Below are 72,089 nucleotides of genomic sequence, written 5' to 3'. Positions count from 1 at the left end.
ATGCTCCCTCCTATGCCAATTTCATGATCCTATATTATCAGGTTACATTCGATAAGCTAGATTCAAGATAATGGTAGCCTAATGTAATTAATCTATTTTAATAAAATCGACTAATTGTGTTGTATATGGAGATGTGATAAAGGGTTTTATGTTTTCAAAAGTTGCAAAGTTGTTGGGAAAAAAAGGTGTAGTGAGCATTAAATCACCTCTCCAATATGAAGAAAAAAACAAAGAACTCTTCTCTAGCTCCAGGAGAAATTCACTGCTAAAAATATGACTGGAATGTAGATCCAAAATTGTGCTTACATGCTTACTACCTAAAAATCATGCCAATTCTACTACATAGAAGGGCAGGCTAGAGAGAGTGTGTCAGTTGAAGGGCAGACTATAAAACTCCAAAACATAAGAGGGTGCCACCCAAAGCAACCAACATTGAGCTAGAAGAGGGGAGTGTAATAAGAGATTACAAAGGAAATGTGATTATGACTTTTAGCCATGGACTTGTATAAGCTTCCAACAATAAGGAAAAAATATTATTTCTAATCACAAGGCTTAGTTTTGTTTAAAAATTCAAAAAATTTAGAGGAGAGGCTTGAAAATGATATGAAATAATTTATTTTGTAAAAATGTCTGTGAGATCATCAATCTATGGGACAAGGGGATTACACAGTAAGACAATTTTTTCTAAATCTAGATATAGAAATCTAAGAGGAAACATAAATCTAAAATCAAAGCTAAATGACAACTGGCATTACAAAGATGGAGATCCCCCTATTTGTTTAAGAATAATAATAAAAAAGAGGTTTGAAAATGATATGAAATGATTTATTTTATAAAATTTTCCATGAGGTCATCAATCTATGTGATGGGAGAATTACAACATGAGAGAGTTCATCTTTGAAATGTAGATGCAGAAATCTAAGAGGAAACATGAAATCAACAAGGTTCATTTGATTGATTCTCTTAAGAGAAACACAGGGCATGGAAATTTTACAGTGAAATAATATAAAGGGAAAGGAGGTAAGCTTGATTTTTTACTTGAAGAATTGTAGCCCTAGGATCCTACAATATAATACATACATTCTAAAACAAAAACGTTGCAACGATGAAATTGGCTACGTGGGCCTCAAAATTGGAATACAATAGAATGTTGTTTGACTTTACATCATAATGTATTATAATATGGCAGCAATCATGGTGAAAATAATAGATCCCTTTAGCTATCTTAATGGAAATTTTGTATCTGGTAGCCCATTGTAAATGCCCACCTTTCTTCCCATGTAGTAACTCTCCTAGGTTTCTGTTTGGCATGTACTCATGGTATGTTCCAATGCTCATGTGGGTTTTGAAGAAGGGCATCCACGGCTTGGTATCCAAGAAGGCACTTCTTCATGTAAGGGTGCCGTGGGCTATAGAAATGGTAATTTCGTAAGCCAGTGATGGAGGAAATAGATCATAGAAACTCATGATTTTCTTTTACACTCAGTTCTTCAACAACATAGAAGTTTGGGTGAAATTCTAGTTTTGGGGGATATTCTGGCAATCTTAAAGGGGCGTGAATTTAGAGAATGAAAGAAGGCCTTGGATGTATTTGAATGGATGAGAAACCATGAGGATCACAAGACAAATGAACAAACAATTGTAGTCATGATCAAGATTTTAAGCATACTAGAGGCTCAATTCTCTAAAGCAACTGACTTGTTTCATAATATTCCCCTAGAATCTTATCTTATGAATACCTATGCCTATACCTCTATAATTTCTACTTATTCCTGTAATGGTATGTACAAAGAAGTGATATCTCTATTCAAGAGAATGGAGGAGGGTGGATGTGAACTGAATGTTGTCACCTACAATGTAATGCTTGATGTATACGAAAAGATGGGTAATTCTTGGAACAAAGTTGTATTTCTTTTTGAGGAGATGAAAACTCGAGGAATTAGACCTAATGAATGCACCTACAATACCATTATAGTTGTATGTGGTAGAGGAGAGTTGTATGAAGAAAAATCCAATATTTTCAAAGAGATGAAGGCAGAGGGATGTCCCCCGGGTAGAATCGGATACAATGCTCTTCTTAATGTCTATGGGAAAGTAGGGTTGCATGGATAATCTCTCAAGATTTTCACAGAAATGGAGAACAACAAAGAGTGCCAACTTGATACTGTCAACTACAACAACTTGATTCCAGCTTAATTGTATTGTTGTATTATGTAATGAAGCTACTACTTTGATGGATACAATGGTAAGAAAAGGAGTGGAGCTTGATGTTTTTACATACAAAATCCTGATATCTGCATTTTGGAAAGAAGGAAGAGAGGAGAAATCCTTGGAGTTCTTCACATAGATGAAGAATGCAGGTTGTCATCCTAATATGTCTACTTTCAATGCTATCATTGCAATATACATAAAAAAGGCAAGATTCCAAAAGATGATGTTAGTGTTTGATAAAATGAAGTCAAGTGGCTATAACCCTGATCAAGTCATGTGGAACACTATGGTGGCTGTGTGGGGTAAAAATGGTATGCATAAGCATGTTGTTAGACTTTTTAAGGAAATGAAGAAAGCTGGATATATTTTAGATCGAGACACTTATAATACTGTGATTGGGGCTAATGGCAGGTGTGAATCAATTAAGTTGTCTCTAAAAACATATAACCAAGGATAAAAACAATATTTTATCCTAATCTCTTTACTTACAATTCTCTTTTGAATGCATTAGCTAGGAAATGGCAGTGGAAGGAAGCAGAGGTTGTTTTAGTAGATATGAAGAATGGGGGTTATAAACCAAATGAAAATGCTTATGCTTCCCTATTGCATGCTTATGGAAATGGTAACTGTATAGTGCAGTTGAAGGCCCTTGCAGAAGATATATATTTGGAAGTCATTTATCCCAATTGGATACTCCTAAAAGCACCTGTGCTTGTATTTAGCAAGTGTAATTTCTGACAGGAGACAGAAAATGCCTTTATGGAGTTAAAAAGATGGGGTTTTCCCCATACATGCTTACCTACAATACCATGATTGGAATCTATGGAAAGCATGAGTGAATTGATCAATCCCTTGACATGTTAAACAACATGAAACAAAATGGGTGGAAACCAGATTTATTTACATACAACTCCTTGATAAGCATGTATAGTAGAGAAGGAAACTACAAGAAATCAGAAGCTATACTAAGAGATATGGAAGTAGTTTGCAAGAAGCCGAATATCATGCCATATATTATCATCAAACCATACTACAAACAGGGTCTTATGCAGGATGCTTCAAGGATTTTCTCAGAAATGATGGATTCAGGAATAATTCTTTCCATTGTCAAATAAAATGACTTTGTTGTATGTTATTCAAACCTTTCAATGTTTGAGGAGGCTATGAATGTCATCAACTACATGAAGAAGCATGGTTGCGTGCCCAATGAGCACACTTATAATTCCATTGTAGATATTTATTGCAAGCTAGGCAGATTCCAAGCAAGATATGATTTTATTCGCAAAACTATAAAAAATGATAAAAATTTTGACCATAAAGAAATATGTAGACTTTCTTAATGCATAACAGAGTGTTGAAAAATATATTGCTCTGAATCACTCTCTTATTTCATGCATTGAGAGCCACTTCTGGATAATTGCATTTTTTGGAGCTTCAAATGTTGTTATTTGACAAGAAGGATTGTGAACTTTAGTTGTGCATGTCATAATTTCACCAAATGTCATTATATATATTTATTCTTACTTATTCCCATTTTTTGAGGAGTTTGTAAAAACAGAAAATTTTCTGCAATGTGTACTTAATTTACATATATTCATGTATTTCTATGGAAATGGTGATCAAAATATTCATGCTCGGCCTTGAGATTTATTACAAAAGGTTTTCAGTATTATATGATTTTCACTCAGTCTATGTTGTAAGGATTCAGATGTAGTTTTCTACAAATGTTAGTTGATTCAAACCATAAACATGAAATACACTTTGGTTGGATTGACAGTACTCTGCTTGCATCATGTATTAAACTAAGAGGTACAACATAATCTATATTTTACACTCTTGGCTACCATTTCTATTTAACAAGGCGAGAGATTAATAGAGTCAATCCATAATACATGTAGTTTGGTTGAAAGGATGCAACTTATAGAAATTCAATTTAGTTGTTTATCAATAGGTTGTTCAAACTTGAAACAAAGAAAGGTTTTCAATACACTGTGAAACAAGTGTTTTCTTTATCCACGTTTTTCTGGAGTCTACGTAGCTCTATGTGCTCTCCTTGCATGTGTGGTGCGCCTTGGCACATGTAGTTTGTGATCTATATTATTATTCTTACAGTAATTTAATTATCATGTTTTTAATCTTTGTTTCATTTTTAATTAACCAGTGTTAAGTTTAAATTTTGGTCCATAGGGAGGTTATAATTGAGCAATCATGGAATTTGTGGTGCAGTGATTCTGAGTCCATTCTGGAAAGGAGATATATTGAAGAAATCATGATCCATCTCTCGACCAAAATAGGATAACAGGCCACCTTCAGTTAGGCACCAAATGAAGAATTGAGACTTTAGTTCAGCTTGACACTCCCTCACTAAATTCCATTTGTTTTGGTCAAGATTATTTTATGACCAACATAAGTTGATCCATATATCACAAGAAGCAACATAATCATAGGAGAACTTCTGAAGCAATTGTAGCCTCTTGGTCAATCCACATCACCATTTAATTTCCCAAACGATTTAAGATCATAATTCCACATGAGTGTCTAGTCTTGCTCATCACTAAAAAAATATGATTAAATTTATAAAATCTTATCAACCCTAACCCTACCTTCTTCTCCATAATTCGGTATACAAGTTTAAATCCTTTGAAATTTTAACAATAAAAATCATAGAAATGAGATCAAAAAAATACCTTTCAAACGTATCCATACACCTCGGAGTTCTCAAAGGTTGCAATTTTATCTTCATATGTGGATGACATATTTTCTTCTCTGAATTGTAGCGAAAACCTCCAAAGCCAAATCAGGAGACAGATATCTCAATTAAAGGTCGAAAAAAAAAGCGAACCCTGATTTGATATAATAAATTCATGTTTAAAAATCTAATGGAATCGATAGGGAAACGAAGAATGAATATCATAGGAGGCTATGCAATCTATTGTGAAATCATAAAAGATTATGAGCAGAGAAAGAGCGAAGATATTCCTAAACCTAGCAAGGGAGAATAGCAATAGGTCCATTTAGATTTTAGAATAGCCACCAAATTAAATTTTAAGAGGTAGTAAAATCTTATAAATAAATTACGATGGTCGCTTAGGTTTTAATTAAGTTTTATTTTTATTTGAGCAAAAGGAGGTCATCTCACATAGAAGTTATATCTAATGATGTTGAAGATAAGTAATAATGTTACTGTAATTAGGGCATCAATAAAAACTATGGTATCCCTAATATAAGTAAGTACATCCATATAAAGAGGGAAAATGGACATGAGATTTACACATAAGGGAAATATATGTCAATCTTTAAGGAGGTGAAAAATATGCTTAAATCTATAAATAATGTTATCAATAAACTTAAATAGTTATAGGTTTAGATATATTTCTAATTACATTAAGGTGTTTGATAGTAGGCGCTCTACTTCTGCGGTAATTTCTGCGCTCTATCTGCGGTAATTTCTAAAGAAGAAATGAAGAATATGTATCTGCGGTAATTTTTAAAGATATTTCTGCGGTAATTTCTACAGATATTTTGGTAAATACTTGAACTGCGCTCTACTATAATTTCTGCGGTAATTTCTGCGCTCTATCTGCGGTAATTTCTGTGGTAATTTTTAAAGAAGAGATGAAGAATACGTATCTGCGGTAATTTTTACAGATATTTCTGCGCTAATGCTTATGTGACTCAGTGGATGCCGTGTGCGTGAATCAAACCAGATTTATTGGAAAACGTATGGACCAAGTAGCAGGCAGACATCACGCTCTTTTTCCCCACTTTATTGTTTCGCATTTCCTGTCAACTACTTAACAGATCCAACGCGTAGCTGCGTGATGCTTTGCAGGTCCAGCTGTATTTTTGAAGGTAATTCCATTTCCCTTCAAGGCTAGGTTTTAGATCTAATTTTTTTGCGGCTAGATCTAGATCTAGACGGCTAAATATTTTCTGCGGCCAGATCTAGATCTAATCTTATCTTTTGCCTTATTTTTCTGCCACTGGGTTCTACGGGCAAGTAAAATATGGCTCCGAGCTTCGCAAAAATAACTGGTGGCTCATCCGTCTCTGGAGGGCAATCTCCTGCCCATATCGTCAGTGAAGCCCCAGCTCCCACTATCCAAGTGGTCCAAGCCTCACTCGATGAAGCTTTGAAGTTTTCAGAAAGTGCCCTAATTTGCCGCTTCAATGGATTTTGGCCACGGCTGATAGCACTCCACAATTGGGTCTCGGAGGTATGGAAGCCTGTCATTTCTGATGAAATTAATATCTACCCCTGTGCTAGGGGTTTCTTTATAGTAGATTTTGAAAATCCTGAAAGCAGATAATGTATTCTAGATTCGGGCCCTTGGTTTTGGGAAAAATCAGGCCTATTCATGAAGCCATGGAACCCATCATTCGATCCCTCTACAGCAGTGATAACCTCAGCACCAGTTTGGGTGAGATTGCCAAGCCTACCCTTGCATCTCTGGAATCTCTCCTTGCTAAAAGCCATCGGAAATGCAATTGGGAAATTTTACTGCAGGTGCCCAGAAATAGAGGAATATGCCAGAACCACCTATGCATGCATCTGTGTGGAAATGGACTTCAACGCCGGATTCCCAGCTGAAATAAACCTAACAAGTAAAGACTATGTGTGGAACCAGAAACTTGATTATGAAAGTGTCCTTTTCAGATGTCGATCTTGCTTTGAGACAGGGCATCTAGCCAAAAATTGTCCAAAAGCCTCTGAGAAAAATTTTGCTAGAAAAAACCACCACAGATCTACATGGTGGGAAGGAGCACAAAAAGAACACTACACTGTCATCAAAGAAGAATATTCTAGAGAAAACTCTCAGTTACAAGAAATCATGGAAGAAAGAAACAACTCTCAAGACAAGCAAGGAGAAAGTCCGCCCCAACAAATCAACACTTATGAGGATTCGAATACCGCAGAAAATAAGTCTTCATTTAACAGCAAAGCAGATCTCCTAGACCAAACTTCTTCTCCAACTATCTTCAAAAGAACGAACACAATAGATCGCGAAGCTAAGACACTAATGTCCCAAGAACGAGAAGAGATGAAGGAGATGCAAGATAAAGGAAGTTGGAAGACCGTAGAGAAACAACAGAAAGCTACAACACCAATCTCGCCAAGAAAGACGAGGAGCCAGACAAGTAAAACTTAAGAAAATTGTAGGTCCGATAGACCAATTTGGTCTCAGTGGACGCTAACCACCATCATCATCATCATCAGGTAGCCCATTATTTTTGAGGAAGTTCACTTAGAGCTTAAAAATACCCTATTAGAAGCTAGCCATAGCTTATAAGGCCTTCACATGTGTTGTTAAGAGAGACATGGGATAAATTTGGACTAAAGGAAATAAGGGGTACAATAAGATCAATGTATATCACCTACTCAAATCACCAAGAATATACCCAAACCATCAAGATGAAACACTTCTATGAGACAAATTATGAAACACCATGGAGCAACTCATATTAAAAATTATAGACAAAGCATCAAGAGTTAGAACATAGTGTTTAAGTTAACACAATAAAAATAGTACACATTAGACATACTATCATATACCCATGGATCATACATATCTAGCTAAATATGGCAGCTAAAGGAACCTCTTCCTACACCTAGTGTCCTAGATGGCTAAGGCGAGGTGTGATCAAACCAATGATACATACATGAATTACATATAGATTTGTATACCTTAGATGGAAAATTATCAATGTGACAAGAATCGTAGGGTTTGATATGACAATATGTTAATTTTAGTTAACAATGTATGTTCTATGCTTAGCACAATTACTTCAATGTTACTTAAGAAGCCCCATAGAAATTTATTAGATTTCCATTAGCAATCACATTAACCATTAATCACATTGACAGTAAAAGTAGACAGAACATAAAACAATATGCAGAAGATAAGTCAAGACAAGTGGACACCAGATTTGGCGAATGCCAGGGAAAAACCCCGATGTTGGGAAAACCCTTGCATCAATTCTTCTTATTATATCAAAAGTTCAATAGAGAGAGAGAGTACAAAAGTCAATTTTACTTGCTAATTTCAACATCAAAATAGTGCTGTCAATTTACGCAGTCAAACTTCAACCTAACCAGAAAGTCAATGTTTGTAAAATTAGAAATAAATCATCTCCAAATAGCTTGGTCTTCCCCAGTCAAACTTGGACTGATCAGGAGGTCAAAGTGAGCCTAAAACAACTCAGTCAAACTTAGTGAAAGGAGAGAGAAAAGCTATTATAATTTTCTGCAGTCAACCATGAAGTGAGCGTTGGTCAAACTACCCATATTCCCTCGATTTTTGTGCCCAAAAACGCGGCCTAAAGAGACAGAAAAGACCCTCCAAAAATTTTAGTTAAATATTTTCAATAGCTCCTTGGTAAACATTGGTCAAACTTCCTTTTCTGCCTGAAATATCTGTCTTGCAATTTAGCCCAAAAAACGCGTCCTTTTGGCATACGTGTGAGAGAGACAAGTTGCCCAATAGTTGTATGAAACAATGAGAGAAGGAGAGATAATAATGTGCGCGTGATGATGATGCCAAATGTGGTGTGAGGTCACTTGTATTTATAAAATTCACTATGGTTGAAGAGACAGATCCATTGGGCTTCTTGAGCCTACATGTTGATATGGCCGACTTGAACAATTTGTACATGTGTTCGAAAATCACACTTCCGCTTGTCTAAATGAGATGATCTTTATATAAATTTTGGTCCTCTCGAAAAGAGGAATTTAATGAAATCATCATCTCCATCAAATGATCTATCCCAATGTGGACTTTGGCACTAGTTTCCAGTTATAATACAATCAAAATTTTAAAATATCCTCTAAAAGCCCAAATAGAAAATGGGGTAATAGATCCCATGACATCCAACTTGTGATATATGGTGGGAAACCCTGGAAGTATCTCTGAAGAAATATCTCTCGTTAGGCCAAGGTCAAGAAGAGCCACAATGCCTCACTAATTTCGCAATTGAAGAATTTTGAATCTTGGTTTGTCAATTTGGCCCTAAGTAGGCAAGGCAACATGGAAGGAGATGACCCCCTTGGAAGAGTTTTATAGGGAAGGCCACATGAGGCCTTATATAAAGATCTAAATCAAAGGACCTCCCTCATAAAAAGTTCTAGACATGTATTTAAAGAATGTAGATAATGACCCATCCTATTTTTGATAAAGACAATAGAACATCCCTTGAATCTCATAATAAATGGGGGCATATACAAATGAGGTGATCCTTTAATTCTAGTATCTCATGTATATGGAAAATCTAGCACTTTTTATTAAGAATAGGAAGGTCATTATTATTAGTTTCAACTCGACACGAATGTAGACCCACTTTTAACACACCAAGGGGAATCTGAAGGCAAACATCTGGTGCTCTTGTGTGTATGTGGTTAAAAAAAAAGGCCCACTTTCATTTGCATGAAGTGTTCCTCGTACAAATCCATGTTAGAGTCGAGGCCCTGAAAAGATGAAGTCTAAGTAAATTGTATGTATGGTCTATAAATAACCTCTCTAACAACCTGACACAAACATACAATGATGTCATTTACATTTGAGGTGTAAATCACTCGAGTTGTGTTACAACTTTAATCACTCCCCAACACAAATGAGTCATGCTTCCTTGTGATGATGCTTCAACCCTATTAGAGAACAACCTCACAATTTAAAATGAATTTGAACATGATGTAACTCTAATAGTGCCCCACATTCACCCTCTGGCTCACCACTCATGGCTAATTTAAGAATATTTCAAGCATTGATGTGGATAATATCATTTTATTTTCTCTTAAGTATATTATGTTGGCATTATGAGACAAGTGTTGTCCTTGATGGCAAAATGACAATTTATAGTGCAGCAGGTCAATAGCAAAGAATTGATGATCAGACTACAAAGAATGAAGAAAGAAGAGTATATACACAGGTTCACTATATACCAAGTAGGGTATACACGCAGGTTCACTATATACCAAGTCGCGTATATGCAGGTTCGCTATATACCAAGTAGGGTATACAAGCAGGTTCACTATATACCAAGTCGCGTATACGCAGGTTCGCTATATACCAAGTAGGGTATACACGCAGTTTTATGCACGGAAAAGTGCGTACATGTCGGAAAGCTTACTTTTGGTCCATGGTAGTTAGTCCTCGGTATTTGAACCTATGGTTTTGGACCATGGTATCTCGACAAGTGTGTTGATCCCAAGTATTGGGCTCTTGGTATTGATTTATTATGGTTTTGGACTGTGGTATTGAGCAAGGCCTAAGACTATAAAAGGAGAAGAAGATCATTAGGCAAGAGCATCAAGAAAATCTTGAATATCTGATGAAGTATGAGATCCAGTATGCAGGTTATGGGTTGATGATGCATTGCTTGATCTGAGCTAAGGTGGGATCTCACCGGTTGATGGAGAACAAGATCTAAGGAGAGATCGGGATCAAATGGTTTGAAATGAACTATCTTTATATGGTTGATTATGCTTATTCTAGATCTGCATACTGACGCATGTAATATAAATGTTATAGTATGATTAATGTCTGGTACAGCTGCAAAGTTATAAGAAAATATTTTTAGATCTATACGCGGGTTGGCCTTGGAACAAGCGCGTATGTACGTGGGTTTGATTCATCATAGTAGCGTATATCATTTGAGCTATGATGTCTGAAGTTACAAGTGGTTCTGACTGTTGATGAGTTCTGATGTCTGTTTAATGGTGTCAGTATTCTGCATATCTTGGTTGGATGAGTGTGTATTGATGGATGAGAACTAATATGGATCAAGATCATAATGACTCATATTTATGTGATCTGATGGACTAGATCTGGGTGCTAACACATATATTATCCTTGTATATTTCATGATCTGGTTATGTCTGAAGTCAGGAAGTGCAGCAGAGTTATGAATAAGTGATTAATGACATATACGCTGGTTCATCTTGATGAAGTTGCGTATACACGCAGGTTCGGCACTTCCAAGTAGTGTATGCACTCTGATGCATGATTTTGATGGTACAGTTGGATCTGATTGTTATTGCAGAGTTCTGCTCTGTATTCTGGTGACTTTGTTGTTGACAGGGTTTCAGTGTTTCAGTGATTCAGAGATTGATGATGCTAGTATTGATTGTTTTGTGCTTCAATGATATTTATGGGTCCAGTATGAAAATTGGATGAAACGTGGCCTTTCGGATTATCTGTTGTGCTTCAGGAGTATCCAGTCTAAAAATGTATGAAACGTGGTACCTGGAGGAGAAAAGACTGTAGGCCGGCGCCTACGTACTAGTATCTTAGCTAGTACAAAAGCAAAGGGGGTTGGAGCTCCCTTCCAGGAGAGTCTGGAGAACGAGAGAAGGTTGTAGCCTGCGTGCTGGTAAAGGATTGCACCAGTACATTGTAAAAGAAGTTTCTTAATAAAGGAAGATAGAAACGAATTGCAGCAGGTGGTTTTCACCCACATTGGGTTTCCACCTTATATCATGGTGTTCATGTGTGCTTCTTGTGTGTGATGATCTATTCTGTTTTACTGCACCTGCTAACTGTTCATATGGTTAATGAAGTTCTGATGCACTAACTAAAGATCAACATTTAATGGATTAACTGAATCATAAGTATTTTGGATATACGTTAGTTGCTTTAGACACAGCTGCGTATACACGCGGGTTCCCTTGAATGAAGTAGCGTATATGTATCTAAGTATGGAAATGAAAAAGTTTTATTGATTAGATAATACTGATTCACCCCCCCCCCCTTCTCAATTGAGTTTATACGTGAAGGACTTAAAATTTAGGGGATTTAGGTCTTAGTGGTTAAGGGGTTAGCAGTTAAGGTGTTTAGGCAATGAAGTGTTAAGGGTTAAGGGTCACACGTTAAGAGGATAAGGAGTTATGGCTTAGGAGTTGGTTCATGGATTATAGGTTAGGGGTTAGTGTACTAAGATTTAATGAGTGAAGGGGTTTATGGGTTACGAGTTGTGAGTGTAGGGGTTAAGGGATTATGGATTGGGGGTTAAGGGGATAGGGAATTTAGTGGTTATGGCTTAAGGGATTATGTTTTGTGATAATTGGACTCCTAATCTCCTTATCACCACCATTGGGGGTTCCCATATCAATTTCTCTTGCTACCTTCCCTCTAGGTCCCCTAGACCCTATGGAATTAAGTCCTAAGTCCCCTTATCATTCTCTAACGCTAGGATTATAGATATTAGTAAACCATGATTTTAGCTCTGATTTCTACCATCCATGCTACCCTTGTGTCGCCATGCCTTGTTAAATACACCATAACAAACCCCCCCAGAACCCTTTTGGTCATGCCATTCCACTTTTCCTAATATTATGAAACCCCAAATTTTTTCCCAATGCCCCTACAAATACACCCTTGGGCCCCATTGGATAAGGGATTAAACACATTAGGGGTTATGGGTTGTGATAATGGAGCCCCTAAACCCTTATAAAAACTAGAAATAGGCTCATGAACACCACCAATATCTACTGGAGGTGTTGCGATGAAAGAAATAATGAATACAAAAGTTGTGGTCAATAGGACAGGGATCATCAAGATGTTAAACCATCCAATGTAAAGATGGTTTTGAATGCTAGTGATCTAGTCACATAAAAGACCCCATAAATTTGTGCTTTGAGACAACCCTAGGATTCAATAATTAATCCAAACTGAGAGGATTCGTTGTTGAGGTGACAATGGAAACAACATTGAGTTGATGCAAAGTGACACTTTGTGAGCCTTGCACAACTACAGTGTCGGTTTCATCATCAACAAGAGGCACAATTGACAAGTGGAAAACATATCACATTTAGGGCACTTGGTCACAAATATTTATGCATGTTTTTCCACTGAGGGTACCTTTCACATTTCCCAAGGCACAAATTACATATTTGGATGAATTTTGGACAACTTGTCACATTCCACTAACTTCATGCATGTAGAGGACCTCCCATCCTTTAAGAATATTTTGTTGGATTTCATGGCATGGTCAAGGGTCACATGTATAGAAGAAGAACACCATAGCCAAGAATAAGAAAATTGGCATTTGCACCAGGTGTCAGGGGGTGTTAGGGAATGCCATGGAAACACAAGGGGGAACTACCTCAAAATGCATGGAAATGAACGAATAACAGTGTGTGATAGGGAGTGTCAGTGAGTTTTAGTGTGTTAAGGAGGGAGTGACAAGGTTATATGTTAGGCAGTGCCAAGACATGCTAGATTTCCAAAGGCATGTCAGGGAGTACTAAGGACTTCCAAAGCATGCCAAGAAATGTAGGGGGTGCTAACACATGCCAAGGGATTGTTAGATGTGCCAAATGCTATGGCATGTCAAGATGTAAACTATGTTTCTCAGTTATTTTATGGCCATTGTTGGACATGAGAATTGACATGGTAACTTGTAATTTTTTAAGTGAGATAAGTCGAAACTATACATGAGTAACCTAAGATGAGTTATAGTCAGTTCTTAGGTGAACAAGGTATAGTCTAGTTGTAGTAATTGTAACTTGGTCAAGTTGTTATAGTCGAGGAAAGACTTTGTTGGGTTCCCAAGTCCCAAAAAAAGTAAGGGTAGTTGTGAGGGAATTATAGCTAAGGAATGCCAGGGCATGCCAAGGAATGAAAAGGCATGCTAACATATGTTGATAATTACCAATACATGTTGATAAATGTTAGGGATTGTTCAGGAATCACAAGGGATAACTAGGAAAAAGTGTGTCCTTGAGAAGGTCAGAATATGAATTATAGGAGGCAAGCCTATGGTTACAATTATAAAGGGTTGGTCAAATCCATTTCGGACAAAGGGAGACTCTCGGTTGGGCACAACACTATTTTTCTAATGACTTGGTTGGGTTCCCAAGTCACAAAAATAGTACAACTATTTATGAGGGCATGACAATTACGAAGTTCCAAGGTGTGCCAAGGAATGCCAGGAGGTACTAACACATGCTAGACAATTACAAGGCATGTTAGGCATGCTAAGACAAGCCAACTGCTAAGGCATGCCAAGAGATGCCAGGTGCCAGAGTGTGGCGTGAATGCATGCTAAGAAGTGTTAGGGCCAAGTGCCAAGGAAACACAAGGGAACACTAGTTTCAAATGCATGGAACTGAAGTGTCATTGAGTTCCAAGTGTGCTAAGGAGGGAGTGACAAGGTATGATATGCAGTGTTAGTGCATGTTAGAGTGCTCGAGAAGCATATCAAGATTTAACAAGTGCAAGGTGTGCCAATGTGTGCTAATAAATGTTAGGGAGTGCTAGGGAAACATAAGGGAGAACTAGGTCAAAATGCATGGAAATGAATGAATAAGAGTGTGTGACGGGGAGTGTTAGCAAGTTCCAGGTGTGCTAAGGAGAAAGTGACATGGTATGTTAGGTTACGCTAAGTCATGCTAGATTTATAGGGCATCATGCAACCAAGATGTGCCAGGTGCCAGGGTGTGTCAACATGTGCTAGGAAGTTCTAGGGAGTTCCAGGGAAACACAAGGGAGCACTAGGTCAAATTAATGCATGGAAATGAAAAAATAAGAGTTTGTGACAAGAAGTGTCAGTGAGTTGCAAGTGTGATGAGGGAGTAGCAAGGTATGGTAGGTAGTGCTAAGGCATGCTAGAGGTCAGGGAAACATGCCAAGATGTGCCAGGTGCTACGACGTGTCATTGCATGCTAGGGAGTGTTATGGAGTGCCAAGGAAACTAAAGGGATCACTAGTTTCAAATAAATGGAAATGAATGAATAAGAGTGTGTGATAGGGAGTGTTAGTGAGTTCTAGGTGAGGGAAGGAGTGAGTGACAAGATATGTTAGGTAGTGCCAAGGAATGCTAGAGTTCCAAGGAAACATGCCAAGATGTGCCACGTGCCACGGTGTGCCAATACATGGAATTGAATGTTAGGGAGTGGCATAGAAACTCAAGGGAGAAATAATTTAAAATTCATAGAAATGAAGAGATAAGAGTGTGCGATAGGGAGTGTCAATGAGTTCCAAGTGTTCTAAGGAGGGAGTGACAAGGTCATATGTTAGGTAGTGCCAAGGCATACTAGAGTACCAGGGCATGTCAGGGAGTGCTAGGGTGTGATAGGGAGTACAAAACATGCCAAGAAATGCAGGGGATGCTAACATGCACCACATATGGCTAAGGAATTGTTACGCGTGCCATGTTCTATGGCATGTCAAGATGTAAACTATGTTGCTTAGGTTTTTTATGGCCATGGTTGGACATGAGCCTTGACTTGGTAACTTGTTAAGTGGGATGAGTTGATATTGGACATGAATAGCCTAAGATATGTTATAGGTAGTTCTTAGGTGAACAAGGAATAGTCAAGTTGTAGTAACTATAACTTTGTTAAGTTGTAGTCGAGGCATGACTTGGTTGGGTTCCCAAGTCTCAAAAAAAGTAAGGATAGTTGTGAGGGAATGATAGCTAAGGATTGTCAAGGCATGCCAATAAATGAAAAGGTGTGCTAAGACATCGAAGACAATGCAAATGGATGCTGAGGAGTGTTAGGGAGTGTCAGGGGAGCACAAGGGAGAACTAGGTCAAAATGCTTTGAAATGAACGAATAAGAGTGTGTGCCAAGGAGTGTTAGTGCATTCTAAGTGTCCCAAGGATGAAGTGTCTTAGGAGAAGTTCAGAATAGGACTTGTAGGAGGAAATCCTATGGTTGTGATAAGGCATGGAAAAATCAATTTCAGAGAAAGGGAGACTTTGGGTTGGGCACAATATTGTTTTTCTAATGAACTGGTTAGGTTCCCAAGTCACAAAAAAAATAAGCCTATCTATAAGGGCGTGACAACTAGGGAGTGCCAAGTTGTTCTAGGGAATGTAAGGTTCCCAATTCATGGAAAAAAGTAATGCTAGCTATGAGAGTGTGACTACCAAGGTGTGTTAGGGAATGTTAGGGCATGCTAACATGTTCCAGATAGTACGAAGGCATGTCAAACAAGCTAAGATGTGCCAAGTGTTAAGGCATGCCAAGATGTGCAAGGGTGTGACAATGCATGCCAGGGAATGTCAAGGAAACAAAATGAAGGAACAAGTTAAACTACAGGTAAATGAACACATATAGGGTTAATAAGTAATCAATTTACCTTTTCCATGAGGGCCATGATAGGCACACCAAGACTAGGTGCCAAGTTCCAAGTGTTAGTGCATCCTAATTGCCAAATATTCCTCTCTTTCTTCTCATATACTTTCCAATACTTGATCTCAAATAACTTTAATATTAAACCATGACAAATCATACCAAGTCATCTCAACACATGTCAAACATCCTAAGGCATACCAAGTGCCAACACGTGCCAAGTTACAATGTATGTCAGGGAGTGTGATGCATGCTAAGGAGTGTTAGGGAGTACAAGGAAAACACAAGGGAGCACTAGGTAAAAATGCATGGAAGTGAATGAATATGAGGGTGTGTTAGGGAGTGTCAATGAGTGCTAGTTGTCATGCCAAGGAAGGAGTGAAAATGTATACTAAGGATGGGTAAGTCATGCCAGGGAATATCAGGGCATTTCAAGAAGTTATAGAGTGTGATAGGTAGTTATGGGGTGTGCTAACATGTGCCAAATAGTTCCAAGGAATGCCAAGACATGACAAGTGCTAAGACATGCTAGGATGTGCAGGGTGCTAGAGTATGCCAATATGCGTCAAGTAGTTTCAAGGTAAAAAAAGGAATAACCAAGCTAAAATGCAAGGAAATGATCACATAAGAGGGTTAATAAGTCTTGACTTTATCCTTTTTAAAAGGGGAATTCTAGGAATACTAATAATATGTTCCAATATATTCCTAGTGCCAATGTGTACCAAGTGCTAATGTATGTCAATGAAATATTATGCCAAGGTGTTCTAGGGCATGCTAGGGACTGCAAGGCATGTCAACACATGCTAGGGGAGTTTTATTCTATGCTAGGGCATGCCAACATGTGATTGGGCATCCTACTCATGGAAATATGTTCTAGGTTCAAATATGTTCCAAGTACAAAGATGTTCCAAGACATGTGAGGTGCCAAGGAGAGTTAGTGTGTTCCAAAGCATGTTAAGATGTGCCATGAGTGTTGAGGACTGATAGGTATCTCTCATTAATAGAATTGAAAGAGCTTGATTATGTATTAAATAATATAGTTCCTACACACACTAGTGGAACTTTATCTAAAGGGAATTTTCTACATAATAAACCTAATAGAGATGAATCATGTGTTGACTAATAGGAAAACTATATTCTTATGACTTGAGGGAAATGATACACACTAATTGCTTCTTAACAAATTGACTCACTCTAACCACTATGGCCTTGGACACATAATGAAAAGGACTCTAGAACAATGGTCTTAAATCATTATCTTTTGACAAAAAATATGGTAATAGGTACATAGCATCATCAAAAACTCATTGGAATGATCAATGATGATGAACATTTTTTTACTATCACCAAAAGTAACCAAAAAGACCATTAGTGAGGGTCAATAAAAGATCATCACTAGAAGTGTCACTGAAGAGAGAATTATAGACGGGCCTTTAACGACCCTCACCAAAATTTCCCTCACCAAAATTTTCATTGAAAATGGGTTTGGTGACAAACCTTAAAGGACCATCATTATATACACTTACAACATCAATTTTTTAAAGACTGTCACCATATGCAACATTGGTGATGGACCTTAATGGTTCTTCACAGGCATGACCCTCACCAATGACATTTTTTCTTGTAATGATGGAGACTCGATGACAAAGCATTTTAACGCCTTTAATACTATGGTAAGCCAATTGTTACCTATTGATATAAAAATTTCAGATGAAGATAAGTGCATTAGTTTTTTGTGTTCTCTACTAGGTTCGTGGGACAATCTGGTTTTTGCAATAGGTAGGAATACAACTACCTTGAATTTTGATGAAATAGTCTCATCCTTGTTGTTGGAGAAGATGAGATGGAAAAATATGGAGAGCCAAAATGGAGATGACTTGTCTATGTGATGATTGTCCCAAAATAGAAACAAAAATAAGTCCTTGATTGGAAGATCTAAATCTCCAGGAAACCTATAAAGGTATGTTGGAAATGTAGAAAGGAAGGGCATTATAAAAGGGACTATAGATCAAAAGCTCTTGAGAAAGGAAAGGGATCTAATTATGCTCGTTTTGCAGAGGTGAAAACCACTTTAGATGAAGGTGGGGATGTGTACTTGGATTCTTATTCAAGTACACATGTAGATCATGAGGAACCGTTGATTGATTCGGGTGCATCCTTTCACTTCACTCCCCATAGGGAGTGGTTCCTCGAGTAGAAGAAATATGATGGTGGTGATGTCTTCTTAGGGGATGACAGGAAGGATAGAATCATTGGATGTGGAAAATTCAAGTTGAAGTTGTAATGTGGAAGGATTAAAACACTTCCAGTTGTTTTGCATATTCCTGCATTGGCCATAAATCTAATTTCTGTAAGCAATATGGGAGATGCAGGTGTAAACATAGTGTTTGAGAAAGATGCCTACAAGATGGTTCAGGGAGCACTGGTATTGATGCGGGGAGTTCATAGTGGAACTATGTACAGTATTTTGGGTAGTATTGTTATTGATGGGTGCAAGAGTTCTATGGTTCCTAAAAATGGAGCAGAAAATCTAGTGGTCTCTCAAGAAAATACCATTCTATGGCATCAAAGGCTTGGACATATTGCAAATAAGGGCCTTCAAATACGTCATTTTAATGTTATCATAGAATTTATGTCTAATTTCTATCTGGATTTAGATTTATCTAAACATTTTGTATATGGGAAGCAGAATTGGGTGATTTTCCCCTCGGTTGTTAAGAGGGAAAAAGGGATATTAGAGCTTGAACATAGTGATGTGTGTTGGTGGCTAGATTTGCATACTTTTACTCACCCTTTTACCCTATTCTTTTTATCCATTTCATGCCAATAGTGGTTAATCGATATCTTAAAACGCACAGGTATACCTCTTATCATGTATTTATGGATTATTGGTCAATGAAGCATAGTCGTAGGGGATTATTACCTAAGTAGCTTGCTAATTCAGTTATTTATGTAGATTTGAAGGGAGAATGACCAGGACCATGATTCACTGGATGATACCATCAAAGCTGGCAGCGCTATCCTTGGATATTGGATGCAACCATGAATAAATCTTTCAACTGATACACTATTATCTTTTACCTTTTGTTTCCTTCTAAAAAAATACCATGTAATTAAAGGCAGACAATGTCGTAATTCTAGGAGTTGTATTATTGACAACTTGTATAAATTAATGTTATGAGTTGTGAAAGCTATCGATGTTAAGAGTCGTTAAGATTACATGAGAAATACTTTAACTTTGAGTCTGTAACAACATACTTGTAATATTGCTTTAATTAATGGCAGTTTGGTCTTCTGAGCATATCATGATTCATTGATCTCGCCACAACCCTGATCAGGGAGTTCGGTCCACTCTCCTGAGAAGGTCCTACTGGATTAGATGTGTGTTAGGTTTATTTCTGTGAGTTTCTTATTGTTGTGAATGTTTATTAGTGTGTTTTTGTGAGTCCTAATTATTGCTATTCTTGTTTTTGTTACATTTATTACTTGTTGTTACTCTTATTTTCTATTACAATATTGCTTGTTGTTACACATTGATGAATTTATAATTAATGTTCAATGTTGTGTAGGGAAACTATGGCATGCACATACAATTCACGATAGCCTTGAAACAACTGGTAGAACCCTGCATTGACAATTAAATATGGATTGGGTGAATTGTATGATTCATACTTGGACACCAACATTTTGGCGTCGTTGTCAGGGAGGCTATCAAAGGAATGAAATTACAACCAATATTGACCATAGGACTGATCTCTCGTCCTGGGGAAGGAAGCTTACACCTTGCTCCAGGTCCTAAGTATTAGATTGTTTGGTTGTTTGGTTTCTTGCTTTTATTTATTTTTTATTATTCTCTCGTCCCAGGGAAAGAAGTTCTTATCACCTTCCTCCAGGCCCGAAGCATTAGATTGCTTTGTTTTTCTTTCATAAGTATTTCTCTCTCGACCTGGGGAGGGAAGTTTTGTTTCTCACCCTGTTTCAGGTCTTGATCTTGATTTATTTATTTTCTTTCTCTTGTTTTCTTTAGGGACCACTTGTTTGGTCAATTTAGTGTCCTAAATTTCCCTACATAAATTATCAATCTGGGTATCGTAAACTGATGAAGTGTAGTGCACTATTTGTGCTAGATAACCTTTCTTACTTCATTGTTTTTGTGTTTTATGTTGTTTTGGGTGGTTTTTGGTCTTTTAATTCCTAATGATTTACAATGTAATTATCGGAACTTAAATCTAACTTTCGTAAAGACTGCTCAAAATCAAAAAATAAAAACAAAGCTTAAGAAAGAAATGAAAATAGAGCTAGGAAAGACTTGGAAGCAAAGCTAAGTAAGAAATGAAAACAAAGTTTTTATTCCTGTTTTACCATTTTTTCCAAATCATGAATCAAAACTAAAAGTGAAATTTGCAACTTATATCTAACTAATTACAGAAATAAAACTAAATGAAGTAATTAGTTACTTTGCCTCTCAATTTTGGGAGAAAGTCTCCTTGGGATGACATTTGAGGATTTTGTACTTCATTAATCTTGTAGATTTTTACCCCCTACAAAAATTACCTGCATAATAATTCTAAAACAAAGAAAATAAACATTGCGAGAGCATAACACATAAAACACATATACACAAAGATTTTCCCCTGGATCCCAAAACCGGGACTACCAGCTTGATTTTTCATTATGTTCCTTTCAATGTTATAATACATATTTATACATGCTGAAGCATCCAATACCATGGACTGAAAACCATCACATCCAAAAAACATGTGCGAAAATCATGCACAGAACCATAGGTGGCTCCGCCCAACCTAACATAGGGTCCAAAACCAAAATTTTCTGGGGTGCTGCCTTAGACCCCATAAAGTGGGGTTACGGGTACACCTCAAACCCCCTGTGCCCCCCCCCCCCCCCCCCCGCTACACAATCAGTGCAATGAATGGGGGCTTTGCCCCCCTCTAACCCCCCAGTTAACTACGTGGGCTAGTTGTGGAAAGAATATAACACAACCCAACAAATCTAAGATAAAACAAATACAGAGATGCAGCAAATACTCATTGCATAAATGAAATGTTAAAACACTTAGTTAAGGATGAATTATCAACTTGAAGGTTTTTCCATAAACATTCATTAATACAATGAGTCAGTAAACTAAAAATAAAATGGCAAAGACATTAAATGGCACTGATCAATCTAATTGAGAATTTAAACTAGCAAAACAGTGAATGAAGTAAACTAGATTACATCACTAAGTTTCATCTTCTAAACTACTCATAAAAAACTCAAAAGAGATCAAGCAAATGGAAGCTACTCTAAATTATGAACACTGTTAATAAGAAAATGATGGAAATTGCATTATAGACATTGTTAGTAAGAAAATGATTATAAGCACTGTGAAATAAAATGATGAATTTACAGTTAACAAGAAGAAGAAAAATAAAATGAAATGAAACCTTATTCAGTGCAGGGGCCCTCTACAACTGATTAGGCTACGCTTGCTCAATCAACTCCAAGAAAACTCCTTCAGATTTTCATAAAACACACGGTCTTCATATTAAAAATAGGGACACAAAATGCCCAGAAATTACAGAGTCTAGAACTTTGATTTCTCAATAAAACTATTACTATTACCACTAACTTCTTTGGCCCTTTACACAGGTATTTATAAGAAAAATCATATAACTGTTTGTGGAGAAAAACATGCTACAGTCAAACACATAGAAGACAAATATGCGAAATTTCTTCCTCGGCTGCTTGAGACATAAATCCAAGACATGGTGGCTATTGGATTCGGTTGTATAGGTGGTTGTTGGAGCCCGTAGGTATAGGTAGTTGTTCCGGATAACGCTTCCCATCACTGTCAAATGTGTTAATTAACCATGAAACAGAGTCCTATTACCTTTGGTCTCTCTACATTTGACTTGTCTATTGACCATAGTCTTATGCCATCCTCTTTGTCGACTTGGGCTAAATGAATAGGACAAGGTCCATGTTACGATGATTTCCAAGCTTCCCATGTAGCTAGTTTCTCCTTTTGACACCTGGAACCTATTAGAGCATGAAGGTAGCTGCGGAACAGCCGATTAGCTACAGAATAGGCTGCGTTCCATAGCTAATATACAAAAATTTATTCAAACAAAAAAACATAAAAGCATAACATGTAAATCACTAAATGTCCTCCTCAAGACAGTATATACTAGTCATTGGTGATGAGAATGCATCTTTCTCTTGGAAAAACAAAGAAAAGGAATGAGAAGAGTTGCTAGGGAAAGAGTAATTTTGAGGCTCAACACCACTCTCTCATCCTCAGGAGGGAAGTTCCTATCCTGCTCCAGGTCTTGATATTTTAATCTCTTTTAATGTTTCCCTTTTATTTTCTGATTATATGAATAGATATACTAATAAAATGGGCAGAGGGAGACACCCTAAAAGAAAAGGGGTTGATTTGGGTAGAAAAACTTACAACCAAGAGACCATCTCAAGGGTTGAGTCTGTAGCATTGTCACGAGCTACTACTAGGGTAAGAGATCATATGAGATATGGAAGACAATCAGTTTCACAACCAGAACCTCCTCCAATAGCAGAAGTGCAATTCAGGGAAGAAGAAGTAACAAGTAGAGGATCTGAGGAACTGCACCATTTGATTAAGGGAGTGTTGCTAAAAAAATTCCATCACCTTTTATAGAATAGCTAGAGCCAGAACCTGTTGAAATTCCAAGTGAGTATTGGTAGGTATTCATGGCTCCTACAGCTTCTTCAATTGAATTTCCAATTGGAAATATCAAAGGTGATGCTCCTATGAAGCCTATTCCTTTGACAACGCTACCTAATTTCCATGGTCTTACTTCTGAGGATCCAGACACATTCATTTTTGAATTTGACATTGTTTTTCGGGGGTATGATTACATTTCTTATGCTCAGAAATTGAATATATTCCCCGCTACTTTGAAAGGCACAACTTTAAGATGGTTTATGGGTTTAGGGGGAAAATATATTGCTATAAGGGATGATATGAAGACGATTTTCCTCGATAAATATTAGGACTACTGCAAATCTTAGGATGTAAAGGAATAAATTTTTAAGATTATGTAGAAAAAGGATGAGAATATGGAAGATTTTGTGGAACGTTTTCAATATAGTTTGTAGAGATCAGGCCACATTGACTTGGATAAGAATATATTGAAGATCATTTTTCTCAAAGCACTGAGGGAGGAATCTTTGGAGCTATTATGTTATGAAACTAGCTTAAGAAAAGATAGAAAAGATAGATCAATGCCTTATAATTCAGCCTCTTCGAGGGGGAAACCTCCTTTACATTACATAAATGAACAATTCTTCGATGATTCAAATGAAAAAAACCTCCTTTCTATATATAGGAGTCTAAGGAGTCACAATATAATCCAGCCAACCTAACAATAATAATATAAAGCCACAAAAATAACAATAGAGGGATTCTATGGGCACATTAATAATAATATGGGGGCAATGGGGGCACAACAATATAAATAAGGGGTATAACTACAATAGTAATGGGGTAATCACTAGTATTATAGGGACCCAACATGCCCCTCTCCTTCAAAAAAGTGTTGTCCTCAACGCTTGAGTAGTTATGGATATTTCTGCATAAAATTCTCATCCTCCCATGTGGAATCTTCAGCGGATAAGTTCTTCCACTTGATAAGGTACTCTGAAATTGATCGATTTCGTAGCTGTCGAGTTCTTGTTTCTATAACTGCTTCCAGTTCCAATATAATTTTTCCTTCCTCGTCAAGTTCTGGCAATATTGTTTGAACTGGGAGCTTGTCACCTATAACCTTCTTTAAGCATGAAACATGGAAAACTGGGTGCAATCGAGAAGCTGCAGGAAGCTCCAATTTGTATGCCATAGTACCAATCTTTTGCAACACCTTGTACAGACCATAATACTTTGGTGATAATTTATTATCCTTCTTAGCTTGCTTGAGGGACATTTGCTTATATGGTTGTAGCCGTAGGAATACCCAATCACCTACATCAAAACTTCTTTCACTGCGATGTTGATCTGCCTGTTGTTTCATTCTATTTTGTGCCAACACGAGGTTATCCTTTAAGAGTTGGAGGACTTGTTGTTGATGTTCGATGTGATGTTTCACTGCCTGAACCTTAGAATTTTCTCTTAAATATGATGTGATGGATGGTGGTTGATACCCATAAAGTGCCATAAATGGGGTCATTTTTGTTGCTGTATGAAAGGAAGTGTTATACCACCATTCAGCCAGAGGCAACCATTTGACCCATTGTGTCTGTTTATCAAATACAAAGCAACGAAGATATCCTTCCAAACATTTGTTTACTATCTCAGTTTTCCCATCAGATTGAGGATGATAAGATGAGCTATGAGCTAACTGAGTACCAAGACGAGAAAATAATTCTGTCCAAAAATTTCCAGTGAAAATGGGATCTCTGTCACTTACAATAATCTTTGGGTTTCCATGTAGCTTTTGAATTGTTTCCATAAATGCAGTAGAAACCGTACTGGCTTTAAATGGATGTGATAATGCACAAAAGTGTGCATACTTGGTAAGTCTGTCAACTACCACCATGATGACACTCTTTCCCTCAGACTTGGGTAAACCTGTGATAAAATCCATTGATACCTCCTCCCAACGTTGGCTTGGAATGGATAAAGGTTGTAATAGACCCGGTGTCTTAATTGTTTCAACTTTATTTTGTTGGCAAAACAAACATTCTGCCACAAACTTTTGAATATCTGATTTAAGGCCATCCCAAAAAAATTCCTTCTTAACCCTGTGGTAAGTTTTTAAAAATCCTGAGTGCCCTCCTAAGGGAGAAGTGTGCAATTCCATAAGAATCTTTTGTTTTAGTTGGGAATTCTTACAGAGGTATAAGCGATCTTTGTACCATAACGAATCATTTTTCCAGCTAAATGTATCAGACGTACTGGAATCTTGTTGTAGCTTTCGAATAAGTGCCCACACTTCTTTGTCATTCTTCCATTCCTCCCTTGCTTCATTTATCCAATCTGGTTGGATGATAGAAATAGCGCACAACAATGCTTCCACATCCTCATCCTTTCTTGAGAGTGCATCTGCCACCACATTTTTCTTCCCTTTTTTGTAGATGATTTCAAAGTCATAACCCAACATCTTTGTGACCCACTTTTGTTGCTCTTCAGAGGATAATCTTTGTTCTAAAAAGTATTTAAGGCTATCATGATCCGTTTTTACCTTGAAGTGTCTTCCCATTAGGTAGGGTCGCCATTTCTTAAGTGCATGGAGTATTGCCAACATTTCCTTCTCATAAATAGCTTTTCTTAAAAACTTTCCCTTGATTGGACGACTTTCAAAAGCAATGGGTCTTTCATCTTGCATTAGAACAACACCAATTCCATTTCCTGAAGCATCACATTCCACAATAAAGGTTTTTGTGAAGTTCGGTGTAGCTAAGACCGGTGCTTGGCACATTGCCTCTTTAAGATGTTCAAAGGCCTTTGTTGCTTCTGGAGTCCATGAAAATGCATCTTTCTTCAATAATGTCGTTAGAGGTGCTGCTATTCTCCCATAATTCTTAACAAACTTGCGATAATACCCTATCAACTCAAGAAATCCGTGCAAATGCTTTATGGATGTGGGGATTTTCCATTCCTTAATGGCTTTAATTTTGCTAGGGTCTACCTTAACTCCTTCATGAGATACAATATGACCCAAATATTCCACCTCCTGGACTCCAAAAAAACATTTGGATCTTTTGGCATATAATTGTTTCTCCTCCAATAGTTGTAGCACCCTGTCAACATGTTCAACATGATCCTTCCAAGACTTGTTGTAGATAAGTATATCATCAAAAAATACTACACAAATTTTCTAAGGAATGGTTTGAAAATTGAATTCATCAAACCTTGAAATGTTGAAGGTGCATTGGTAAGGCCAAAAGGCATGACCAAAAATTCATAATGACCCTCATGAGTTCTAAATGCCGTTTTCGGAATGTCTTCAATCTTCATTCTGATTTGATGATATCCTGAACGAAGATCCAACTTGGTGAAGTAAATTGATCCATGCAATTCATCAGTGACAGGAATGGGGAACTTATCTTTAATAGTGAGCTTGTTGAGCTCCCTATAATCTGGACACATGCACCATGATCCATCCTTCTTGTGCACCAATACTATTGGAGCAGAGAAAGAACTTTGACTCGGTTAAATTATACCAGCCTCTAGCATTTCTGCAACCATACGTTCAATTTCACTTTTTTGGACATAGGGATATCTGTACGGCCTGATGTTTGGAGGAACACTTCCTGGAATCAGATGAATAGCATGATCATGATCATGCATAGGTGGGAGACCTTTGGGAGTCTCAAATACCTTGGAATGATTGTCCAGGACTTTTTGGAGATCTGGAGAAATAGATGATTCAAATGTGGAAACATCTAGCGAACATAATTGTGCAATTACACCCCTTTGCTCCTTTTTTAGAAGCTTTGTCATACCATTAGAGCTGATTATCTTTCCTGGTTTCCCTGCAATACCCCTTAATTCAACTTCCTTTCCTTTAGTAGAAAATTTGATGAAAAGTTCTTGAAAATTAAAAGCTATTGTACCCAAGGATTGTAGCCATTGGACTCCTAGTACAACATCAGCACCTCCCATTGGAATGGAAAGCATTGGGCTAGTCAATACATATTCTCCCATGGATAGCTTGATATTATGGCACTTTCCAGAGCAATTTATTGTTCCTCCATTTGCAATCATCACTTGACACTCTGGTGCTAGATATAGGAAGCAATTCAATTCTTTTGCTACCCTACAATGAATAAAATTGTGGGTGCTTCCTGAATCAATCAACACTATTACCTTTTTCTTCTTGATTTGTCCTTCTATCTTGATGGTTTGAGGAGTGGTAATTCCCGCCAATGCATTACAAGATATGGTCGGATTTATTTGTTCTTCATCTAGGCTTTGTTCCTGGAGCATATCCTGTTCTTTTGACCTTTCTTGCTCCTTTTCTTCTTCCTCTTCACAATCTATGTAGAATAATTTATTTTCAGCACACTTATGACCTTTAGTGTATTTGCTATCACAACTATAAAAAAGCCCTTTTGCTCTTTTTTCTTCCAATTGTTGTGGTGTCAACCTTATAGGTTGTGGAAGACTAGGGGCAACTGCACTTCCGTCTTTATAGTTGTGAGTGGTATGCTTCCTGGTTGCCATAATTTTGCTTTCCATTTTTCTTGCTAACCTGAATGCCTTCTCTAATGAATCAGGTTCCCAAAGTCGAACATCATTTTGGATATTATCCTTTAAAGACCCTATGAACACATCAATCCTATGCTCCTCTAGAATATCTTTTAGCCTTATGTTCAATTTTTGGAACTCCTCAATGTGCTCCATTATTGAACCCTTTTGTTTGAGACTTATCAATTGGCTAAAAAAAGTGTTGCTTTTTGTATCCTCATAATGTGCTATCAATTCTTCCGTAAAAATTGCCCAAGTGATAAATTGTTTGCGAGAGCAAAGCCATTGATACCATACAAACTGATTTGGTTCCAAATATAAAGTTTCCATACGTACCTTTTGTGTTTTTTGCACATTATTGAGATCGAAGAACTGCTCCATCTGTAATATCCATGTGGCGGGATCCTTGCCATCAAACTTCCTCATATCAATTTTTGGAATATGGTGGGTCTTCGATCCAACATTAGAGTCTATGGAATCATGATTAACATTTATTTTGTTCACATCATGTGTTTCCTTTACAACCTTTTCACCATTAGTAAGTATTTCTTGTAGAACATTTGTCAAATCTGTCTTCAAATCTGCCATGTCTGTCTTCAAATTTGTCCTCAAATCTGCCTTCAGATCATCCATCTTAGCTTCCATGCCCTTTATCTTAGATTCCACGCCATTTATCTTAGCATCTGTTAGCTTTTGTGAGCGTGACATTTGTTGCACTTGTTCTTGTAATTTTGATATATCATGTAGCATTTCTTCCTCTTCTTCATGAGTCATGCTAGAGCTTTCAGGTTCCTTACTAGGTGTTTGCATTTTCTTTCCTCGAGGCATCAGTTACCGATAATAATTCTTTACTATGCCCTTTGAATTCCTTTAAACCAAGCTTATGCAAAAATTAAAAAAAAAAACTACATACCTTTTTTTTCTTTGTAGAAGCCTGATATTGAATTTGACGTATCTCTGTAATTTCGAATCATTCAGTTCTGACATTGTGACCTGTTGTAGCCTTCTATGTCCTCTTTCCAATGCCACTAGTCTGATCCCAATTGGATTCTCCAAGAAAGCGTTATGCACAATCTCCGGCAGTGACCGAATTATATACTAGTTCAGTAGAGCGAACTTGTATGAAGTTCCACGTGTCACTGTTTCAACCTTTGACTCTGAAAAATATATAAACAAAAACTACAGTCCGTCTTCTTTCTGTACCTTCTTACGAAATTTAAATCCGATGCTCAGAAAGAAAGTTATGACGATTTTCCTTAGGTCACCTGTTTTGAGTGCAATTCAGGAGTCTGCAAAAAGACCAACTTCCTCAGATCATATCTCCGAAAATATCGCGCAAAAAGCTCTGAAATTCAGAACGAAGGTTCAGCGCGATTTCTTCTCAAATGGGTTTTTTTTGCGACGTCTGAAACGTCACAAAAAAATTATAGCGAAAATTCCACGAAGACCTGTTTGGAGCAGCGAAACCCTGGAATCCAAAGCTCTGATACCAAATGTTATGAAACCAGCTCAAGAAAATATAGAAAAGATAGTTCAACGCCTTATAATTCAGCCTCTTCGAGGGGGAAACCTCCTTTACATTACATAAATGAACAATTCTTCGATGATTCAAATGACAAAACCTCCTTTCTATATATAGGAGTCTAAGGAGTCACAATATAATCCAGCCGACCTAACAATAATAATATAAAGCCACAAAAATAACAATAGAGGGATTCTATGGGCACATTAATAACAATATGGGGGCAATGGGGGCACAACAATATAAATAAGGGGTATAACTACAATAGTAATGGGGTAATCACTAATATTATAGGGACCCAACATATTGAACATAGTAGGGAAAGGAGATATATCAAAGGAAGAATTTGATACCATCTATGAATTATGAATTATGTGTTCATCAGGGGCTGTGAGACAGAGGCAGGGAATCTAAACTCTCAAAACATCCAGCGGTGGAGTTAGAAAGGCTGAAATTGGGAATTTGCTTGACATCATGAGAACCAATATCGTGAGCACATTATCATCGAAACTAGATGTGTTGTAGGTGAAGGAGAAGCAGATGGAAGCAGAGAATTCTATGTCTATTTTCTACCCTTAATGTAGGAAGAAGCATCCGTTTAAGGAATGTCCATTAGATTCTGTGGAGGCTTGTGCGACATGTGAACAATGTCATTCCACTAGCACTTTCCCATCTCTTCATGGATTTAAGGTAGTCTTTCAGGGAACAAATGAAGAAGCAAACCAACTTTATTTTATGGGATCAAGAAAACCATGGAAATCACAGACGCCGAACATGAATCAAGGTATACCACAAGACCCATCTCAATATTTTAATAATATGAGTTTTGATCAGCATCCTGTACCTTTTTCACATTCTTGGTCGTAGTCTTACCAATATCCAATGCCCTGGCAACCCTAGTACCCTCAATTTGGTCCAAATTCTTCATGGTCCCATAACTGGCATGGATCTCCTCCTCCTCCTTCAGGAAAATTCTCCCAACCTATGCCACAACAGTAGCTACAACTACCTGCTAATGCACCCACTAGTAATCCTCCTCTTCATCCTCAACTGCATGTCCAACCCAATCCAAATCCAAGTAATAGAGGGGCTCAACAGGGGGAGACACTCAACCTCCCTGCATATAGTATTGCCACTGTGGAATGTAATGAGTTAAATCTTCGATCTGGTCAGGTGGTCAATACTTAGAATTCACCTATAATACTGATGATGAAGTCGCAGAACTAGAATAAAGAATGATATGGGATAAGCCAACACAGATTCCTATAAAGAAACAAACCCCTTCACAAACTATTATTACTAGAGGATGTCACTGGTCCACCTTATCCGGAAATATTATCTTTGAGCAAACTGTTATGTAAAAATCAGATAGGGTTATGTAAATTTAGATTAGTTGTAGTTATTAGGAAAAAGGGCATGATCAAAGATCATACCCTTTCTGCAAGAGGCACCTAAGGCTGTATATAGCCAGGCCTCTCTCTAAAATGTAATCATCATTCAATTCAATAAATTATTAATAAATATTTTTATATATATTTCTGTGGATCGTAGAAGTATTTACTTCATCTGGTATCAGAGCGCGTTAACTCCTCAGGCCCTACTAATTTGTTTCCATCTGTTTCTTTACCCGCTGCCGCATCAACTTCCATAAAATTCACATATTTTGCTCTCCACCGCTGTCCATAATTCCACTGCCAATTCCTCACCATCCGTTGTCTTCTGCACTACCTGTCCACAACCACCGTCAGCCACCTCTGCTAATTTCCAACCATCGTTGAACTATCACATGCCTTCCTTCACATTCTGTAGCCACCCACAGGTCACCCGCTGACCATACACCCGCACATAGTCACTGTATCGTTTTTTCTACCGCATCGCGTTCATATACGTTGTCGTGCCGCTACCTCAGATCCGGGTGTGCTTGCTACACCGCATCCATCAGCCATCTGCTATTCCCCATCTATTGTCCATAGCTCGTTCCCTGTTTGTTGACTGTCCATCTGTCATCTTGCTACCACCTCCATCCTCTATACGTCAACCACTGTTGCCATTACCAAGGGTCAAACCCTATGCAGTGATATCCACTCGAAGGTTGAAGGGTCAAACTAAACGTGACATTCCGGGTGGACGTGACTGTCCGAGTACTATCTCTCTCTCTCTCTCTCTCTCTCTCTCTATATATATATATATATATATATATATATATATATATAACTTTAATTTAATTATAGGTTATAAACTATATATAACGTTAATTTAATTAATTAATTTTTTAATTAATTAAAAGAAAAAAAACTTGTGTCATATATTTAAATTAATTAATTTAATTTACTTATTTAAAAATAAAAATAAAAATTAAGCTGGTAGATAAATATACACCCCCACAAACTTGTTCAATGTCGACAATGTCAATGGCCGATTTCAATAAAAGATTGATTGAGGTGGAGAATAAGGTTACTAACCACGCCGATGATGTCAATAAAAAATTACCTTATTTCCAGAATAAGTTTGATCGGCACGATGATGATATCAAGAGGCTTCAAGATACGACAAATTGAATAGAGCTACAGATGGGGCAGCACCATATCCAATTAGAAATGAATCAAAGCCAGACCTTAACATTGCTGATCCACTTGTGTAGAAAGATGAATATTATACCCGAACAACTACTCCAAGAAGATGAAGGAAATCAAGAGCACAACTCATCGGACTCAACAAAATCAATAGATTCTCAAGAAAAAGTTGAATCTCCAAAAAAATTAGCGAGGCCTCACCAAGAAAATAGTAAAGTGACTTTTTCAAATAAACAACTCTGGGATACATTTACCAATCAACATCCTTTTTTCACTCAACCATTAGTGAAATATCAAAAAAGGGCAAAAGTCGAGATGCCTAAATTCGATGGAAACGAAAAATACAGTGTTGCATGGATAAATAAAGTAGAAGAATACTTCGAGATTTATGACATCAACGATGACGATGAAAAGCTTAGGCACGTATCCATGAAAATGGAAGGAGAAGCATATAATTGGTATATGTGGTGGAAAAAGATGACAATCGCCATTAGTTGGAGGAAATTTAAAGATGCATTCTTTAAAAGATTCCAAGGTGTAAGGGAAGAATAGTTTTTTTCATCACTCATCAAATTATGACAAAAAGGAAGTGTGGATGAGTATACTCAAGAATGGGAAAACTTAGTGACACGAGTACATGGGTTATCAGAGTCTTGTCTAGTTCAATCATACATCTCTGAACTTAAAAATCATTTACAAGTAGAACTTGATCTTCATGACATCAAGACAATAGAAGTAGCAATATGAAATGCAAAAACTGTTGAAAAGAAATTTGAACAAATACTGTGGTCAAAACCAGAAAAAATATATTCAAGACGAAGAGTACCCCAGTATGTGGATCCAAATAATACAAGATATGTCCCACCACATCGTCTTTAAGGTGAAAAATCTAATGTGGAAATACAAAGGATAAAAGAAGGCAAATGCAAACGATGTGGTGAGAAGTGGGACCCTAAACATAGGTGTGCTAAGGGAAAAGAACCAAAGAACCTATATAATTGTGAAGCAACTAATTATTAAAGCAGTGAAGATTCTGACATAGAAGAAGCAGAAGATGCCCCAGAATTAGATAACAGAAGTATTCCGCAAGTGTCACTATCATCTATGACAGGTATATCACAACCTTAGACCTTAAAGTAAAAAGGACACATAAAGAAGAACAACGTAGCGGTTCTCATCGACTCTAGTAGCACACAATTTTTTTGATGCAACCATTGAAAAGAGACTCAATATTTTTTCATTTCCCTTACCAAACATGAAAGTGATGGTAGCTGACGGTAAGAAGATTAAAAAGGTGGGGAAATGCCATAAGGTCAAATTGTAGATTCAAGACTTTAATTTAGAATCTCTGTTCTTCACTGTACCATTAGGTGGAGTAGATGTAGTCTTAGGTATCCAATGGCTACGAACTCTAGGCACTTATGCTGCCAACCATCAAGTACAATTCATAAGATTTAAATGGGGAGGTCAGAGGTACAAATTACACGGACTCCAAGCACCAGAGAATCAAATTGTATCATAATCTTAGATGATGAAGATGATTTGAAAAGGAGCACCCGCTTATGTAGTACAATGTCACCAATTAGAAATGTTATCTGCAAAAAGTATTTCAAGACCTACCTATGAAAATTCCCCCTAACAGGGAAATTGAGCATGCAATAGAAGTCAAAGCAGGGTCAGACCCCTTCAACATCAAGCCCTACTAATATCCACATCACCAAAAAACAAAAATTGAGAGATTAATCCAAGACCTTTTAAAGTGTGGGATTATCTCAAAAGGTAAAAGTCTGTATGTTGCTCCAGTGGTATTGGTAAGGAAGAAGGATGGTTCATTCAGGCTATGAATTGATAATAGAGGATTGAACAAAATAACAATTAAAAATAATTTCCCAATTCCCTTTATCGACGAAATGCTAGATGAGATACATGGCACAAGATACTTCTCAAAATTGGACTTAAGGTCAGGCTACTATCAAATCAGAATCAGATTGGAAGACATACCAAAAATGGCATTCCAAACACACGAAGGTAACTATGAATTTAAAGTAATGCCGTTTGGGTTAACCAATGCAGTAGCAACGTTTCAAGCAACTATGAACGAATTATTTCATCCACATCTTAGGAAGTTTGTATTAGTATTCTTTGACGATATTTTAATTTACAGTAAAACTTGGAAGGAGAACTTACAACATCTGGATAAAGTTCTTACACTACTAAAAGATCATCAGTTTTATGCAAAAAAATCCAAATGCACCTGCGGAAAGGAAGAAGTAGAATAACTTGGACACATTATATCCCATGAAGGCATAAAGGTGGACCCCAATAAAATCAAATCTATAAAAGAATGGACCAAACCCGTTAATGTATCCAAGCTAAGAGGGTTCTTAGGTTTGACAGGATATTACCGAAGGTTTATTAAAAACTATGCACATATAACTGTGCCTCTAACAAACCTTTTAAAGAAGAATTAATTTCTATGGGATGAGGAAGTAGGAAGATGTTTTGAAAAATTAAAGGAAGTTATGTCTAATACCCCCGTATTGGCAACACCAGCTTTTTCTAAACCATTTATCATTGAGTGTGATGCTTCCGGATTCGGTATAGGTGCAGTGTTAATGCAAGAAGGGCATCCAATAGCTTTTGAAAGAAGGAAGCTCAATAAAAGAGAATGCCTCAAGTCCACATACAACAAAGAAATGCTCGCTATTATGCACGCACTAGCTAAGTGGAGGCAATATCTTTTGGGAAGTAAGTTCTCCATTTGAATAGACCATAACAGCCTCCAGCACCTCCTTCATCAAAAAACACTTTCCGAAGAACAACAAAAATGGATTGAAAAAATTGTCGCCTTTGACATGAAAATACTACATAAAAGAGGAAAATACAATGTAGTAACAGATGCCATATCCAAAAAAGATGAAGAACTAACACTACTTGCAATCTCGATTGTTGTTCCTGAATGGCTTAATGAGATTCGAAGTGAGTATGCCAAAGATCTAGAAATGATAGCGATAATCAATAATCTTCCCAAAAACTCAAAATTTGACTGGAAGAATGATATTCTATGGTACAAGGGAAGAATCTATCTAAATGAAAATTCCAAGTTTAAATTTAAGATACTTAAGGAGTCACATGATTCACCGTCAGCCGGTCATGTGGGATTCTTTAAGATTTACTACAATGCACGTCAGTCTTTCTTTTGGAAAGGAGTGAGTCGCGATATTCAGAAGTATGTAGCAGAGTGTGACACATGTCAAAGGAATAAAAATGAAAATATTATGACACTTGAATTACTTCACCCTTTAAACTTTCCAAATCAGAAGTGGGAAGAAATTTCGATGGACTTTATTGAAGGATTACCCATATCTGAAGGTAAGGACAAGATTTTCGTAGTGGTTGATAGATACACCAAATATGCTCACTTTATGGAAATAAAGAAATCATACTCAACTAAACAGATCGCTGAAATATTTTGTAAAAATATATATAAGTTACACGGTTTTCCGAAAGTCATTGTGAGTGATAGAGATGGCAAATTCAAGGGTAATTTCTGGAAGGAATTGTTCTACCACATAGGAACCTACCTAAATATGAGTTCCACTTATCACCATCAAATAGATGGACAAATAGAGGTTGTCAATAAATGTTTGGAGGCCTACCTACATTGCTAAGCTGTAGAAAAGCAAAATAAGTGGGCTCAATGGTTGCATCTCGCTGAGTGGTGGTATAATTATACTTATCATAGGTCAGCAAAAATGACACATTTCAAGCTTTGTATGGATATGAGCCCCCAAAATGGAAGGATCTAGCTGTTGTCCAGATAAATCTACCTGTTGTTAAAAATGAACTAGAAGAAACCCAAAAAATCATCCAAATATTGAAAGAAAACTTGAATAACGCAAGGAATCGTATGAAACAACAAGCAGACCGAAACAGAACCGAAAGAGAATTTGAAGTCAGAGAATGGGTGTTTGTCAAGTTCCAACCATACAAACAATTGTCCTTAAAACAAAAAGGAAAAAATAAATTGGCACCAAAGTTCTGTGGACCTTATCAGATCAATAAAAAGATTAGCCAAGTTGAATATGCTTTAGACCTTCGAGAGAAAAGTCGTGTTCACAACGTTTTCCATGTCTCCTGCCTTAAAAGGGCATTAGGTAACCATCAATCTGTGCAAACAACACTTCCCGCCCTGGATGATGAGGGAAGGGTCATTCTAGAACCACTAGGTATTTTGTCTACTAAAGAAAGAAAGCTTCGACATCGTACAATCAAGGAACACTTGATTAAGTGGAAGGACTTACCAGAAGAAGAAGCTTCTTGGGATACTGAAGCATTTTGTCAATAACATCCATCATTATGTATGCTTTGAGGACAAAGCATTCTTTTGAGAGGAAGGTAATGTTATGTAAAAATTAGTTAGGGTTATGTAAATTTGGATTAACTGTAGTTATTATGAAAAAGGGCATGATCAAAGATCATACCCTTTCTCCAAGAGGCACCTAAGGCTGTCTATAGTCGGGCCTCTCTCTAAAATGTAATCATCATTCAGTTCAATCAATTACTAATAAATATTTATATATATATATATATTTTTTGTATCGTAGAAATATTTACTTCACAAACAAAGTCCTCATCTTGAATTTGACTTTTTAGGGGAATTACAACATTTATTTGTTAAAATTCTGTTACTTCAGGTGATGAAGGATGTATCAATCTATGCTAAGACAATTAAATAATATTGTTCTAAGAAACCTGGCAAAAAACCAAAGAACCCACTTACTGTTCATGTTATGTGTAAATTATCATATATAATGTTGGGGAAATCCATACCTGTCAAATACGGGGATCATGGGAATCTGATTCTGATAGTGAGGATTAATGGGGTGGATATCCCAAATTTACTAGTAGATTTGGGGGTAGAGATTAATGTTATAAACTATGAAACTGTGATTAACTTGGGTCTAAAGAACCTTAAACCAACTCCCACCGTCCTAGAATTGGCAGATTGGTCTAGTATTAGACCGGTAGGGAAGCTGGAAGATATCACTATTTCGGTAGACTCATGGCATTACCCCATTCACCTTTTGGTTTTACATACCCAATCTCCATCCGGTTGGCATCTCTCAACTTCAGATGCTTACATTGGGTGTCAATCTAGAAAAATGGTAATATCCAATAGGGAGGTTACAAAGAACCTTATCCTTTACCCCCTGCAGAACCAAGTTCATAAAATAAACCTGGATTTACCTTGATACAAAAGTCTCTACCTACCAAAGAGACTAAATATGAGAATGAATAAGTTAGACCCATCCTTACCATCAATGAGGCTCTCTGTTTTAAGGATGAAATGGAAGACGATGACATTAGCACCTTTCTCAGCAATCTCGACTTTGTTTCTGACTCAACCCATCAGTTGTTAGAAACTGTTATGAGCTGCAATGTTCAGGAAGATACTGAACCAGAAATAGAATTAGAAAACATTCCTAAAATTGTACCTCGTAATAGTGTTCCTGTAGAAATTGAAAGAGGGAAAACACTGAATATTGATCCTGACCTTTCACATTCCCAATCCGAACAATTGCTAAAATTTGTTCAATAAAGAAGCCTTTGCTTGGGAGTATACCGATATGAAACACATCCTTGCTAATTTATGTACTCATCATATATACATTAAAGGGGAATTCCGACCTATTAGACATCCACAAAAAAGAATGAATCCTACCTTAAAAAACATTCTCAAAGATGAATTACAAAAGCTATTAGATGTGGGTTTTATTTATCTGATATCAAACAATCAATGGGTTTCCCCACTAGTCATTGTTCCTAAGAAGAATGGAAAGTGGGGAATCTGCATTGATTACAGGGAACTAAACAAATAAACTTAGAAAGACCATTTTCTCTTACCCTTTATAGACCATGTCCTTGATACGTTAGCTAGGAAGGAGTTTTTCTCCTTTCACATTCCATTGGGGAACTTTTCCTACCGTGTCCTTCCATTTGGCCTCTGTAACACACCTACTACCATTCAAAGGACAATATTAGGAATTTTTTCTGATATGGTTAATGATAGTGTTGAGATTTACATATACAAATTCACCCCATATGGGGATTCCTTTATAGAAGCTTTGAAAAACTTAGAGAAAGCACTCCAAAGATGCAAGAAAACACATGTTTCTCTTAGTACAGTCAAATGTCATATGATGATGAAAGCAGGAATAGTGATGGGGCACTTTCTTTCAGCTGCAGGAATTTGGGTTGATCCTGCGAAGGTAGAGCTAATCTTGAAATTTCCTACGCCTAAGACACTGACATAGGTACACAACTTTATTGGTTATGCTGGCTATTATAGGCATTTCATAGAATTTTTTTCGAAAATAACATTCTCACTTTTTCAATTGCTACCTAAGGATGCAAAATTTGTGTGCATAGAAGAATGTGAAGGCTTTGATATTATGCGGTTATGATTGGAAACTCCCGTTTCACATCTTGACAGATGCTTCTCAAACAACAGTAGGGGTTGTTTTGGGGAAATAAGAGGACAAGAAACTGTATGCAATTTACTATGTCAAAAATAATTTGACCCATGTTGAATTAAACCATACGGTAACTGAAAAGGAGTTCTTGGTTGTCATTTATGGTATTAATAAATTTCAGCATTATATTATAGGGTATCCTACCTTCGTGCACACTAATCACACAACTATAATGTATCTGATGAACAAACCAATAACCCCTGGTCATGTTACAAAATGGTTATTGTTAATTCAAGAATTTGATATTACCATTGTAGATAAACCAAGGAAAGATAACGTAGTTGCAGATTTCCTGTCTAGGACAGATAATATTGATGAAGGTACACTTGTGGAGGATATTTTTCTAGATGGACATATTTTTGAAATTTCTACTCACACTCTGTGGTATGCAGATATTGCTAACTAACTGTGACAAAAGGACATGAGCTTAAGAGGGAATAGGGAGATAAGAAAATTGAAAATATGCATGTTTGTGACTAGAGATGAGAGGAATAGAAGGTTCTACGAGTAAGAGAGAGAGCATGTTTTTATACAGGTGTTAATACTTTGAAGAAGTCTCATACCTTAAGGCTCATGTGGAGAAACTATGATATCTTGTAACACATAAAGGGACTATAATTTATGTTAGCTTCAGAGGGAGGTTGAAATGAACACAGTAGAATATGTCTTAGATTAAGAGGGACTTGACCACTAAATGTGATCTTGAATTGATGAAGCCTCATGAAATCATCTTTTCAAAAGTTTGATGATCATAGGAAACTGATTGGTTCTTTAATGAACTTGATAATTAGCTTAGACTGTTGAAATACTCTGACTTTGATTGGGCTGAAAGTGTTGTCGATGGAAAGAGTACTGATGGAAGATGTTTTCTATTGGGCTCAAAAATGGTTTCTTGGATGAGAAGGAAACCGTCTTTTGTGGAACTTAGTACTGTTGAATCGAAATACATGGTAGCGTATGCAGTTTCTTGTGAATCAATTTGGCTTTGGAAATTTCTTGCCAAATGTTTGAGCAAGTGCTGGAATCAGCCATGATATTTTGTGGTAGTTAAAGTTGCATGGTACATTGAAGCATATTGAGATAAATTACCACTGTATTCATGATATCGTATAGAAGTGAGTCGTGAGGCTCTAGTATATCTTAATTGATGAACTTATGGCAAACATTTCTCACAAAACCTTTTTCTCATGTGAAGTTTGTATACTTTGGAGACAAAATTTGATTAATGGATAAATTCTCTATCCATTTGAGGGAGTATTGATGGATGGATAACAGGAGCATGGCTCGGATTATTAGTGATAACATGAGCATGGCTTGAACTGTTAGTTACAACAAAAGCATGGTTTGGACTATTGGTGACAATAGGAGCATGGCTCAGAGTGTTGATGACAACAGGAGCATGGCTCGAACTGTAGTGACAACAAGAGCATGAGTCAAACTATTAGTGACAACAGAAGCATGGCTCAAAATGTTAGTGAAAACATGAACATGGTTCAAACTTTTTCTGACAATAAGAGAATGGATTGGAATATTGGTGACAATAGAAAGATGACTCAAACTATTGGTGAAAATGGAAGCATGGCTTAGACTATTGGTGACAAAAGGTCCAACATGGATCAGATTATTGGTGACAATAGGGGCATAGCTCAAACTGTTAGTGACAACATGAGCATGGCCTAAACTCCTAGATAGGGACAAACATTCTAGAAACAATGGTCCCTAAGGCCCAAACACTCAATAGAGTGGGTGCCTTGGTAAGATAGCATGAGGGACAAAAATTCTAGAAAGAACGATCCCTGAGGCCTATACACTCAATAGAGTGGGCGCCTTGGTAAGATAGTATGAGCGACAAACATTCTAGAATGAATGGTCCCTAGGGCTCTCACACTAAATAGAGTGGGAGACTTAGTAAGATAGCATGAGGGATGAACATTCTATAAAGAATGGTCCCTAAGGCCCAAGAACTCAATAGAGTGGGTGCCTTGGTAAGATAGAACAAGGGACAAACATTTTAAAGAGAATGGTCCATGAGACCTAAAGACTCAATTTAGTGGGTTCCTTTTCAACATCATGGCTTAGAGTGAAGCGTTTAGATTTGGGACATGGGTTTCCCTAAGGTTTGATTATGGGGGATAGAAACTCTAAACTAATAAAAATACCATGAGGTGAGATGCCAACCAGATCATGGTGACTAGTTGAGTAAGTACCATTTGTTTGGAGAGCTAACCTGGGTTATGGTACATATTGATGATGATGTTGATGTAGGTCAAGGGTATTGACCACAACCTTGATAAAGATGTTATTGACTCTATTTACCTTTATATTAGAAATACCATGTATACAGAATTAGGGATATTGTCCTCGTGTCAATTTGACCATAAATAGAAACAATGATCTGATGAATAGACATCTTCTTGTATCATGTACTGGGAAAAAATTAGGGATGCTTTTCCTATGTTAAGTACATTGACTAGAATTAGGGAATAGTTCTAGAGGCTTATTTGCAACCTCCCAACATCCTACTCAGATATCCAAGAGAATTTCTTGGATCTTTGAGAGAGTTGCTCAAATATCTAAGAAACCTGCTCTGATCTCTATTTAGAGAGAGAATGTTTTGGCATGCATGCCTAGGTTGAGTCAGTTTGGAGTTTCACCTTGACTATGTGAACTAGTCATGTGATGGTGAAGAAGCACTAGTCTAGACTGGTGAGACTCAATTCGATAGCTTGGGGTCTAAAACCTTATACATGAGAATTTTGAGGCAAAAAATGGTGTTTTTTGGGGGGTAAAAGTTTGTCTCTTTATCCTACCACTATTTCTCTTATTCCACATATAAATTCCTTTCCAATGACACAAGAATCGCTTTAATTTGAATCCTTATGCAAACATTATGCCACATAGAAGTGTACATTAATGTTTTGACCACCATAATTTAAGAGGATGGAATTTTAGCCCTTATTATTCATGGAGAATGGACTAGCCACATGATCATGATGAAGAAGACTTTACAAGATTAAATAGTGTAGCTCTAGTTAATAGTTGAAGGAGTTCTAGTCAAATAATATGGGGGTTCTAATGTAGAGGTTCGATCAGAGGGGAGATTAGGAAATCGGGAAGAAATACAGAAGGAGACAAAGAAAGAACTTGAAAAATATCAACCCAATTCGAGTGCCATGAGCCATTCATAGACCTTGTTCAAAATGGAAGAAAAAATTGACATCAAGTTGTATTAAGGTGAGATTGATGCTTTTAATCTTAATGATTGGTTGCAACAATTAGAAGTTTATTTCAATGTACATTATATAGAGGAAGAACAAAATATTTTATTTTCATAGTTGAAATTTGAAGGCCATGCCCAAACCTAGTGGGAAAACTAGATGGGGCCCTTGATGATGGAGGTAGATCGTCCAGTGACTAAGAGGTAGGATTTCAAAACCCTCACAAAGTCACAATTTTACCTTGTCGGGTATGCAGAGGACTAGTGGATTCGGTGGAATTATTTCAGGAAGAAACAAGAGAAAAGTGTACAGGAGTACCCCATAGAGTTCAGAAATATGGCCATAATGCTAAGCACCTTCCCAAAGAACCCAAATGTACTCCTCAAGTACCTAGGGGGTCTACATATCCATATGTGAAATAAAGTGATTTTGTTGAAGCCAATATCGTTGGATGAGGCTTTTGTGCGAGAACAATACATGCAAAACATAGGATAGAAGAAAGGGAAGTCAAGTGGGTCAAACAAAAAGGAGCACTAGGATGCATCTAAGGCGCTAAAGAAGAAGTGGAAAGGGGGAAAAGATAAAAAAATTAGAGCCATAACCACTACAACAAAAAAGGTCATTGGTGAGGGTCATGCCTATGATGGACCTTTAAGGTTCGTCACCAATGTCGCATATGTTGATGGTCCTTAAAAAAAGGTTGTTTTAAGTGCATATAGTGATGGTCCTTTAATGTTTTTCAGTAATGCCCTTTTTAGTGACACTTTTGGTGAGGGTTGTTAAAGTACGGTCACTAATTCTCTCTTTGGTGACACTTCTAGTGATGATCTTTGATTGACCCTCACTAATGCTCTTTTTGGTTACTTTTGGTGATGGTCAAAAACTTTTAGTCATCATTGATCATTCCAATGGGTTTTTGATGACACAATGTGCATGCTACTATATTTTTTGTCAAAATATAATGATTTAAGACCATTGTTGTGGAGTATTTTTCATTGTGTTTAAGGCCATAGTGGTTAGAGTCAGTCAATTTGTTAAGAAGGAATTAGTGTGTATCATTTCCCTCAAGTAATGAGAATATAATTTTCCTATGAGTTAACACATGAGTCATCTCTATCAGGTTTATTATCTAACCAATTTCCTTTTGATAAAGTTCGACTAGTGTGTGTAGGAACTATATTATTTAATACATAATAAGGCTCTGTCAGTTCTATTAATGAGAGAGACGTAGCACTCCTCAACACTCTTTTCACATCTTAACATGTTTGGCACACACTAACATTCCTTGGAACCTCTCATTTCTTGGAACATCTTTGTACCTAGAACATCTTACCATGAATAGGACACCCAAGCACATGTTTGCAGACCCCAACATAGCATAGAACTCTCCTCGCATGTGTTGGCATGCCCTGTAGCCCCTAGCATGCCCTGGAACACTTTGGCATGCATTAACATATGTTAGCACTTGGCACACATTGGTACATGGTGTAGATATTTACTTATAGATTCAATAGCTCATGCGATGTACTAAAACATAAGACAAGAATATACTCTACTCTTTACAGCATAAACCAATAATGATCGATGAAAAAGATAATCAAAAGAGGAAGATTATCAATCACACATAATACAATATTTCTCTGTGGAAAGAAACTTCTCAAAACCCCTACTATCTATATTGCATTAATCAAAAGATCTGAGTAGAAAATACAATTCTTGTTCACACTAGAACAATCCCATCACATGTATGATCTCACTCTTTGCCTCACAAGCTAGCTCAAGCTAACACTTAGCCAATTCTATTACCTGCCAAGACCCTAATTCCTTGCGCAATTCCCTGAGGAATCAACCCATATTTAAAGGAAAATCCTTCTTCTGTAACTGCACAATCCAGACTTAGGTCCTCAACTGATTGCATGCACCATATGTAAAATTCAAAAAAATATACAACTGATAGTACATTGTCCTTGCACTCTAGTCTCAACTGGGTCTTCCTCTGAACTGACATGCATGATTTATTTATGAGTGAATCTTCAGTTAACTAGAGCATCACTGATGATGCACTAGTGAACTGACTCACTAATACACCTCTACTAGTTCCTCCAACAATTAGAACTAGTTTAATTGATTGTAACTCAGTTATACTGAGTTATCTAATTACAACTCCAATAAACTCAACTTGTACCCCTAAAATTTAGGGATGACACTTACATGAATCCAGACAGACTCCCAAATCAAAATTATGAAGTCAATTAAGTCAATTTAACTTAATTAACTATTTACAAGTTTCTATGAGAATATAATTCAATTTTAATTCACAATTTATTTCAAGGACAAATTAAATTGGAATTTCTTGTTGGTATTTTTAACACTCCCTCTAAACAAGAAAGGGATTATCGGCTACCCCGATCTTGCCTCTGTGAAACTTGAATTTACATATTGGCAATGCCTTTGTCAGAATGTCATCATCCTGCTCCTATGCGGGAATATAGTCCAACAACATAATCTGCCTCTGTACACAATCTTTCAGATGATGATATCAGATATCAATATGCTTGGACCGATCATGAAAACCTGGATTTTCAGAGAGTTTGATACAACTCTGATTATTAGAGTAACTCACTATTGGATCCATCTGCTGCAAGCAAACCAACCAAAATCTTCCTCATCCAGATGACCTGACAAGCTACTTGACTAGCATCCATGTACTCTGCCTCTACTGAACTGAGTGCAACTGATCTTTGTTTCTTGCTATCCTAAGAAATAATTATTGAACCGATACTGAAGATCCCTCCTGATGTTCTCTTCCTGTCGGATGGACTCCCTTCCCAATCTGCATTTGTGAAGCCTTGAAGCTTCACTCCCTCTATCCATATATACCACAATCCATACTGAGTAGTGCCTCTAAGGTATCTCAACACATGCTTGGTCGCCTTCCAATACATCTTGGTAGACCTAATGATTTCTTGACTGAGTTGGTTAACTAAATAGCACATGTATGGTCGTGTGTTCACCAAATAAATGAGTGAACCCACAAGCTACCTATAAACAATAGCTTCCACTACTTCACCCAGAGCAGCATCCTCCTTCCTCCAATTACCTGTCAGAGGAGTCTCCATGGGTTTATTTCTCTCCATGTGGAACCTTTTTAGTATCTCATTGGCATACTTGCTGTGAGACAAAATAAATTTCCCATCATCTTGCCATACTTCCATGCCCATAAAGTAATGCATAAGCCCCAAGTCCTTAATTTTGAACTCTCTTGCAAGTTACTCTTTGCAAGACTTGATCAGCTTCTCATCGCCTGTGAGAATCAAATCATCGACATATAAAACAATAATAAACAATTTACCTTCCACCACAATATGGTAGAGTTGCTCATCTGGTTCACTTTGGTGAAGCCCAACCCGGTGAAGTAGCTATCGATCCTAGTGTGCCAAGCATGGGGTGCTTGCCTCAACCCATACAATGCTCGCTTGAGTCAACAAACATGCAAATCAATAGTTGAATTGAGGCTTCTGTGATCTATCACCTAACAGATCCCGATACCGCGCATCTGGTGGAGATCTGTCTCACTTCCACGTTCTTTTGTTTCGAGGGTGAATTCTTTGAGCAGACCTGTGGTGTTGCCATGGGTTCCCCTCTTTCCCCTATTGTTGCGAATCTTTTTATGGAAGATTTCGAAGCCAAAGCTTTATCCTCATCTCGTCTTCTTCCTAAGCTTTGGGAAATGTTTTTGAATGACACTAATGTCATCTGGCCCCATGGCCCGGAGGAGTTGGATCGTTTCTTTAATCACCTCAACAGCCGGTCCTCTGCCATTAAGTTCACCATGGAAAAAGAGGTCAATGGTTGCCTCCCTTTCCTGGATATTCTTATATCTCAGAATAAAGATGGCTCTCTCTCCCACTCTGTGTTCCAAAAGAAAGCGCATACTGAGCAGTATCTTCATGCTGATTCCCATCACTTCCATGCTCAAAAGTTTGGTGTTCTTAACACCCTCGCTACTCATGCCCTTAGGATCTCTGATCGTGAGAGCTTTGATAAGGAGAGATCCCATCTCCTTAATGTCTTTGTGGAGAATGGATATAGTAGACGCCTGGGTCAGAAGGCTTTCCATAAAGCCTCTAAAAATGCGTTGATTAAGAAAGAGCCAAAAGAGCGTCATCCAGGTGTCCATCTTCCCTATGTTCAAGGAACCACAGACAAGATTGCTCGGATCCTTAAAAGGTATGATATTCCCTCTTCCTTTAGGCCCCTCAACACCATTCGCAAATCCCTCCGATCGGTGAAAGATCCCGTTAACCCTAAGGACATGAAGGGTGTCTACTTGATCCCTTGTTCTTGTGGGACCCCCTATATTGGGGAAACAGGGCGCTCCATCCGTCAAAGGATCTACAAACATGTGGCTGACCTGAGACATGGGAGATCCAAGTCTTCAGCATTAGCTGAGCATGTGGAAAATACCAAGCATCAGGTTTGTATTGAGGAGGCCAAGGTTGTTGCCAAAGTCGCTCAGTTCCACCATCGTAAATTGAGGGAAGCTATTGAGATTGAAAAGAAGCCGAGCAATCTCAATAGAGATGATGGCTGGAAAATCAGTAAGTGTTGGATTCTAGCACTCTCTTCTTAGTCGGTTTTTCTACCCCCTCCTTCCTTTTTTTTTTTTTAGAATATATATGTATATATGCAACATTAACAATATTTAATAAATAATTTAATTAAATAAATAAATTACCTTTTTAAAGCTAACCTTTGAATTATTCTATTTATTTATATAGTATTTTATCCTAACTTTATAATTTTTATTATAAATTATATATACATATATTTGATTATCAATAAATAACTATTAAATTACTTTTTTAAAATCTCCATTATAAATTATTATTAAATTAATAAATGAAAATTCTCATCATATTCATATATATATATATATATATATATATATATATATATATATATAAAACTTAAATAAAAATAAATTACTTCTTTAACCAACCAATTAAATTATTTTATATATTTTTAACTAATTTCCATAAATAATAATAATTAAAAATAAACTAACCATTAAGTTATTTGTCACTTAACAACTTAATATTATGATTTTAATTTATATATATATATATATATATATATATATATAATAACTATGAATTAATTTAAATAAATAAATAAATAAATTAGTGATATTATTATTATTATTATTTTTATTTCTTTATTTCTTTATTTATTTTATTTTTTAATTCATTTATTTATTTATTTTTTATTATTATTATTATTATTATTATTATTTATTTATTTATTTTTAACTAACCATTGATATTATTTTTCTTATTAATCTTAACCTTTATCTTATTAACCTAATATTATAACTTTAATTAAAATATATATATATATATATATATATATATATATATATATATATATATATATATATATATATATATATATATATATATATATATAATTAATTAATTTAAATAAATAATTAAATTTCTTTTTAAACCAACCATTAATGTTAATATTTTTACCTAATTTAACTTATTTCCATAAATAATATAAAAAAATAAATAAATAAAAATAAATAATAATAATAATAATAATAATAATATTAAAATAATTAGACCTGGGCCCTAAGGTCAAAATTAGCCGTTAGTCAATTTAGCCGTTGGAGACTCTGCTCGGACTATTTATCATGCTAAGCTGGATCTGTTTCTTCAACTTGTCCTGACGATGAACCACACTAGTTGGTTCGAAACGCGTCGACAAATGTTTGTCTACATGTGATTTACGCCAAAGTTATTCTTTCAAACATGCAAATCGTAGTCAAAGGTCTCAAAACCTTCAAGTTACTCAATGTACACCTCTTCCTTAATCATTCCATTATGGAAGGATGTATTTACATCCATCTGATGTATCTTCCAACCCATCTGCACTGATAATGCCAAAATGTATGTGATTGAAGGGTACCTTGCAACAGGAACAAAGGTCTCATCATAATCAATCCCCTCTACCTGATAAAATACTCGGGCCACAAACATGGCCTTATGTTTCCCCACACTACCATCCACTGCTTGCTTTACCTTGTAAAGCCATCGAGAACTCACCACTGACTTGTTTTCCGTTCTTGGGACCATATCCTAAACATTGTTCCTGACAATGGAGTCATACTCCTCAACCATGGCATCAACCCAAATCAGTTGTTGCACTGCCTCCTCAAAATAAGATGGCTTTTCCTCAACACATCCACTCATAAGAGCCATGTATCCAGTGTACCTCTTAGGTGACATCCTCTGCCTACATTGTTATGTGGGTGCTCCCACATTCTCTCTCGCATACTGTAATAACCTATTAGCCTCTCTAGTGTTCTTTCTCCCATCTCTGGAATATTTTTCCTGAGTGGGTGTCTCCATTCCCAAATCCTCTCCATGTGGCTGCTCCATATCAATCTGAGGCTCCTCCTTAGGAGCTAAAATCTCCTCAACTTCATGTAGCTAAAGCTCCCTCTCAACGGAACATATGGTGGCCTTATCTTCATTGAATTTGACATGCCTATGAACCACTATCATCCTATTGGTCGACAGGTACACCTAATAGTTGTGAGGTGTATCTATGTACCCCACAAATATCCCCAACTCTATTGTTGGCTCAAGCTTCTTCCGTGCATCTTTGGTCACATGGAAATATATTAATGGCCCAAAAATCCCGAGGCACCCCACATCTGGTCTCTTCCTTGAGAAAGCCTCCTCTGGAGTACTTGATGAGCCCCAAAAATGGATAATTATTTGGGATAATTTAACCTCCTAATTTGACTTAATCCACCATTCTCATTATTTTATTGCATGTTTTGATTATATTTATGCTAATAGAGTGAATTTGGTTAGTCATTATGCCAACAATTCTAATGGGTGCTTTGTGTAGCCTTTTTGGTCAACTTGGAGACAAAATTGAAGGTCTTAATGAGCACTTGGCAGCCAAATTCGTCAGAGAACAAGGGAGAGGATTTGTAGGAAGGTGTCCCCCTCATTTATGGGCCCTTACCTCGAATTCTCCACCATCAGCTCGGAGTTCAAGGGCCACCGAATCAATTAGCACAAGGGCAGCCAAGCAAGTCAAGTAGGACTGCTGTTAACTACAAGTTTTGGGCAGCCGAGTCCCTAAAGTTTAGGAGGACTGTTGGGTCCTCAATTTGTATAAATAAGAAGGCTTAGGACCTCATTTTGGTTAGCCAGTGGATGTTAGCTAGTTAGCCAGTAGATAGTAGCTAGTGGTTAGTCATTTTGTAGCCATTAGTTAGCTAGTTTGTAGTTCGATTTTTATGCAATAGATTAGCTTTGCTTTCAGCTCATTTTCAAGTCCTTCTTGTGGACAGTTTTGATGTAACTCTTCATTTCTTGATCAATAAAGATGAATCCAGCTTTGCACCAGCTCTAAATCTCTCTTGGGAGGCTGTAGCTCTTGGGGTTGGGCCCATCTCAAGCGCCCAGTACCTCCTTCGTTTATCTTTATGTGTTTGTTGCGTCCTTAAAATAAAATTTGCTATTTAGATTTAGATCTTGCTTCGTTATTTAGATTTCTTTTGATGGTTAAAGTAGCTGTTTATGTTTAGAATATATTGGTAGGATAATAACAGGAAAAAGCTCCAAAAAAGGGTCAGCAAACGCTTTTGGTTTCACCTCTTCCTTATTGGATCAGGGGCTGGAGTTGAAGTAACCATGCTGTCCCAAACAAAAACACTTTCTTTGCTTCACCATGCAATCATTAGTGTTTGAATCTCGTTCGTAGAACTTGATATCAGTTTGGATGCAGGCTTAGGTTTATGATCACTTAGTTTCATAGTTGTTTCACATGGTTTCACTGCAAATAAACTTCTGTTCATTTCCTTTTGCTGTTAGGTCAGATTAGAGTGAAGTAACTAGGTCATAGGTTTTATAACTAGATCTTTGTTTTCTTGCATGTCTTTGTTTGGTCAGTTTGAAAAACCACTTGCAGAGCACCTATACCACTTCTCTATCTACCCAGACTCCCTCAAACCCATCTTCTCCATCTCCTAACTTGGTTTCTTGCCTCACGTTGCCATGCTGCCCTCATAACCCTATCTTGTGTGCAACATTACTTCAGTCTTCTTGGAACAAGTCCAGCCATCTACACCTTCTCCTCAACTCCATCCTCCCAGTCTTGAACTCCCCTTTACCCCTATTTCGCCTCCATACTCATTCCTCCCCCTTTTTCCCTCCATCCATGCTCCAAAATTCCATTACTAAGCATCCTGTAGAAGAATTACATAACATCCTGTAGAAATCCTGAACATCCTGTAGAACCCTTGCAGACTTCCTGTAGAAGCTCATAAACACGGTTTCTTGGCAGCCAAACTTTGTGAGACTCTCTGGAAGGGTGTTAGGGACCCCTTAGACCCTCTCTGAACCTTCCCAACCTTTCCCAAGCATTTCTCCTCCTTGATCCACCTCTGCACAGTAAAAAATAGTTAGAAGCACATGCATGATAATTCCAACAACTTAAACAAAAATACAAAAAGATGTTTTCTTCAGATAGAGGTAGTCTAGACACACGTATTTTACCTTCATAGAAGTAATGGCATCCCTTTTAGTAGGTTGCATGCTCTCCTTTGCGTCAGTAGGACTAGCTGGTAGAATTAGGGTTTGCTAGGGTTTGCATTTCTTTTTGGCTTTCAGTTTCTTTTTGCAATTAGATTAGCTTCGTTCGAGTTAGCTTTCATCCATCAATTAAAAAGCTTCTTCTAAGAGCTCATAGAAGTTGGCTTAAGCTCCTAGCAGACTTGTGCCAGCTGATCAAGTGACAACTGTGACAAGAGCTAGTACTTGTGCATACAACACCGTCGCTTCCAAGTTTGTTACGAACTACCGGGTTGATAAAATTAAAGAAGGGAGTTCCAGGAGTTGTAGCATTATTGCTACAATACTGGGGCCCACCAGTACTCATTCCAAGAATCTGATGAGGGCTTTTGTTATGCAAAACAGTTGTGTTACATGCCTCAGCCAACAAGTGTAGTGGTAGGCCCTGATCATGAAACATTGCTCGTGCTGCCCCTACAATGCTTTTACTCTTCCTTTGAGCCACCCCATTTTCCTATGGGTTATGAGGTGTTGTGACCTCTCATTTAATACCTTCTTCTGCACATAAGTTTTTAAATTAATTTGACACAAAGTCTACACCATTATCACTCCTTAGAGATTTAACCTTCTTGTTAGTATCTTTCTCAACTAATGCTTTAAATTCACAAAACTTTGCAAATGTTTAATCTTTCTTCTACATGAAAAATATCCAACATTTATGAGAAAAATCATAAAAAATATAACATAATACTTGTGTTTGGCTATGGATATTGTCAAGAATGGTCCACACACATATGAATCGACTCAATCTAGGATCTCATATGCTCGACTGTCTTTGTTGTGAAAGGAAGCTTTGGTGAATTTTCACAAAGTACACCCTTTGCATGTGTCAAATTTCTCTAGTGTACCTTTGGGAAGATTGGTAGAAATTTGCTGCATGATTTTCAAAGCTCCATGATGCAAGTGACCCAACTTTCTATGCCACAACTCACCAATGTTTGGGCTCTGCATCTTCTCTTATTCCGTGCTCAAGGCAGCACAATATTCTACCTCCAACTTGTAGATATTCTTCACCTGAATCCCTATCCTCTTTACCTATCCCGTGGCTATGTGATGAAGGAATGCCTTTCCCTTACTAAATATCACATCATAACCTCTAGGAACACCTTTATTCTTCAAACCAAGAACATACATAACATCTCGCAAAGTGAGGGAAGCACTTGACTCCCTTTGAAAGGTAACTGTACCCAACCCACTATATCTCCCCTCATCACCCATCTCGATATGCATATGGAGATCCTTCTCCTCCAAGTCACTAAAGAGCTCCTTATTATTATTCATGTGGAAATAAGCTGAACTATATAGGTACCATACACCAAAAATCATCGATGACACTATGTATGTGATGAGGGTAAAGCCCAATTCAAATTGTGAGGCAAGAGCCTCACCTACCGCTCCTCCTGAGGACTTCTTCTTGGACTTTTTGAGTGGGCAATTTGTAGAAAAATGTCCCAATTCGTGACAATGAAAGAACTTGACTTTCGACATGTCCTTCTTCTAGCCCATGACAAGAATCTGATTTGGAATGGGACGCCTTCCCCTTCCCTTTATTCTCCTTACCCACTAAGGCACAATTTTCCTCATCATCAGTATTTGATGAGGATCCATCTCTGGTGTTCCTTCGAATCTCTCCTTGCACCAAATCTAACCATAGTTGTTCCCAATTTACGAGCTTCTCCCTCCCATTGACAAAGTCCTGATAACTATGCCAACTCTTAGGGAGTCCTAGAAGAGCTAGGCTCACCATATCATCCTTAGCAACAGTAATCCCAACACTTCCAAGCTCATCACAAAAATGAGTGAACTTGGTCAAGTATTTAATAATTGAGTTTCCCTTCTCCATCTTGATATTTCTGAGTTTGTCCTTCAGTTTCAACATCCTATGGTCACTACTATTCTGGAACAGGTTTGTTAATTCTTTCCACACTGAGTATGGAGTTTCCTTGCCATGGAGACTGGAGACAATGTGATCTTGAACTCCCTCAAGTATAACATGCCTCACCTTTGCCACACACTTTTTCCATTCAGCCAGATCTTGAGCATCTGATGTTGGAGGCTTACAAATATTTTGATCAATGAATTCCTTGAGGCCATTATCTTCTAGAATTGCTTTTATCTAACTCAATCATTTCCATGGCCTCAACTATGTGCCCATCATGATCTTTCCATAGTGACTCAATGTCTTCAAATGCATTTCATAAATAAGGTTTAATAAATGTTGGTGGAAAACCAATATATTGCACTTTGTAGAAAAGAGTATACATTGGTTGGGATAAAATTGTATTGTTCTTACCATGCGATGATGTCATCTAAATCTTGAATCTTTCTCGCCACTTATGAAATTCCACCTTCTAATTTTTATTTGACCGTTAAAGAATTCAATGATAAGTGACAAAATTGATTCCTCAAATTGTGAAAGTAAAGGACAAATTCAGTCACATTATGTTTGAAAACTTTATACTAAGAGTCTTGATTCATGAAATTTTGTATCCTCTCCTTTTGCTGTTTTAATTTGTGTCATCTCAAAAAAAAATTCTCCAATAACTTATGTTATTGCTACCTTAACAGTGACATTGACATTAGCTTTTCTTGCTTGACATTAAGCACAAATAAGTTTGTAGTTTCAATTGCAAATTTCATGCCTCCATTCCATTTTTTCTATAGAAGACAAAGATCTCTAAAAACTCTAGATGAATCCTCATCATGAAAGCTAGGAGGTAGCTTATTAATCATCTATTCATCCAAGGTTTCATCTCCATGTTGTTGGTAGCTTCACTAGTGATGCCTAAGCCTCATGTTAATACATTAATACTTTACATGGGAAACATGTGGGTACTTTTGTTTAAAGTTGATGTATATTTTCCTTGAATGATACTATATTGAGCCTACATGATGGTCATAATACATATTGACCCAACCCTTAGTATGTACCAAAATCTCATTGTTTCTCCATATTAATCATCACTTGGTTATGTATTCACCACAATTTTAGGATAATCTATCTTCTTTCAAAATATATCATATTTTAAAATTTTGAGCAATAAGCTAGAAATAATAAATCTATCGAAAGAAGTAAGCCTACATAGTAAAATATTTTAGCATAATACAAGATTTTTTGTGATGAATCATTCTAATGAAATATCCATGTTGATGTATAGGTCATTTTTCATTGCGCATTTCCTAGCTTAAGTGATACCCAATAATGTGGACGATTAATGTGAGCACGTTCCAAAATAAGGCACCTTCAACATGCTTTTCATGGTCCATAAGAAAGGTAAACATTATGCACCCCACAAAAAAGAAATCAATGTTTTATAAACTAGGATATATATGTTCTAGAATTACTTCAAATCAAATAGTATATATCTTAGCACTTACAACACTAGTTTCTTTGTTGAAAGGGTGTTTATTGACAACTTAAGTGAAATTCAATTAATATATTTTCTCTAGAGAATCTACTACCATAGTCTTCTTTTGAAATTGATCTTGATGCTTCCCTTGCTAGTGGGTCAATAAGAAGTGATGAAGATTTTTTAAACCCAATGGCCATATGAATTTTGAGTTGAGAGCCTTTCTCACTAAGCCATACGCTGCCAACCAGTGCCTTGTTCCCTGGATAATTTTTTTTGAAGTGTAACTTTCTCATCTTGTGGATCATTACTATACATGCATACATAAAAGAACAAATTAGTTAATGGCAGAAGTGTCCTCAGACACGTAATTTTATTAATAAGAAAGTAAATTACATTTGGAATTTTGCAGGAGTTTACACCTGAACAACAAAACACTCTTGCAATGAGCTATTTATAAGCTCAATGTCCTAACTACCTCTAATTATGGATCTCTTATAAAATAACAAGTGTCCATTTACAATAAAAGCTATTTAAACAACTTACTAACAATTCTCCTAAATTAGAGCCTAAGATACGACACATCTGTAGAGTTATATCTTTTACAACAATATTCTAATTCTAAATGTCTACATTTAATAATTAAATATTCTAGATTAATAATTATTAATTTAAAATATTAAATTAATAAATATTTTATTCTAAATTTATAACCTATGATAATATTTTATTTTTGGATCATCTAACATTCCCCCTTATGATCCAAAGATACATTACAATATATACCAATTTCATCCCTGAACTTAGTAATTTTTTTTTTGCCAAGAGGTTTCGTGAAAATGTCGGAGATCTGATCTTCTGAAGGACAGTAAATTGGCTTGAGGACATCCTTGGCAATGAGAGATCTGATATGATGATACTTGGTGTCCACATGATTTGTCTTTGAATGAAAAACTGGGTTCTTGGCAAGATTAATGGCTGAATGGTTTTCAATGAATAATGACGTAACTTCTGCCTGAGAAATTCTGAAGTCCTGCAAAATTCTGCGCAACCAAACAATTTCACATGTTGCTTCCCATGCTGAAATGTACTCTACTTCTGCTGAAGAAGTGGCCACTGTAGCTTGTTCTTACAACTCCAAGACACTTCTGTTGACCCCATGCTCATTAAATAACCTGATGTTGATGCTCGATCATCAATACTTCTAGCAAAGTCGACATCTGAAAAACCACCATGTATAAAGTTTTTAGTCTTTTTATAAAGAATACCAAAATCTTTTGTTCCTTGGATATATCGAAGAAATATTTTGGTTGTATTCCAGTGGCTCTGTTGTGGTTCTTGCATAAAACATGAAAGAATATTGACTGCATAAGATAGATTAGGGCGAGTGTTGGTCAAATAAATCAAGTTTCCAATCAACTATCTATAAGTAGTGCTGTCCACAATTCGCCCCACCTTCAAATTTTGAAAGTTTCAAGTTTTGCTCCATGGGGGTAAGAACGAGCTTGCAATCCTACATTCCAAATCGTTTAAGAACCTTTGCTGCATACTTCCTCTAAGAAATTAAAACATGATGTGGACGTTGGAAGACTTCAACTCCAAGATAGTAGTGAACTAATCCCAAATCTGTCATCTTAAAACCTGCATGTAACTCCGTTTTCACCTATGCAATATGATCATCATCATTTCCAGTAATGATCAAATCATCTACATATATAACAAGAATCACCAGATATTAACCATGTTGTCGCACATACAAAGTATGTTCAGATTCACTTCGTTGAAAACCAACTTTCCTAAGGTATTCATCCATTTTGGCATACCAAGATCGGGGAGTTTTTTTTAACCCATAAAAAGCCTTGATGAATTTGCAAATTTTATGTTCCTGCCCTTCAATTTCAAAACCTGGTGGTTGTGTCATATATACTTCTTCCTATAAATCCCGTTGAGAAAAGCACTTTTTACATCCATTTGATGAACTTTCTAGCCTTTCTGAGTGGCTAATGCAAGTGTTAATCGGATGGTGCTCCATTTAGATGTAAGAGCAAAAGTTTCCTCATAATAAACGCCTTCTTGCTGCGCAAAAAATTTAGCCACAAGTCTTGCTTTATACTTTTCAAGTTCTCCATTTTGATTTTACTTAACTCTATAAACCCATTTACATCCTATGAGTTTAACATTTTGAGGACAATCAACAAGTTTCCAAGTGTTGTTATTAATTACTACTCAATATTCTTCAATCATAGCCTGTTGCCATTCTTTATGTTTTACCGCTTCGTTGTATGTGGAAGGTTCAGTAAAATCATTTGCTATCAAGGCAAAATTTCCTTCACTTCTGTGTGACTTCCTATTTCTTGTTTTATTCTGCTCATCAAGCCTTACATCTTTCAAAAGCTGAACTACCCATTTTGGTAGTTGATGCTCACTTGTTTGAGATTATGAAAAGTCACCATCATTGTAAAGGGGATTAATTTAAAAGATGTTTGTCGATCTGTTGAATATTCTGGAGGTGGAAAATCACTGCTAGAAGATCCAGATTATGTTGTTGAAGTAGATGGACTGGATGAATCATCTTCAGATGAAGGAAAATCAAGTTCATACCAATTTGGTGAATTTAGTTGACTTTGCATATTTCCTTTTCTTTGACTTCCTTTAGTTTCTTACTTTTGAAGAAGATTTTCTATTTCTTCAGCACTCTTACTCTTTGTTTCATCAAAAATTACATCCCTGCTCACAAAAAAATTTCCATTGGTCAAAAGATGGTACCCTTTCTTCTCATGAGAATATCCAATCATTGTGCATTTTAAACTTCTTGAGTCAAGCTTAGTTCTTTTTCCTTTCGGAACTAAAGCATAACATACTGATCCAAAAACTCTAAGATGTTCAACTCGAGCTTTGAAACTAAACCAAGCTTCATAAGGTGTGATTCTATCTAAAGAAGCAGTTGAAGATCTGTTTCTTAAGTAGACAGTTGTATGAATTGCTTCTGCCCAATATATTGGACTTAACTTTTTGAAAGTTAACATAGATCTCGCCATTCCTAACAAGGTGCAATTCATTCCTTCTACTACTCCATTTTGCTATGCAGTGTAAACATTTGTAAGATGTCTTCTTATGCAATTATCACTGCAATAAGTTTTGAATTCATTTGAAGTGAATTCTCCCCCATTATTTGTCCTGAGAGTGCCTATCTTTTCTTTGACTTCATTTTCAACAAGTTGGTGAAAAATTTTAAACCTTTCAAATGTCTGTGACTTTTGCTTCAAGAAATAAACCCAAGTCATTCTACTGAAATCATTAATGAATAGTAAGAAATATTTGCAACCACCTAATGAAGTTTATAGTGGTCCACAAACATCACTGTGAACTAGTTGCAGCAGCCTATTTGCATGCCATGAACTTGTTGGAAAACTTTCTCGACTTTGTTTTCCATAAATGAAAGCTTCACATTTTTCATTTTCCTTTTTTAAAGTTGGAAGTCCCTTAACCATCCCTTGTTTTTGCAACTGAGAAACACTTTCAAAATTTAAATGTCCATATCTTACATGCCACAATATTATAGGTGAAATTCCTATAGTCACTACCCCTGCAAAGTCAGAATGCCTTAGAATAACTGTCCCTTTCATCCTTAACAATTTTCCATCTTCATAACCTGCCATCAAAATTTGAAAGCTTTGTTTAACTGAATTAATCTTAACTAAGCCATCTTCCATAATTATTTGATGTCCTACTTGTCGAATCATGACTAAAGATAACAAATTCTTCTTAAAGGTTGGTACATACCATACATTTGAAATCATTTTTTCTCCAATGCTAGGGAGAGAAACTTTAACTACACCTTTTCCATGAGTATGTTTTGTATCATCTACAAGAAAGATGGAATTAAGTTGGCAATCTTGAAAATTCAAAAATAAGTCTCGTCGTTAAGTCATGTGCTAAGTTGTTCTTAAATCCAAGATCCAAGCATCTTCATAATAACTTTTAAGATAGGAGGAAAGTTGTAATTCCGACGAAGAAGTAAAGACATATTCTGAACTATCATCATCTTGATCATTTGAAACTTGTGCTGAGTGTTGATGAAACTTGGGTATTTTATCAATAGAAGTTCGACAATCTTCAGCATAATGTCAAACTTTGTTACATATTTGACACAAAATTTGACTTAAGTCTCTTCCTCTTCCTAGATACCTTCCTCTGCCTCTGCTTTGACTTCTATTTTGAGGTTTTCCTCTACCTTGATTATTTCCTCTTCCTTGAAAATGCCCTCTTCCTTGACAGTTTCCTCTGCCTTGAAAATTGCTCCTACCTGAATTGTTGCCACTATTAAAGTTGTTTCCTCTTCTTTGGCTTCGACCATGACTTTGTACATTATGTGTTACTTGATTCTGGTTGAAATTCCCTCTTCCTCTGCTTCTAGAATTGTCAATTGATGATTTACTAGTGCTGGCCTCTGTGAAAAAGACATCTTCACCAACTTTCTTTTTCTTCCCAAAGGTTTTATCATGTTGGGTCAACATTTCGCAGAGCTCATCAAACTTTAGCTTCTCTAACGTTCCAGTTAATTATAGAGTTTCCAAAAAATGTGTGTAGGAAGAAGGAAGTCCAGCAATTAAAATTGTGACCATAAAAGTATCATCTACTCCTTAAAAACCAACATTAATGATTTCCTGCTTAATATTCTTAAGTCTAGAGATGTATTCAAGGACATCACCTCCTTCAGTTAATTTTTGTTGCAACAATTTTAATTGTAGATCAACTTTTTTTTATTCAGGTTGAGTATCAAAGAAGTCTTTAAAAATTCTCAAAGCAGACCATGCATCTGTAGCATTTGCTATATGGACATACATTTCATCATTAACAAAATATTTAATGAGAGCTAATGCTTTGGCATTCTTAACTCCCCATTTTTCTAGTGTAGCTCCATCTGTGGGTTTATTTGGCTTAATAGCACCATCACATATATCATGTCAAAGTTCATTATAAATGAGAGTCCTTTCGATGCAGCATTGCCATGTTTTGTAAGATTTTGTGCCTTACAAATTTGTCAGAATCAGAAAACAAATTAATCAACTTTGACATTGTAGTGTTGAAGCTTCACACCAAGAATCAGGCTCAGAAAAAATATCAAGATGGGAAACACAACATGCAACACACTACGCCAAAAAAAAACGATCTATCGAGGCTTGGCCTTGACCCGCGTATAGTCGTTGGAGGAGAAAATTCACTGAGCTTTGCACTTGGCTCTAGTCAATTTCTCTTAAAACTTTACAATGAAATCTTTTAAAATTTGACTGATTTACACTCCTTGCAACATTTTATGCAAAATGCATTCTAGCCCCCCCTAAAAGCAAAAAATTACTTTGAGTTACAATGTCACTCTTATCTCTCCAAAATAAAGAAAATTACAAATAGAATCTCCTTATTACTCCAAAAATTACAAATGACCTTATTACTCCACAAATATTACAAAATCCTTATTACTCCAATAATAATAAAACATTACATAAAAGTATATACCTTACCTCTCCATTTCATTACAAAATTAATATCACTTTATCAGAGTGATTTAAAAAAACTTTACTTTCTCAACTTTGATCACAAATGACACCAATCCAAAATGTAGAAGTAACCAATGACAAAGAGGATTAAGATTCTTGTCATCAAAGAAGTTGCAAATAACTTTTTGTTTTGATTTTTATTTTGATTCTGAGTGAAGAGGTCTTTTGAAAGAGAATTGAAGGGACTTATTCCTGTCAGCCTACGCAAACTGCATGGAAAAATTCTACTCCATGACAAACCAGTAAATGTCCTAAATGCCTTCCTTGCACGAATCTCTGGTATCATAAAATCTTTCCTTCTTTTGGAGTAAAAAACGTTCAATAAATCAAATTGCTTTAAATTCCAAATATTTGTAGCTCTGATGTGTCACATGAAGAGGGAGCAATAGTATTTAAATAAGGCGGTGCCTTCAAACCAGGGGTAAGACGTTTTAGTAAATTATGTGGAACCATCCCTCGCGTCTCCAGAAGCCTGTATGTAATCTTTTAGTGACATCTACAAAACAGGTCTCTAGAACCTTCGATGTCAGTGTGCGCCGACCTTCTTCCTTGATAATCTTAATCTTGGAAGCCGCATCATAGATTTCAAGCTTTGGATCAAAGAAGGTCTTCACCTGTTTCTCTTCAACTTTCAGAGCAGATGTTGTTGATGCGTTTGAATTGGGTGAATGCAACATCTGCCAAGAGGAAGACGAGGAGAAGAACATGGAGATCCCATGTGCTTGCAACAACAGTTTAAAGTTGCCACATCGAAAATCCTTATAATGGTTCTTTAGACGCACAATTATCTCCAGGCGCAGGTTCTGAGAGTTTTAGGCCAGTATGAGAGATATTACAAATTCATTTGATCTGTGGCAAATACACTGGGAACCGCTACCTATATCTCTCGTCAAATTCAAAAAAGGATAAACTGAGGTTTTTCCTCACAAAGACTTTAGTTGAAAGTCTTGCAGTGGTCACTTTCATATTGATAGTGAGTGTTGGTGTACATCAAAAAAAATGTAAGAGAAAAAAGAGTAGGAAGAAGGAAAAGGAATCAAAAAATTCCCTGGAAGGTCAGAAATATCTTGATCCAGACACTGTAATATATTGATTTTCATATTTTAAAAGAAAACTATTTCATCAAGCCATAGATATTCTAAAATCAATAATCAAATTTTTTTTCCTGAAAAAAATTAGATACCAAATATTAACTGACCAAATTAATGGAGTTTTCCATGTTCCTGTAGAACTGGAATCTCCTCCTCACATCAATTGTAGCATTACTGGAGCTCCGATACCACAATAATGCAGAAGTTTCCTCAGACACATAATTTTATTAATAAGAAAGTAAATTACATCTGGAATTTTGCAAGAGTTTACACCCGAACATCAAAACACTCTTGCAATGAGCTATTTATAAGCTCAATTTCCTAACTACCTCTAATTATGGATCACTTATAAAATAACAAGTGTTCATTTTCAATAAAAGCTATTTAAGCAACTTACTAACAATTCTCCTAAATTAGAGCCTAAGATACGACACATTTGTAGAGTCATATCTTTTACAACAATATTCTAATTCTAAATGTCTACATTTAATAATTAAATATTCTAGATTAATAATTATTAATTTAAAATATTAAATTAATAATTATTTTATTCTAACTTTATAACCTATGATAATATTTTATTTTTGGATCATCTAACATTAGTATGCTAGAAATCACCAGAGAACATTTAGAACGAATTTATCTGTTATTCGTATGTATATATAAATCCATATATGTTTGTTCCTCTCATTCTGATTTAGAGCCTGAGGGAATCCATAGAGGCAAACATGAGATCATGGCTAAGGGATTTTTAGAGGCAAAAAATATCCACTATCTAAACTCTTTGTTCCTGGAATGTAGGCAAAAGTTTGGATATAGATAAGTAGGGAGGACCAGTTAAAATTAGAGTTGGTCAAATGGGGGTTGTATTGAAATTTGCAGTGAGTAAGATACATTGTTTTATTAATGTAAAAATAAATAATTCAACTCTAGTAATGTATCCATGATTATAACTATGAAGTTATTAAAAATTATTTGTGTTGGATGATGCAACTCACTCCCAACACTTAGATGGTAGCTAAGATTGCCTCTTAAACCCTTTGTCAAATAAAATAATCTAAATACCTACACACCTACATCATTAAGTGTTATTTCTAATAGTAACTTTGACGTGAAACTTGTAGTGAGAAAAATTCTAGTGTCTACCATGGAGGAGTATAATCAAGACTTTACAATAATCAACTACACTGAGAGGGAGCCATCATCACGACATACCATCCCACCATCATATTTCCCATATAATGAAAACTGATGTTGGTTGGAAAGATGTGGAAATTAACCCCAACATATTATCACATGACATAAAGCTCAAAACATATAGATGATATCTAATGCATTTATGTTTCATGTTTTTGTTTCACTGGTATCTGCGTTAGCCATGTCTTGTCTCTTTGCATATGTTTTTCTCCTCCGTGTCATGCCTTTGCATTCTTCTTTTGTGTTTACTGCAAGATTTACACACACCGACGATGGTGAGCTCTATCGATATTGGTCAATGAGAACCTAATAAGTACATTTATTTATGAAAAAATTTAACAGTGTTAATGTTGATGTAAGTGGGAAATTATGCATTTCAGTGTGTTTAGTGCACACCCTATTGTCGATACAAAAACAATTGGGAAATACACTATCCACATGAAAAGGCTGAATCCGTGTGGTTTAAAATGGGATGGATTTTCTTGCACCGGTAACCAAATAAATTATTTGTAAGTATTTTGTGCTTCTTGGTTTCAAATCATGACAACATCTCGTATTCTAAATGATTATCCATGTCGTTCATGGAAATTTCTTGAGATCTATAGAAAACGTTCGAAGTTTCTTCTGATTAAATATTACCATGGATAAAATTTTATAGGACTCTATATTCAATGAATCTCAATGGAAAATTGTTGATTGAAATTGGGTGGATTTTAGCACTACAAGTTCTCTAAGTTGATTGATGAAGAAATCACAAGGGTATCATAGAGTTGATACCATCCGAACCCGTTTCTCCAATGAATATTGAGGTTGCGAAGTAGAGTTCATTTGCTTGAACTCCCCCACGTATATTGGAGATTTGTTTCCTTGGGTGTAATCATATTTATTTTTAATGTAGTCAATGCACTATGTACATTTTATCTAACATTTGAACATGCAATGTAGTGGGTATGGATCTTTCAGTGTTACCCTCTATATAGAGCATCTTCCTTCTTTAGATGAAATTAGAATAATATTAACAAAAGCCCTCTTGGGTTTTCATGGTAAATAAGAGGGTATAATAAGTAGATTTTTTAAGTGAAGTCATCATTGTAGGGATCTGTCATACAATCCTGACCTGACAGGACTGATTCCAAGTACTTTGGTAGATTTGCAATACCTTCACACATTGTAAGCATTTTGAACCCTGTAATTCAATCGTTGGTATTTTTGTTTGAATACTTTATAATGGAATAATTTTTAGCTCATATTAGAATATTGACAGGTTGTAGGTTTTCTAGGTTCATTCTGAAGGAGTTGGGTAAACTACAGAGACTGGCTACTCTATAAAAAAAATACACCAAAAACCCTTGTTTTTATGAATAATTACACTTTGTGACATCATGAATCATTGCTGATTTTGGTAGGGATATGAATTAAAATGATTTATCGGGAAGTATTCCTCCATCTTTGAGTAATATTACGAGTCTCTACTTATTCAATTTTTCCAACAATACCATCGGTGGAGAATTTCCTGTCGAGATTAAGGAGTTTGTTAATTGTGGTCACTTGTAAGTATTACATTTTTATTTGGGATAAATTTTACCCATGTACGATGGTTCTAAATAGGATTCTCCTTTCAGCTAAATCTTTGGCTTCCTTTGATAAGACTTCAATTGATGGCTCTATGACTGCATTTTTTCAACCTCCATATACTCTTAGCTAGGGTTTCCTCATCTGGCAAGTTTAGTTAAGGGTCCCTCCTCTTGTCTTTGGTGACTGCTGCTATCTGATGGTCACTGCCCCATCCACGAGCACCTGGGTACCCCTTTGACAAACACTTTTATGAATATTGGCAACTGTCAGCTGGCCCAAATATATTGTAGATCTTCTGTCGCTACTGGTCAGCTGAGATGGAGGATGATCTGGTGGACTAATCCAAGGATCCCTATGATTTCATGCTTATCTCGATAGTCTCTCCACCTCACATGGTTTTCTTGACTTCTTTGATTCCTCTGCAACTCCTTTCTACACTAGCGGGTGAACCTAGGGTTTTCTCGGTGCCTAGTTTTCTCAACCCTAGCTTTCCATCTCATAACTGCTCGTCATATGCCAGTCCTTCGTCAATCTCTCTGTCGGGTTCTGGCTCACTAGACACCTCATTCTTCCTATCGATTTCTGACTACTTACCCCCTTCTTTGGCTTCCCTACAGTTTCTAGCCTCCCATCTGAACCTGACCGTTACATCTGGTTTGTCGAAACACCTGTGTATCCCTTCCTCTATGACTTCCTATCCTTCTAACCCTCCAAATATGTACCCTCACTCTTCTCTTCTACTGGTATCTAACCATACCTTTCCCCATTTGGCATCTTTTTCCCTTTCATCAGGTTGCTTTGAAGGATATACCTCACTGCCTAGTGATTCAGGCGCCAAGACTAAGGTTTGCAAATATCTTGGCGCATCTTCTGTAGACCCCTCCCACCTGACTTCTGGTATAGCATCCCAGGCAGTGAAGAAATCTAATTGCATCAATGAGGGACACAAAAATATATCATTAACCTTCCGTGATGGCCTTCAAATGGATGATTTTATGAACACTGCAAACATAATTCTTGTCAGACAGGTTCAGGGTCGCTCCTACAACTCAGCTCGTCTCACGCAATGGATCATGGAAATTTGGGGTCACATACTTGAAGAATTACCTTTGGTGTTTACCTTATCCTGTGGATGGTTTTTCCTCCACTTTCAGTGCTCTGAATATGTACCGTGGGTACCATCTAAATTCTGGCACATTAAATTGACACTGATTTTGCTTAAGAGATGGAGCCCTCTATTCAACCTAGAGCATGAACAATTGGGGGCTGGTACTATCTTGGTTCGTTTGCCTATTCTACCTCTTCACCTATGGTCCGAGGACATATTCAATCGCATTGGGAATGCGCTCGGGACTTATTTGGACTATGACAAATCTTACATTGTCATTGGAAACATGGCTATGATGTGCATGTTGGTCCATCTTAATACTCGTGAAGGTTTGAAGGCTAGCCTAAATGAGGAACACCTCCCGTCTATAGATCCTAGATTATGAAGGAGTACATTTCAGGTGTTGACAATTACATAAGGTTGGTCACTTGTATAAGTAATGTCCGTTGATCATCTCCAAACCTCCTACTGATTCACAGACTGATGATCTTGCAACATATGTTTCATTTGGATCTCAAGATAAGCTACCTGCAAAAGCCCAGCAGCATGGTACGAGCTCAGGACCTCTTCGGCCTCCCTCACCTCCCGTCACCAAATCACGTGCAGCGACTGTTGCTTGTCTAACTTCGGTAATCTATCATCTCCTCTCACTCAATTTCATCCTTTTGTTTCTAATACTATATTTTCATATTCTTTATTTGCATCTTTATCACATTGCATTATATCATCTGCATTTGTCTCCCCCCCTTTAATTTTCCCCACTGTATCCTCTCTATCGACCTTCATGGGCACCTTCCCTGTTATCCCTGATGATCCTCTCTCTACTTCCCTTTCTGAGACTTCTAATGAATCTCGTCCGAGCCATCCTTATCTTCTATGTTCCCTGGTCAAATCATCATCCGATGCATATTGCAGTCTTGGTATCATTCCCCCTACGAAAACTTCCAAATCTTCCAATGGCGGACATTCTTTTATGTCCAAGGGTATTCACCAACTGAATGTAGAAGTAATAATTTCCACATAAGCATAAGTTTTTTTGCACATTCACTCTCTACAAAAACTCACCCTGAATCTAAGGCTATGATATCAAAAGGATGGGTGCTTAGGCCAACTCTATCTCTCATATGAAATCAACCCTTAATATTTCTTTTTTCACACATATACACATTAGTCATAATTACACAATTACTCAACTAGTCCCATCAAAATCTCAACTCCTATCTCTCTTTCCCCCTTTAACCTTCAAAATTACTCAATAGTCCCATCAAAATCTCAACTCCTAGCTCTATTTCCCTTTTAGACTACACAACCCCAAGAAAAGAATCTCCTTCTCTAAAATATTTTATTTCCGTCCAAGAATCTAGGGTTACTGGTTAGAAAATATCAATGCTAGAAGCTCCATATACTCTTAGCCATGACCAATTTTATGAGTTATTCCAAAGCATACTAACACTCAAACATATTCTTGTGCTATAATTTACAAGTATTAAAACACATCCAAGTATTTAATGCTTTAGTTACATGAATATTTATAAGTTCAGTTAACCTGGAAAATTTGTGGATAGTTGTATTATGTATGGTAGAACATGGGTTTCTTGGTTCTAGGTTTAACGTCAAATCGTCGATGCATTTAAAATTTTATCTTTGTGGCTAATCTCATCAGTAAGAAATTTTTCCCATGCTATAGGTTATTTTCTACAACTTGAGAGTACTGTGTCAGTACTGTTTTGGCCACTCCATCTACGGACTCGTCTGACCTCTGACGACCCAACCTTTTTTTGGCACCGTTCACCTCGCACATTTTCCCAACTTTGTTTGGTATATGTGTACGTAATTCTCTTGGCGGACATGATGTCATACACCATACCATACATGAAACCATGGAACTTTAGCTATCACAGTTTATTACATATTTTTCTTACTACAAGCTCAATTCTTCCAAGAACCTCCTCATCCAAATCATTTCCTTGAATCCTTCAATAGTTGAAATATACTCAACCTCTGTAGTAGAAATAACCACCACCTTTTGTAATCTCAATACCCATAAAATTGTATCTCCTAAAAATGTACAAATGTGACCTATTATGGACCTTCAAGAATCCATAGTGAGGTACTGGTGGACGGCATAGTGATGGTGTAGCCTTGTTTTGATGGAGAGCAATGAACTTGGTTAGAGATCTCCACTGATGTAAACACTACAAGACAGAAAAATTCCTCCTTCCAATGCCTGGTGGATGACATAGTGATGGTGTAACCTTCTTTCGATGGAGAGAAACACACTTGGTCATAGATATCCACTTATGTAAACACTACAAGATAAACAGATTCCTCCTTTCAAGTCCTGGTGGACAACATAGTGATTTAATTTTCCACCTTGGTAGTTTTCATGAATTTGAAAGAGGCCTTAATTTCCTTCCTTTTCAATATCTTGGCAATATTTTGGATGACCCTTTGAATTTAATGTATGCTATCTTGGTGGAGTTAGAATTGTTTATAGACCAAATCTCACCCCTTTCCCTTTCCATGGCTCTCCTCATTGCACTTCCAAAATCCTTTTTTTCTAAATCATGTGCTCCTAAAGATCTTAGTCATGTGATATTTCTCATGCTTAAAGTGCTCTTTGTCAAAGACTCTAATAGCTCTTATGGCTAAGGTGTTAAAAACACCAATATTTTTTAGTAGGGTGGTGATGAGATTTCACATGAAGATAATTATCTATATGGGTCATTTTCTATATACTTTGTGGTCAAGGTACCCATCATGGTTCCTAATTATCAACACATCCAAGAAGGGGATTCTTTTCATGGTGAATTTAATGTATTTTGAAAAGCAATTAAAGTGTTCAAAGATTTTGTTGAGTTATTCACTCCCATGGGGCCATCCACACATTTCTTTCATCTTATTGGTTTCAGGGGGGCATGTCTGAAAATATCTTTTGTCAAACTTCTCCATGAAAAGATTAGCGAATATAGGAGATAAAGGAGATCTCATTACTACAATGTTGGTTTTCTCACATAATTCTCCTTAAAAGCTAAAAAATGTTGATCAGATGCACATTTTGCTTAAAATTAGTTGTTTAAGGGTTAGTAACCTCCTTCGCAATATACATAGCCTCATTAAAGATTATTCTAGCAAATACAGAAACAATTTTAATACTGACAAGGGTATTAGCATGATTTACTTATTTGTTCTTAATAACACTCACAAAATAATTGTACTTCATGACATTTGGCATAAGAAATTGACTTAATCACGGTTGGTCAAGGTTACCCTAATAAACTTGGCATGTTCTATTTAGTCAGTGACTTAATAAATTAAAATCCCACAATCGTTATTGTTACCTTCCTTAGAAATCTCAATTACTCAATCAATGTTTCTTAAAACCATTTTGTTTTCATCAACAATTGAGCTTATTCATTTATGATTATCCCGTGACACCAGTTAAAGAGCATGGTCACTCTCCCTATTACGAATTTGATTAAAACCCTAAACAAACCTTAACTAATCTATACTACCGCGTGCAAGAACTCTTAAGGTCTTAGGGCTTTGGGAAAAAACCCACACAAAGGTCGTGCATAGTATTTCTGTCAAAAGTTGAGTCATTTCACTGGTGCACAAGTTGCAGGAGCTATCTCTACACAAACGTAATTTCTCATTCATACAATGATACATCTCAAAATCTATGCTACAATACCATATTCCATACAATCATTTATACTATGGGTCTAAGTCTTTCTAGTTATCTAGTTTACTTTCTAAAGGTTATATATATACATATGTGTATCTATACATATGTGTATATATACATATACATATGCCTCGTTATACATATGTGTATATATACATATACATATGCCTCGTTACTGCAATTTGTTCTCTCTTTTATATTAATTTGGATTTGATGTTTTCTATCCTCATATATCATATCCACTAATTATTAGTCACGTTCTTCGATTAAACAGTTTTAGTCTGAGTGTATATTTCTAGATATGCTTATTTTCGATAAGGGATTTGTTCCTTACATTGAGATTCGAGATGATTTGAATCGATCCTTTGTTACCACCTGGATCGATCATATATATATATATATATATATATATATATATATATATATGATGTTCAATTTCCTCATTTAACTTTTTTTCGTATTTGGTGTTTTAAACTCGAAATTTTGTGCTTAACTTGATGATTGGTATGATATCTTCCACTACTTGGCATTAATACAATGAATTTGTTGCAATATGATATTTTTTAAAAGAAATAGGGGTATAGGTAGAGGAGGAGTTAATAGAAACCAACATCGGGGTGTGAGACGGGAAAGGAAACTGTTATCACTCAAGAAAAAATATTTTAAATTCTGGACATCAATTTTTTAAAATTTGTCAAAGAGTTGGTGTCAGTTTTGGGTCTAGTCTTTTCATCTGGTTTTAGAGTCTAAACAGTTTGGATAAGAGTCTCGTTAGTAAGTCAAAAGGAGTCAATTCTCTATTTTAGTCTATCGTTGGCCTCATATCCAGTGCATTTTTATGAGTATCCTGTATCGTGTTCCATTCTGCATACACATATTTTCAAGAGCGCTTGGTATGGGAATGCAAATTTTTGCCATCTTGGCAAAAGGTAGCAATAGTAAAGCTCCGTTTCTTCTTCTGTTACTTTTCGTTGGTCACACAGTTGGGATGCTTATTGCTTTGTTTTAGACCGAGAAGGTGGATATAGCTTCTTCAACTCACTGGCCCAATTGCTCCTGAATGACGTAACTCAAAGTGGGCCACGTGAGCAATTATTTACGCTGCCTCTACTTAAACAAGTGCCAAATCTCAGAAACATCTTATCAGGTATCCTAAATTTGAAAGTCACTAAGAAAAAGGAACTTGATGAAACTATCTATCAGAAGGCAGTTCTAAAATATCTTCATACACAAGTTTTGAAGAGTGAGGCCTACACAAATGGTGATTTATGTGGAAGTCTTCGAAGAGCATTTTACAGGATGGATGAGATGATGCGTGGGAAAAGGGGTTGGAGGAAATTAGCTATACTTGGGGATAAGTTCAAAAAATTCATTGACTTATTAGGGCATTTGAAGAGGGACCACATGTTGATTTTTTCTGGGCCAACTTCTGGAAGCGCGGCATGTGTTGCACTTTTTCAAAATAATCAGCTTATTGTGGCAAATGCTGGTGATTCCCATTGTGTCCTTTCAAGAAAGGGTCAGGCATACAACTTGTCACGAGATCACAAGCCAGAGCTTGAGATCTAAAGGGATCGAATTCTTTGAGCTGGAGGATTCATTCATGCTGAACGTATCAATGGAAGCTTAAATTTAGTGCGCTCTATTGGAGATATGGAATTCAAACAAAACAAATTTCTCCCTGCTGAAAAATAGATTGTAATTGAAAATCCAGATATAAATGTTTTGGAGCTATGTGAGGATGATGAGTTCATTTCGTTGCTAGTTGCTTTAAAAGTGCGCTACAGGGATAGAATTACCATACTACAAGGAAACCATGAAAGCAGGCAAATTACTCAAGTGTATGGATTTTATGACAAGTGCTTAAGAAAATATGGGAATGCAAATGTGTGGAAGTGTTTTACAGATCTGTTTGACTACCTTCCCCTGACAAAGATACTGCGAAGGAGTTGAAGTCTATACTTGATTTCTTGCAGTCTTCCTCCCAAGCATTGCATATTTTGCCCAAGGTAGAAGAGTTGATTCATAAAGAGAAAGAAAAGCAGGCTCAAGCATCAATCCAGTTTTAAATACGAGCACTCCTCTTTTGCTGTCGCCCGTTCCTACTCAGGTGATCAATCAAGTAGACTACAGCTTCTCTATGCCAAAAAATAGTGGGTTGTTAGAATTTATGTTTCAAGCAGCTCAAACAATGGTTGGGTTAAGTTTCATTCCTCCTCAAATTCCTCGATTGGCTTGCAGGGGGGCTCCAAAAGCAGTATCAGTAACCCACTGGGCAATGGGTTTTGTATGCAGATCAGGATAAAGCGTGGCGATAACAGTGACCCAACTACTCCCTTGGATGGTCATACTTTCTCCATGTTTAGCGAAAGCACTCCTCCTTTGGGGACTAGTCCATGGGATGATTCGTCGTCCGCACAGTCACCAATTAGAAAGGCCATGAAGTCAGAAGAGCCAAATGAGGGGTATATTTCTAATGGTAGCTGTGGAGATGAAAACGTTTCTTCAAATGTTGGATTTAACAGCAGATGTATTGCCGGATACAGATTGGAATGCTCAAATTTCTGGAATAGAGAAAGACCAATCCCTTCTTAATGATGCCCTGACTACAATGTTCAATGATGATTTGGACATGGGTGTTCAACAGATGCCATCTGAAACTTCACCTTCCAATCAAACATGGGGACCTGGTTCCTACCCTTGGAGTAATATGCCTAGTGTTTGTTAAGCAGCAAATCTTCATTGACTGTTCAATTAGATCCCTTTGGAGGGCCAACTACCAATCGTGCTTTGATGAGCACAGGGAATTAAGATATGGATACAACAGAGAAAATAGAGGCCTCTAAATAGAAAAAGGAGCAAGGAAATTCTCTGTTCAGTTGTTGGAAAGTAGTAATGCACAACTTGGAGAAAGCTACACCATGATGGGTTTTAATGCTGGTTTGGGCCCAAGCATGGATTGTTCGCATGGAACTTATCAGAAACATGAGACCTATAATCTATTTGAGGAAACATATACAAAGAGGCCTGCCATTTTAGAATAGTGTGGAGTTGTAGGATTATTTACTGAACCTTTACAAGCATTAGAACTTACTAGGCAAACAAAAGAAATGGGAGTGCCTCCCTCTGTGGATAGTATACAGGATCATAGAGGAGCTCATCTTGTTACAGAGCATTCTATCAACCAGCAAGTACCGTTAAGGAACTCAAAGAGGTCCTTGCATCTAGAAGAATTGTGAAAGTCCGTCGCAATCCAATAGCATCTGGTGAGCAACCTTCTATTGTGCAAGTTTTTTGAAGAATGATGCATCTCCATTCAGTTTTGATAACTTCAAGGCAATTGAAAGGGATATGTCAAGTTAAATGAGGCTCAAGTCAGTCGGATTTTGATGTTAAGCTGTGTTTTGTGATTACACAGCAGTTTCGTAGCGCGCTACGAAACTGCTGGTAAATACGCATAATACACAGCAGTTTCGTAGCGTGCTACGAAACTGCTGAAGCTGCATAATTAACAATCAGTCAACCAAATTTTGAAGGACTTTTCAATCAGCATTAAAAAGTTTTTGTCAGCACACATGTACATGGGAAAGGCTTACAACACACGAAGGACATGGAACTCCAATGGATTGATTGACTAATTCAAGAAGATCAACATGGTTAATTACTGTTGAATATCTTTGAGGAAACCAAAAGCATAACAACAGGGGCAGTTTCATGTCTCTCAGCAGAGGTAAAGGGATATGACATTAAGGACCATTAAGAAGCTTAGAACGTCCACCACAGCTAAATTGAAGGAGACCACTTGTCAGGGAACCAGATTTGATTGTAATTAATGACATTACGAGCTTGATAAGGAGTTAGACTCCTAATTGTCTTAGGCTTCTAAAAACTCTAGTTAGCAGTTTGTTGTATTTAATAAGTAGTTAAATTTCAATAGGTGTCATGATAAGGAGAATTCGAATTCCCCTCATGCTTGAGGAGGAATTTCAGTTAGGTAGAAAAGCTCTATATATAGGAGAAAGAGCAATGTAATATGGGTTGGAAATTTATGAAAAAAAAAAGCTCTGATATTTGGCTTATGTAAAGACTCTGTTTTTTGGTAATACAGTATTGGCTTATGCTTCTCAAGAATCATAAAGAGTTCAATGTAATGAGTTTCTTTTGTTGTATTTTCATGTTATCTACAGTGTTATGAGTATGTAATTACTTAGAAATCATTAACAGTGCTCTAATTTCCTTCATGTACTCGTAAACTTCCTTCTATATGTTTGGTGTGTTGAAATCTGAATACCTTGACTTCTATGCAAAGCCAACCCTACGGTTAATACTGAATCATATATGACTCCATAAGCCCAATGGATACTTGTTAGTTGTGTTTCCACCATTTTCATTTTTTTATTTGTTTCACAAGAGTTAGCCATCTTGATCATAATAAAAAACCTTTAATCCTTTGAGAGAGCCCTCTCAGGTTGGGGAGGCTAAACCTCAGCCTAAAGTAGGTTTG

At 36.7% G+C, this 72,089-nt stretch overlaps 1 pseudogene; it reads left to right on the top strand.

Annotated features, from left to right (window-relative positions):
• Positions 1-18,644: 18,644 nt before the first annotated feature.
• On the top strand, positions 18,645-69,538 carry LOC149225468 (putative protein phosphatase 2C 11 pseudogene; annotated as a pseudogene).
• Positions 69,539-72,089: the final 2,551 nt, after the last annotated feature.

The sequence above is a fragment of the Pinus tabuliformis genome, chromosome J (assembly GCF_031772625.1).
Source record: "Pinus tabuliformis cultivar Carrire ecotype Pingquan chromosome J, CPIR1, whole genome shotgun sequence".
NCBI classification, from domain to species: domain Eukaryota; kingdom Viridiplantae; phylum Streptophyta; class Pinopsida; order Pinales; family Pinaceae; genus Pinus; species Pinus tabuliformis.
Note: the sequence above shows the minus strand (reverse complement) of the source record. Positions and strands in the feature narration are given on the sequence as shown.